The following is a 66,546-nucleotide window of genomic DNA, read 5'->3' as shown; positions in this document are numbered from 1 at the left end:
GTCGGAAACATGTGTTTCACACGTACCACTGTAACATTTTGTCTGGTCTCACCTAATTTCGTCCCGTGGGGATCCAGGTTATAATAGTTCCTCAGTACCCTTTGCTTGTCGTAAGAGGCGACTAAATGGGGCGGTCCTTCGGATGAGACCGCAAAAACCGAGGTCCCGTGTCCCAGCAGGTGTGGCACGATAAAGATCCCTCCCTGCTCAATGGCCATAAGCGCCGAGCATAGGCCTAAATTTTGTAGCCCTTCGCCGGCAGTGGTGACGTCTCCATATGAGTGAAAAATTCTCGAGAGGGACGTTAAACAATATTCAATCAATCGCCTAATTTCCACGATTTTCATTCATATAGCCAACTGTTTTGCAGCTTAACAACGAAGCCATCACTAGACATTTAGATATTTCAAAATCACATATCTTACCCGCCGAATACGACTAAATGATATTACAACCTACATACACAGTATTTTGTTGTGTTAAAAAGGAACAAAGAAATCAAAATTATATCCAACATGCAGCTTCATTATGGAATATCTTGGTTTTTTTTAAAAATGTATCAAATAAAACTACAATTCAATAGCATCCCTCAAAAAGATCGACATCAGAGTTATCATTTCCGAGAACAAAAAGAAACAAGGGGCTCATGCGCTGCATCGCTCATCTGAGTGACCTTGGCCCTGCTTTTATTCAGCTGTTGTGATTTTAGGATTTGTTTTAATTTTTGTTCCCATAAAAATTTTACCCCATTCCGTGGCCTCAATTTCGCAAATTGGTCATGGCATAACCCAGTTGAGTTCACACAACATGATGTCGCAACAATATCACTAGCATAATATTGTTGTTCTAATGAAGGTCGTGATCACAAGGTAAAAAACCATGGTATGAAATAAAATAATTGTCAAACGAAATAGGAGAGCTCTTTCTTCAATATTCAAGGATATATTGAATAGACTTTATTAGGTGTTTTTAAGGTCAAACTTTTAAGGTTACAAAGTTAAAATCTTTGGTACCGAGAAAAGGTTTCATAACTAGGAATATGTATGTGGGAAATATGAGAGTTATATCAAATCACTCATAATTTTAAGAATTATGAGGAAGATTAAATTTTCGGTAAAATATTTGAATTTTTGGTCAAACTCTAAGAGTAAGATGATAAGGTCAAAGATCGTGTATGAAAAATAAAGTCTTACTATGAGATCTCTTGGAATTTTGAAAATCGTATCTCAAAAAGTTCAGGAGATATTTAAAAGGTGAGGTCTTCTTGGAAGTATGTCAAACCCCAAGGTTCAAGGTCTTTTCACAAGGAATATGCATACGAAATATGAGAACCCTATCATTCACCATTTTTATGAGCAGGTTAAAGCGTCGGACAGGCAATTAGACAGACAGGACGAAATCATACCATCGACGACTGCAGTCACAGGGTCATTAAAAAGGTTGAATCCACACGACTCGGGAATTTTCATATTTGGAGGAAATTTAGTGTGGTCCTCTTACTCTTGAAAAGTATTTGTTTAAATATCTTGTATATTTCCATGAAAATAACTTTCATCTATTTTGCCCCCACTCTACTCCAGGGAATCCTGAATCATAAACTTTAATTTGAACACCTGAATATGTTTACAAATCATTATGACTAATCATGGCCCTGTCGTTGTTGAGATGAAGCTTAAGTTTATATTACAGGGGTTTAAATAGTCTGGTTTAATGTCAGCATTTCAAAACTTTTATAGTTGTTATAGCGACCTAACCTACCAATAACCCTGTCATTGGGTATAATGCTGTCTGACTTGGCCCGTTCTTTGCACGCTGATTTGGCTACGGATTACCCCGTTTACAGGATCAAGATATGGGGATCACGGCGGGGATGATTACAGTTCCTAAGCACTTAATCCCACCTCCGGTGTCTCCAGGGCTCCGTGTTTGCCCTATTTTTAATTTTGTATTCTTTATAGGAATTATGTCATTGATCACTGTTCGTTACCTTACCTATTCCCCTATATTTGCATGAAAAACTTTCATTCCTAACAATGTGAGCCAACTTGATACTACACTACCTAGGAATACTTGCCTATTAATGTGACTACTCGTAGCCTTGTTGTTCTTGAGAAGATATTTCTTAGGTTTTAACATGTAAAATTGTACTCCCCTATTGTGGCCGCACCCTACAACCAGGGTCATGATTTGAGCAAACTTAAATCCAGTCTATAGATAGAAGGCTACTTTCCCGTAAATATCAACTTCTTTGACTGAGTGGATCTTCTTCAGAATAGATTTAAGATTGTTCCTATGTACATATGTGACCTTACCCTACCCTCCAGGAACCATGATTTGAACAAACATGAATGAACCAATTCCTGGAAGCTTTTATGTAAATTTCAACTTCTTGTCTGTCCCAGTGATTCTTCAGAAGATGATTCAAAGATTTTTCCTATATATCCGCTTGTAAAACTTTGGTCCCCCTATCATGATCTCACTCTACCCTAAGGTGCCATGAAACACGGACCTCTGGACACACTAGAGATGGGATCAGGTGTCTAGGAGGAGTAAGTTTCGCATGTTAATATGTTGGTTGGTTGTATATTGTTTACCGGTAACGTCCTAGTCGAGAATATCTCACTCATATGGAGACGTCACCATTGCCGGCGAAGGTCCCCAAATTGTAGACATATGTTCAGCGCTTACGGTCTTTTAGGCAGGAGGGATCTTTATTGTACCACACCTACTGCGATACTGGGCCTCGGATTTTGCGGTCTCATCTGAAGGTCCACGTTATTTACTCGTGTCTTACGACAAACATGGGTAAGTTACTGACCCGAATCCCCACGGTCTGTACCCCTAACTCAGGGGTCATAGATTTCAAGAGTAGTCGATTTTTATGCACAGTACAACTACATATCAAATTTTTATGCCGGATGCATAATATAAGGAAGATTTTTAACGATGGTAGTATTCTTTGATGTCCCATGACATCCAAAATTTATTTGTATGCTGTTTACGTCCCCTAATGTTGCCCCAAAAAGAGAGGCCATAAAATTCAAAACCATAGAAGACGTTACACAGCAATTTTGAGAAATTGTATATGTAGTTTCTGAGAAGTTAAAGTATTTTAAGTTCAGTGACAGACGACACACGGTGACATGGATAACGACAGGTGACGTAAATAATCTCAATAGACTTCTTCATTGGGAAATCCAAAAAAGATACAAGTTAGTCTAATTATCATGAAAGCATTTTCATGTAGTGAACATTTATTTGTCTTCGATCTAGATCCAGTGGGAGCCATAGGAAGAAGATATTCTTCTTATGAACTTTGAGAAACTATTTGTCAAATAAGTATATACCGCAGGTATGAATTCTCGTGTAACATTTCTTCACGTTTGTTTCCATCATGACTATCTGGTGAGCGAGAGGCCACACATTAAATGCAAAGTTTGAACATCAGAAGATATACGAAACTTCTTAAACAATATTCTCCTCAAACACATGAAGGTACAATTGTCAAATTAGTATGTAAGCATCCTGATTTAATATAGATTCAAATATGTTCATCGTTTGAATCAAAATTCAAGCAGCCTTATGTTAATTTTGATTCAATTCGACCTCAGAGATCACAGAATACTTTTTTTTAAATGAACCCTCATTAAGTTTTAGCTATATGTCCATTTTATGTGTGAGGCCCTTAAATAAAAAATATATCTTATGCTTTATGAAATTGGTAGGACTCAATAGTGAATACAAATAAACATTGACTTTTCTGGCGTCAGACAAATGTAATCCTCCATCACTGACTTTTTTTTTTACCCCAGAGGAGCATTGTGCATTTTAAGTAAGAATGAATATAGATGTACTTAAAAATTATGTGTTTGTTTTTCAGTTTTGACAATGTATGTATGAGTTCTTCAGGCTTGTGACGAAATGAAATGATGATATATTTGCAATATTAGGAACAATTTCAAGTAGGATTTTGGGACACCCCTGCCCAGCGGTCGAAATTCACAAAACACCTAAAACAAATAGAAGAACGTTTTGATAACCTGATTCATAAGCTATACCACTGTCACTGTATGCTGAGGTTCCCCTTTTGTCATGGTTCGAATCAACCTCCAAATTTTGTATAAAGAAGTTTTATCTATTAAAAATAATCATTTTCAGTCTTATTTCGATTCGATATATCCCAGTGAACTCGCAGTAACACACAACACAGAGTTCTTCACGTCTGCCTCGTACTTTAGATATATCATTGAAAATGAATATTAACGGCAAACTAACAACTCAACTTCATGACAAACAGCATGATTCCACCCTCTCCATCGTCAACCTTTCATATCTAAGTAGCAATGTTCCATTATCACCTGCATATGGTGTTTATATATTTCAGCTGATTCTATACGCAAGATCTTGTTCTGTGTATGGTTAGTGGACCACATCGGATGACTTCTCCATCGTCAACTTTTCATATCTAAGTAGCAATGTTCCATTATCACCTGCATATGGTGTTTATATATTTCAGCTGATTCTATACGCAATATCTTGTTCTGTGTATGGTCAGTGGACTACAGTGGGTATCTTGTTCTGTGTATGGTCAGTGGACCACATCGGATTACTCCTGTAATCTAGCTACTTTGAGGTCAGTTTTTAAATCGCGACAGGCTACTGACAAACAAATTGGTGTTACAAGGGTTTTAATAGTCTTGTTTAAAGTCAGCATTTTCGCAAATTCTAAGGTCGTTATAATGATCTAGTTTGCAATATAACCTATCATTGGGTTAAATGCTGTCTCATTTGTTTCATTACTCCGTTTACCTGATCAAGATATAGGGCTCATGGCGGTTGTGACCGGTCGACAGGGGATGCTTACTTCTCCTAGGTACCTAATCCCACCTCTGGTATATCCAAGAGTTCGTATTTGCCCAACTCTCTATTTTGCAGTCCTTAAAGGAGTTAGAAGATCTCTATCTTCGCATTTTATATGTATATTTTCTGTCAATAATCTAATTAAGATGAATTAAGATATGTGTTCAAAGTTACTGTTAGGGGCCTGTGTTTGCCCTTTTCTTGACTTTGTATTCTTTATGGGATTGATGACATTAATCACTGTTCGTTATCTTCACTTGTTCATTATCTAGGTCGAGACCCACCTATGTGAACTAAGGTCATACACTTCAAACCAAACAAAATCTCGTATTAAAGTGTGTTATGTTGTAACAGACCAACATGCGTTAATCTTTTCTACAGATAGCCGTCCACTGCAGCGACTTTAGTCTTGAACTTTGATTTTGTAAACAATGTAGTGAATTTCATTTTTGGTCAAAATAGAATAATACCCAAACCACCAGAATTAAATAAACATTGATTTCACACGTTCATTTCATTTCATTCCTAGCTGCTAGAACTTCCAAACACGCCGAAAATATAATTTCTTCGTAAGTTGGAGGGTCCCTTCATTCTTCATATATCTTGTATCTTGTTTTTCTGTACACGTCCCTGATTCTTTACAACTCACACAATGGATTCTCGTAATGATATTTTTAGGATATTCGTTGGTGACAACACCATTAATGTTGTAAACGCGATTGTAGTGAAAAGCATACTTCTTTTTTCTGTGACTGGGACATCTCTACAGCATACATGCATAGCTGTAGTAATGATAAACATCAGTCACTCTACAATACTTGTAACATTGGTCAAAGTACTGGTTTATAGATCTGATATCCCTCCTTCGAAGTTTCGGAGACATCAGGTAAAGATATTCCATTTGGATTACACCATTTGTAAAGTATGGAGGCCTACGTTTACAACAAAAATCGAATGTATATAGAGCACTCCTAACCAATGTACACATGCAGTCTTTGTAATTTATAATCTGAATCGCTGAAAATTAATCCAACATACCTAAGCCAAACAAAAACTTACCGTTATGCATTAGATAGAATTAGCCTGGTTCATGAATTTCATATAAATACATTAGATAGAATTAGCCTGGTTCAGGAATTTTATATAAATACATTAGATAGAATTAGCCTGGTTCATTAATTTTATATAAATACATTAGATAGAATTAGCCTGGTTCGTGAATTTTATATAAACAAGATACTTACGACTGAGTTAAAACAGCTACTTCTCAAGATGTGGATATCTAGAAGAAAGGACACGGGTTCTTATCGTCACAGTTTTATTACCCTAGTCATTTGTATGAAAACCAATTAGTATCATACAAAAAACACTAGCAGATTATTGTTTGTTGAGAAAAGTAATTTTGCTTCCATATTAACGAATATCGTATTTACGACATGTGTTTCTCTTTATTATGATTTTTGTGGATTTATGATATCTTTTCCTTAATTGTAATGATTTAAAGCTATCATGATTACCAGTTAATATGCATTTTCATTATGCAAAACGATGTAAATTACTAGATGATATTGCATGCACGGATCCAGAAAATTTTCCACGTCGAGGTTCATTAAATGTTTTATTTCCTCGGGGGAAGTCTGACCTATATTGGAGACAAAGAAGGAATTATACCTCCTCCTAGACGCATGACTTCACTTCTGTTGTTTCTAGGGTGTTTGCCCTAGTCCCAGTTTGTATTCTTTATAGGATTTATCAATGCTTGTTATCCTTATTTTTTTGTAAATCATACTAAAGCTTATTATGAATTAATGTTGATTTAGTTCGACAATACAACCTCGCATTGGGTCAAATGCTGTCTGACGTGTTTCATACCGATTGTTAAGCCGTTCTTGGCACACTGATTTTGACTGCGGATAACTCCGTTTACCTGATCAGGATATAGGGCTCACGGCGGGTGTGACCGGTCAACAGGGGATGCTTACTCCTCCTAGGCACCTGATCCCACCTCTGGTGAGTCCAGGGGTCCGTGTTTGCCCAACTTTATATTTTGTATTGCTTGTAGGAGTTATGAGATTGATCACTGTTTGTTATCTTCACCTTGCATAAAATCACCTATATACACCTAAACGAATGCAGTACATCCAGAAAGATTTTCTTTAGATCTGCATATTTTTTCAGTTTTACAGAAATTACATAGGGTATAAAATATACAAGGAAATTAAGGTATTTTTTTTTCAAATATGAAATATGCAAGTATATTTTCAAATGCAAGTATAATTTCAAAAGTATTTTTTCGAGAACTACAAATTTTCAACATTAATTTAATGAATATGCATGTATCTCACGCAGTATAGATTAAATGTGTTCCAATGTTTCCGATCAAAACTAGTCCGTGTCAGGAAAGGTTGCATGGTTTACACAGGGATGTTTTTTAAGAATATCAAGGTACACATTAAAACTTTTAGAACATACTATATTCCCCAAGAACAACAACCGGTCACTGACAGAGCGTTCGCTTCGTGACTGGGAGGTCGTGAGTTCCAGCCCAACTCGTGCCAATGCCGCGTCAAGCAAAGTCGAAAACATAGTTAGTGATTGCTCCTTCGCCAAACGTTCTACATTTAGAAGTGAAAATTTCGGGTCTTTCGGATAAGATCTTACAAATTGAGGTCCCGCCTCGCAGCTGGTGTTACAACGTTTAGTAACTCCTATTGCTACGGCTCTGGGACCTAAGCATAGAACATCACATACAGCACTAACTGGTGACGTCTTAATATGAGTGATTCTCGACGAGACGTAAAACAAACAGACCAAGAACAACAATGCACACAATATCCCAACATCCTGAAGTGGTTTTAATTTCATGATGCTAAAAGTTCACGGTTTTTCATATTGGTCTAATTGCGGTGGTTTTACTTTCGCGGAATTCAAATTTTATAATTATTCAAAACGTATTGTGTCACACTTGTAAAATGATTGCGGTTGCTTTAATTTCGCGGAAAAATCCCGACCGCGAACATAGCGAAATTAAAACCACCGCAATCATTTCCCCATTTACAGTATACATAGTGTAGATGAACCTTATCACAAACGACGATCACAATACAGAGTAGAGCCCGGGCCAGGCAGGTCACACTATTGTTGTGGTATGAGCTATTATTTAGACAACCACGTGGTCATTACCTGTTATATCATACGACTGATTGTTTGGGAATACCTTTTAGGTAATCTGAGCATAATTGAACAGAAATACTAGTAGTAGTCCAAAATGATTAATATTGTCCTGAAAGTTTAGGAATTGGTGATGTTGAATACTTGTACTTTAACCTAGATTTAATAACCTTTTTTATATTACATGTAAAACTTATACGGTACCAATTTTGATGCACCAGATGCGCATTTTGACAAATAATGTCTCTTCAGTAATGCTCAACCGAAATGTTTGAAATCCGAAATAACGATAAACTTGCTAGAGCTATTATAGGGAAAAACAGAGTGCCAAAAGGTGGAGTCAAATTCATTTAAGGATAAGAGGTATGCATGAGGGAGATAATCCTTGATTTTGAAATGAATTTCTAAATTTTATCACCGCAATTAAATATACATCCGTATTTTCAAGCTAGTAACGAAGTAAATATATCACTCACAATCGCGACATGAATGATCTCCTTTTAATCTTACCAAGGCTGAGACTCGCATATGTTGACTGAAGGCATACTTTTGTACAGAGTAATTCTTTTTTAATGTTTAGAAAACAGTATTTTCCTCATGTCAACACCCCTATATGCATGCGTTAATTATTCGTACAAATAGGCATAAGCTGAACTGACTTCAGTTTCGAAATGATTAATTGTATGTTGTTAAACGTCCCTCTCGAGAATCTTTCACTCATATAGAGACATCACCATTGCCGGTGAAGGGTTGCAAAATTTAGGCCTATATTCAGCGCTTACGGACTTTGAGCAGGGACGGATCAACTGCTGAGACACCGGGCGTTGGGTTTTTTTCCATCTCATCCGAAGGATCGCCCCATTTAGTCGCCTCTTGTGACAAGCAAAGGGTACTGAGGACCTATCCTAACCCGGATTCTAACGAGATTATTTTCGGAATGTCATCATTTAAATCATGCTATGAATCTGTTATTTCAAATACATAATTATGTATGTGTAAAAGATAAATATAATCTTTAAAACATTCCACCCAAAATGTGAGTCAATTTTAAATCACAAAGTTTTTTTAAACTTAACAGCATCAAATCATGCAACTTTTCCACACTTTCCACCATCTCTAAAGATAAAGTAGAGACTAAGCTTTCCACATTATACGCAGCTGCTTCTTCAATAGAAATTGAAACAAAAAAAATATTCATAGCTTGTGATCAGTCATTCTCCGTGTTAATCGCTGAATTCCTTCTTTCATGTCCCATACTAAACCAAGCTAAGTAAAGCCAATATGTTTAAATTGCAATTAATTCACCTAGAAATTTTGTTTGTTCTTGACTTGTTGCCTTACCAACCCATCTTCAAGATACACAATAACCTTATGAACCGTTGACCTCGAAAGTTTGACCACCTCTTTAGTAATATTAGAAAAAATTATCCTGTTGTTCTTAAACGAATGAGAAAACCTAAAATACATAGTCCATGTTTTCCCATTAAAATGACAAGAAAGTAAAGTGATGGAGGCAGACTTTAAATCAAATGAAAATGAATAATCATCCACTTCAAAAACAGAGTTAGAAACCTTGCTGATTTCATACTTAAACTTGAATTGGACCGATCGCGATCGCTCAGCAGAAGACAGCTTGCTTCGGAACTCATGACCTCCCAGTTACGAAGCGAACGCTCTCCCACTGAGCTACCGGGACCGGTGAATAGCATTAGAATATATAATAGGAAGTGATGTGTTATTGAAGTTGCTCTTATTCATTAAGAAACGTCAAGTGACGTTATAGGACTGTAGATTCTTTCCATTTCGTATGAAAAGAATGGATGCATGACTAATCCTATATCTATATAAAAGAGGTATAGCGCATTTGCTGACGAAACGGCCGACTCGGAAATCTGAATGGAAAACACCGGTTTCCAATAATAGACTGGCGTGTTATATTTAAATATAAGGCCAACGTGTTTCGTTAACCAAGATAAATAACTGCCACAGATTAGCATTACTGACATTTATATGAGTCATTCTTTCATCAATAAACCATTTTCATATTTGGAATGATGAACAGTACACTATTTTCATAGGTGCATTTATATTTCATAACAACCCTTTTACATAGGGCATTACTTAACTCACTGTCTCTTTCTGACATAACTGCAGCACCTTTAATATATTTCATAGTTCATTTGCCTTTGGTTTATAATTCGAGTGTTTAGCTTTGCCTAAATATCATATGACTGTTGCTACATGAGTTTTTATATTTACTTTTGAGAAGTCATACTGTATACCATTTCTTTTCCTCCCTTGACCTATTTTTACTTATTACATGCGGTGCATTTGTACCTTTTTTTCTTGTAGTATTTGTTTAGATTTTCGTCAGCCACATTACGGTTTGAAAATCTTGTGCACACAGGAACATGTTAGTGTAAACAAACGGAACTACAGTGATTTCGGAATAAATTCCATTTCTTTAAGTCGTAACTTACAAATATTGGAAGTTATGATGAAAATGACTAATATTTGTTATAATATATGTATCACATTTATATCACCCCCTCAAGAAAACGACACCCCCCCCCCAAAAAAAATGAAAAGAAAAAAAAAAGGAAAAGGAAAAAAAATAGATTGGGAAAATATTAGACTTTATCTCGGAATGTATGCATTAAGTGTAAGATTACCGAGCACCTAAACCACTAGGCCACGCAGTCATGTAAGTTTAAAGGTTTAACGTTTAACAGGCTGCTAAATCTCAAGGTAAATTTTGAGAACGATTTTTTCATATTTTATCCACTTTCAACAAGAGGGCCACCTTAAACCAAATTTCCTCAAATGGACTTATGTACAGGCATGCTGAAGTAAAACAATTTCAGTGTTTTATTTATGGTTTAGGGTGGCCTTTTGCAACAGTTTGCAATTTTTTAGGCCCATTACGTTACATCTACTATATACTCTGAATAATCACGGTGATGTTTATTCTTATCAAATAAAGATAATATCAACATATAGATATCTTTATTAAGTAATTTGAATAAACACAAGTATAAACTGACATTGCATAGCAGAATATTTGTAAAACATGATATTAAAGAAAAAAGCATTTATGTAGGCGAAATTGCATACCAAGTGCGCTATACTCCTTTACTCCATTGCAGCCATTGCTTTCTTATCCTTCGTAGAACAAACGACCAAAACAATTATTCCTTATATCTATATTTCATAATTAAACTCTTCTGTACATTTTATTTAAGCATGGACTAGGTGAAATGTCACTTGAACCTCACAGTGTCTCCATCGAGAAATGTAAACAATAGACAAAGCATGGGTTACTGTAAAAAGTTCGAATCATGATGTCTAGTGCGACAAGAAGTTTTACATTACTACGTTTGTTGTTGTTGTTATCAGTTAATTTTTATTTCCGTGCAGAATTACGGGTAATGTACACATGCCCCCTTTTTTAAGATAATCATATTGCAAAATTATTTCTGTAATAACTGCAGGTTTAAGCTTTGGACAATCATCTTTTTAACCATGAGAAATCCATTGACAAAATAAAAACACCAATGCCTTCATATCTTCAATTTATTTCCTTCCTAGCTGCTAAAATTTCCACTACTCCAAAGGTATCTTTTTTATTGTGTGTTTCATAGAATTCCTGAAGGGTTCCTTCTTTCTTCATTCGCGTTACATTCCGTATCGCTTCTTCAATTTCCGCTTCGGTACAGGTTCCAAAAAACGATGAATTTTTTCTCCAGTCTTCACTTAATATGCTTTCAGGGTTGTCATAACCAGGGAAGTGTGACGGAATTAATGCTGTGAAAGCCGATTTGAGTGAAAAGCCAGCCTCTTCCAAACAGGTTTTCAGTTGTTTGTGACTAAGTAATCTTTTATGCCATCGTTGTGTGTTTTCCGGCATGACATGCGTTAACCAATATCCACTCAATTGATTTGGTGTCGCTGTAGTAATCGTTAGAACCGCTCCTGGCTTGAGGATACGATATACCTCCTTCAATGTTTTGAAGACCTCTGGAAATGAATTCCCATCAGGATTTCTTTCTAAATGGTGTAAAACCTGCAAATGATACTTGATTAAACTCTTAAATCGAGGTATGTTACTGTTGATGGTGCAGGGGTTTCAACAGTCTCCTTTAAAGTCTGCATTTCGCAAATTTTATGGTCGTTATAACGATCTAGTTTGCCAATACAACCTATCATTCGTCCAAATGATGTCTGACTTGTTTCATACTGATTGTAAGGCCCTTCTTGGCACACTAATTTCGTTTACCTGATGAAGATGTAGGGTTTATGGCGAGTGTGACCGGTCGACAGGGGATGCTTACTCCTCCTAGCCACCTGATCCCACCTCTGGCATATCCAGGGGTCCGTGTTTGCCCAACTCTCTATTTTGTATCGCTTATAGGAGTTGTGAGATTGATCACTGTACGTTATCTTCACCTTTCATACATAATTAAAACTAATGTACAATGTATAATTTTCAGAATATAAAGACCCATAAATCCATACACATACCAAATTTATCATTGCGGCATCGAAAAGATTATCTTCATATGGCATATCAGGCAAAACTACTTGTTTGAATGACAGTCTTGTTTTCGGATGGTCAGACGGCAGTTTTGCTTTCGCCTTCGCGAGCATTCCTTCACTGCCATCCATCAAGGTCAGGCTTCGTGGCTCAAACTGGAGAAAATAGTCTGCATAGTTTCCTGTTCCACAACCGATGTCAATCATATCCATATCCTAATATAGGAAAAGTGAATCTTAAAGTAATTTAGGCATTGTAAAATCATTGAAAATTAACGGTTCAATGGTTTTATTCCTACATATGTTGTAGCTGGCAGAAAAAGAAATACATCATAAAGATACCAACTACGGTTTACATGGTAACTATGGTGTTATTGTTGCCATCTTACGAATATTGGTTATAAGAACAAACAAAAAAGTAATGAAAATTTGATGGACAGGTTCAGCATGTAGGTAAAACTATTGCAGATTTTTTAAACAACTCTTTACTACAATTGCATCCAAACTCGTGAGCAAGTTATCTAGTCCTACAAATATGTTTAATGCTGCTTGCACTGTATTTAGACAGTTCTATTTTGATAAGCATTCAGAAAACAAAACTTTTGTACTTCAACCTGTGACTGAAGAGTTTATTTACAAGGAACTAAGAAATTTAAATGTAAACAAAAGTACTGGACTGGATAATATTCCAGCAAGCTTTTTAAAAGATGGTGCTTTTTTTCATTAAAGAACTTATCATGTATATTGTAAATAAATCCATCTTTAGTGGTGTTGTAACAAATGAATTTAAAATTGCAAGGGTCAAGCCCCTTTTCAAATAAGGAAATTCACTGGAAGTTGGCAATTATAGGCCAGTTCGCATACTTTGTATAGTGTCAAAGATACTGGAAAAATGTGTCCATGTACAACTTTTACATTTTTTGAACAGTAACAACTTAAAATTGTTTTATTCTTATCAATCAGGTTTTAGAAGTCATTTTTCTACGGATATCTGTTTAATACATATGTTAGATTTAATTAGAAGCAATACCTCCAAAGGGCTTTTTACTGGTATGGTAATGTTGGACTTACAAAAAGTATTTGAAACTGTCGATCATAAAATCTTATGTGACAAATTAGAGCTTTTAGGAGTTTTATCCACAGAGTGGTTTATGTCTTATCTATCTGGTAGACAGCAGAAAGTTCATGTCAATAATGTAGCATCCAATTTTAACCCAATAGATTGTGGAGTACCTCGGGGGAGCATTTTAGGCCCTCTTCTATTCTTAATTTATGTCAGTGATATGTCTATAAATATTGACAAAGAGTGCAAGTTGATTTTATATGCTGACGATAGTGATGTATTTTATGTTCATAGAGATCCTGGTGCCATTGCCCAAAAACTAGGAAATGTTATGGAAAATTGCTCTTCATGGCTTGTAGACAACAAACTGTCTCTTCACCTTGGAAAAACCGAAACTATTTTATTTGGACCACCCCAAAAATTGAAAAATGTTACAAGTTTTAAAATTCTGTGTAATGATCATGAAATCAAAGCATCTGATAGTGTTAAATATTTAGGTGTATGTATAAATACATTTCTATCATGTGAAAATATTGTTTCAAGCATCATTCAAAAGGTTAATGCTAGACTTCATTTTTTGTACAGAAATGCATCTTGACTAAATTTACAGTCAGGAAAGACCTCATGTTTTGCTTTAATACAATGCTATTTTGATTATGCATGTTCTTCTTAGTATTGTGGTATTGGCAAACAACTTAAACAAAAATTGTAAGTAACCCAAAACAAAGTTGTCAGATTTATTTTAAAGCTAGGTCCTAGAGCTAGCATCTCTAGTGACATTCTAGATTCTTTGGGCATGTTAAAAGTGGATGACAGAGCTACTCAACTAAGATTGAACCATGTATTTAATATATTTCATGGTAAAGCCCCACATTATCTCTATGATAGATTTGTTCTAAACAATAATAATACTAGAAGTGCTACAAACAAAATTTTTATCATACCTAAGATAAAAGGCAAAGAATCTTCTCGTTGTTGTTTTTTTTTTTTTTTTACAATGCTATCAAGAATTGGAATACTTTACCTTTAGATACAAAAGAGTTGTCAACTAAGCAAACTTTTAAAAAAGCTGTAAAGTCCTTAATAGCCAGCAAGGCAAGGGTCAGAACCAGATAACATGTACAATTTTGTTTAATACTTACTAGTATTTTTTTAATCACTAATATTTTTTCATCACTTTAGTATTCTAGTATAAGATATGTCTGAAGCTTGTCATTTAGCAATGCATTATGCAACTATTAATCAAAACCTGCCAAAATTCCAATTGTTAGTAAAGTAATGTTTATCCTTTTTGTCTGTTGATCATATATATTGTATAAATATAAGGACCCCATTGGAAATAAGCTAATTTAAGCTTTTATGGATTATCCTAAGCTTAAGAGATCATCATTTGTCATTATTCATACAGTCACTTATTTTAACTGTTATAACTGCATAGTGCTATAGATTATGCCAGGTTTCAATCTGTTATTTTAAATTTACAATCTTGACATTCTGTGATATTTTATACCTGAATAAAATGAAATGAAATAAAATGGTTACCTCTCCTTATGCACCTACTATAATAAATGCTGCATGTATTACTGATGACGTATAAAATTCTTAGAAACAGGGAAAACATACGAATTTTACATTGTATTGTTGGCACGCATGACATTATATACAACAGATATTATAATCTTAAGTTATTTCCATACAAGATAAAAGCACAGCTCCTTTGGAATGTTGTGGTGTATTAGCTTGAAATTCTTCACCACCAAAGAAATAAATGCCTTATGAATTTATTTACATTTTCTATATGATATAACATATGTCAAAAATATTTCTCAAAAGTATCAACCATGGATTTATGGGTAACTATGGCACTTTCATTCAATGTCAAAATCAACTAAAGTGTAAAGTTTCATATTGAATTAATTTAACATTGAACGAAAGTACAACTGCTTCGGGGAAGCACATGGTTTTGAAGACTTATTCACCTTCAAACGTCAGAAGCACCCGGTATACCGGGAATGTTTTTCATAGTGTGGATTCAGAAAAAAATTGAATGAACTTGACCTTTTCTAAAGTCCAATAACCTTGATTGCAAAAATTGCGTAACCGACATGGAGAAAATGCAAAAGACCAGAAAGGGATTTGGACCCGCGTCCCCTCAATTTTCTTCAAAGGTATTCTATCATCTGATCTAGATTGCCACAGGTGATCAAACACGTCTGGCCTCCATTCCTCCCTCCTTAAATATATTTTAATCTTGCAGATATCAAACCAGGATCGTTATCCTCTAGTAGGCATTTTCACCTGATAATTCCATGGTTAGTGTACTACACAAATGTAACAGGAAGACAGAAAATGCAACGGACCACACCGGAAATCGAACCTGGGCCCCCTGAATCTCTAATTAGGTGCTTTATCAACAACGATTTCTGGTCACCGGCGATTGACTTCATCTGACAGCAACATTCCTCTATTCTTAAATGTCTTTACACCTTCAAGACATCTACCAAGGGTCTTTATCCCCTGTCAGTTCCAAGACTTGTTCATGGCACCAAATGCATCAAGAAGGGAGAAAATGCAAAGGGTCCGACAGGGATACAATCCCGGTCAACCTGAATATCTAGTTATGGGCTCTACCAACAGAGCTATCTGGCCACCGGATTTTAAACTCGTCTGACCGCCACGGATCCTCATCTCCTGGTAGGTATTTTCATCTGTCAGTTCTAGAGGTTGGTCTACGACACCAAATATAACAAGAAGGCAGAAATTACAACGGACCAGACCAGGATTCCAACTCGAGCACTGTGGATATCTAGTCAGCTGCTCTTACCACTGAAATATCCAGGCCGATATCTACGGTCAACATCGTATTAAACACTACACTCAAGAATAGAGAAATTGTCCTTTCCTATACAACATTTGGTGCCGTTGATCATCCCTGGACTTGCAGGTTGTCCTCAAGGAGCAAAATTGATATAGCTTTCGAGGACTAACACAATTTAGGAAGGAAGAAGTGTAGTATTTGGGGTTATATGGACCGTCGATATCAGTCTAGATAGCTCAGTCATTAGAACACACGACTAGCAATGCAGGGGCCCGGGTTCGATTCCCGGCCCCGCCCAAATTTTTCTCCTTTCCTTTACTATATTTGTGGCTCCATTGACAATCCCTGGTCTTGTAGGTTGTTCTGCGAGGAGCAAAAACTCTCTGATGAGTGTCTTTGAGGACATACACAATTTAAGGGGAAAGGAATGTACAATTTAGGGTTATATGCACCATGGGTATAGTATCTCCATTTTAGTGACTGGGAAGTCCGACAAAATGGAAGTAGAATGAAGATATAAGAAATAAATTTCATTTCTATACGTACGTCATAGACGGAACGTATTGTGGTATGGCGTCGTCTGCCTGTCCGTCTGTCCGGACATTATAGGCAAAATGTCCAGAATATTACAACTTAGTACCTTTGATCACCATGATGAGAGGAAGATGCCTATTGTTTTGCAAGGAGAGTAGTCAAAGGTCAAGGTTGTACTAACACTTAGTAGGAAAACCTTACAAGCAGGATACAGACCGAATAGTTGGAGCTAGGGGCGTCAAACTTGGTACACATACTGCTCATGCCCAGAGAAGGGCGCCTTAAAGAATTGATGGGGCAAGGACCATCAAACCTGGTACACACACCTTATGCCAAGCGGAGGATGTCTATTGTTTTCAAGGTCAAAGGTCAAGGTCGTAGTATCAGTTAATAGGAAAGTCTTGTTGGCAGAATACAAATCAAATTCTTAGGATTAGGACCGTCAAACGTGGTACACATACACCTTATGCCAAGAGAAGGATGCCTATTATTTCTCAGTCAATATCTTAGTATCACTTAGTAGAAAGACCTTGTTTTCGTTATGGATACACATATTGCCATGGCATTCACAAGACTCCTCATGGTCAGTTTGCTGAATTGGTGAACCATGACCTACTTCAGGGGTAAAACAAGGTCAAACAGTTTCCAGATGTTATATCAATTCAGAGTGCATAGTATGCTTACAGGTCCAACTGGCGTATGTTGTACCGTTTGTGAGGGTATTAACGGTGACGCTTCACAATTCAGTTGGGAGAACACCTGACTAGAGAATCTAGGAGCCCAGATTCGAATCCTCGCCTGGTCCGTTGCATTTTCCCTTTTTGTTACATTTGGTGCCGTAGACCAGCTCCTGAAACTGATAGGTGAAAATGCATGACACTGGATAAAGACCATGGGTTGATGTCTTCAAGGTATGAAGACATTTAAGGAGAAGGATGTGGGTGATATATGTTTGATCGCCTTTCTCTAGATACATGTAGCTCAGTTGGTAGAGCACGTAACTAGAAATTCAGAATTTGGATCCCGGTCTGCTTGGTCAGTTGCATATTATGTATCCTGTTATAATTGTAATTAAAGTGAATGATAAAAACATGTCAGTTTCAACAGAAATTCAAATGTACACGCTCAAAATAAGTTTTCTAGGTTACATCTTTTGGAAGAAGAAATTTGGGCTAATTTACATTCACATATAGACGCCTCCTCATGGTTTATAGCAGTTGGAGTGATTTCCCCTTGATGAATCATGTAACACTTCGCAATCACTACTTAATATATAGTGCTGTTCTCAGTGCTCTTTGACATCACTTTCATTAACAGAAAGAGAGAAATATTACATTGTGCGTGTAACAACATTTTATCTTACATGAACCCTATGATATCTTACCTTGACGGTCTTCCCTGTAAAGTTCTCCATCATACCCTTTACTATATAAGCATCAGTGGCCCCTCTCGTGGAGTCGTACGATTTTGAAACTTCATCGTAATTCTCTATTTTGCTCATTGCGTCGGTATTTTCAACCTTTAAAGAAAAAAAGCACACTTAATCCTGCTTCATTTGCTTTTTGTGTCCATTAACACTTCATTAGCATAACACATTCACGCTATAACTGTGAAAATATAATTGTAACTCTACAAAATCATTTATTAACCTCCATATGTTTGAATCTATTTGCGTACATCATTGAAATTAATGTTCAGGTAAGACTTATAGCCACTGTCGGAAACATGCGTTTCACACTTACCACGGTAACAATTTGTCTGGTCTCGCCTAATTTCAACGATTTTCATTCATATAGCCGACTGTTTTGCTGCTTGACAGCGAAGTCATTATCACTAGTAGACATTTAAATATTACAAATTCACATATCGTACTTGCTGGATTCGTCTCAATGATCTTGCAACCTAAATATGCAGTAGTCTGACGTATTAAAAAGAGACAAAAAGGTTTAAGATACATTAAATGAAACTACAAATTAATAGCATCCCTCGACAGAATTGACATCATAGGCATAATTTTGGAGAACAAAGAGAAACAAGGGGCCCATACCCCGCATCTCTCACCTGAGTCACATTGGTCCAGCTGTTATGATTTTAAAGATATATTTTCAATCTTTATTCCCCGTGAAAAAAAATTACCCCATAGCGTGGAGCCAAATTGGTCATGACAAAACCAAACTTGAATGCACCCAACATGAGGATGCTTCCACGCCGTTATGACTAGCATAACATTACTGTTCTGGAGAAGATCGTGGACACAAAGTCAAAGACCATAGTATGAAATGATTGAGTACAGTTTTACGCCGTTTTGGCAATATTTCAGTCATTTTACGGCGGTTACATGTACTTAATTGAAATATGTTTGCTTGTGAGTGTTTGAGTTTCCCCTGACGGCTTGATATGAAATGAAAAGCCTTGCCATAAGAAATCGATATACAAAATAGGAAAGTTCTTCCTTAAACAATTAAAGATATTTAATAGGTTAGGTGTTTTAGAAGCAGGTCGAGTCCAAGGTCAATGTTACAAAGTTCGAAGCTTTGGTGCTGAGAAAAGGTTTTATTATATGATTGAATAATTCCCAGCTCTCTAATTGGCTGAGATCCAACAATGTAGAAATCATACTACGTTATGTTTACCTGCACGTGACCTTCCAAGTGAACATAAGGAATTATTTTTTCCACATAGGACCAAAAATAGGTCGGGAACTTCCAATTTGACGCGATCGATTAAACTTATTTTTGCCGTCCAATGAAATTCCGCGTTTCTCACTGGGTTCGGCTAAGATTTCAGCAAGTTTGTTTTCTGGTCGTCACATTAACAATCTTGAATGGTTTTTTAATCATTTAATCATATAATAAAACAATTATTGCTGTTTTTGAGGTCAATACGATGATTTAGCCACCTTCGAAGTACAATATTCACCGAGCCCGAAGGATTGATGACATTAATCACTGTTCGTTATCTTCACTTGTTCATTATTTAGGTCGAGACCCACTAACGTCAACTAAGGTCAGACAAAATCTCGTATTAAAGTGTGTTACGTTGTAACAGACCAACATGCGTTAATCTGAACTACAGATAGCCGTGAACTGCAGCGACTTTACCTTTGGAGTTTGATCCTTTAAATAACAAAACAACTTACGACAAAGTCGCAAGTCTTTAAAAATTGTATTACAACATTGAATGAATTAAACTCTTGTAAGGCTTGATTTTCAACATAAGTTTTCACTATCTTGCATTGAAGTGAATGATTTTTACAATAAACGGGGAAATTTCAGTATGTAAAGTTGGTTGTAAGTCGTACGCTCTTTTGTAAAACGTGTCCCTGGTCCTGGGCTGAGACCTACTTATGTCAACAAAGGTTATACACTTCAAACTGGGAAAAAACCCAAATTAAAGTGGGTTGTAGTAAACCAACATGCGTTAATCCTTCCTACAGGTTGCCATCAACTGCAATGATTTTAGTTTTGAAGTTTGATCCTATAAACAATGTAGTGAATCTATTTTATTTTTTTCAAAAGAGAATAATGTCCAGAATGCCAGAATGAAATAAACATTGATTTCATACGTTCATTTTATTTCATTCCTAGCTGCTATAATTTCCGACACTCCAGTAGCCGATCCAGGATTTCCGAATAGGGGGAGTCACATGTGACAGTCAAATATTAGCCAAAATACTCAGCCATTTTGGGAGCCAAATCTGGAGTTTTCATCTATATATGCCAGTAATGCCTTTTAAATTTGTCACTGCATCCCGTCGAAAATGCATCCAATATTTCTAAGACAAGCAAAACTTACCATGCGTTATATAAAATTAGCCTGGTTCATGAGTTTTAGATAATCCAGATACTTACGACAGAGTTAAAACAGCACTTTTGATAGAATAACCACCTAGCGATATGGGTAGCTAGAATGAAAGACACGTGATCTTATCTTAAAGCCCGGGAGTAATCTAGAAAAATTTACACCCCTACAGCAATTAAGCATACATGTATATGGCAAGAGGGCAGGGCTTAGTAGTGTTATCAGAATAAGCAGCAGTCTGATGCTTGACTCTACACGTGCTTTGTAGCAGACGATATTTTGAACAGGGAGACTGGCATGATTTATCAAAATAAACAAAAGTTTTCCCGCATTTTCCCATCACTCTGCTCGATCTGTGAGGCACTGAAAGGATATGTTTTTACTTTAACAAAACTTCAACCTAGGAACTACAAAATGAATTCATCATTGTTTTATCCATGTCTTTTAAAACATGTAGTTTTCTTGATAATATACACAAATATTGGTATATTTGATATACTAATACTTATGATTTTCCTCTTGGTACCTTTCAATTATGAGAAGAACTTGGGGGAAATTGAGGACATGTGCATTGAAGGATTATTAAGAAACACTTTGTCCATTATGATATTAGGAGACCTACTATCTGTGATTGTCTCTTTTGACATTGTAATGTCCACACGTAAGAGTCCAGATTGAGAGTAATTTTAGAGTGATGGTTGAACAATTGGACAAATTTGTCATCATTGATGAGAGACAATGGGAGTTACACAACTGGCCTAGGAGATTGTTGCTTAATCAGACAAACACCATGCTTGACATTTTTCGAGAAAAGGTACCAGCAATCCTGCAAGACTGAACAGTCCTAATGAGTTATTTTTATAAAGTTAACCAATTTTTTTAAAGGAATGTGATTATACATAATTAAAAAATAAAATCTGGATTTACCAATGATATATGAGTAAGTACTTTTTTTCCACGTTGTACAGTGATTTGATTACATGTTTCCTTTGGTGCACTCCCTCTTATTAAGAACTAGACAAGCATGCTCGTACAATATGTGAGTCAACATCCGGTGTAAACAATAACAAAAGATAATCACACCCACAAACTGCCATCTCTAATTTGAAATACAAATTTAGCCCTGCTTCAGATTTTTGAGGCCAAAATTAAAACTTCATGAGAATTTATATCTAAAATAGATATGGCCAATATATGCACAGTTATGAGGGGAACAAGCATATCCATTTTAAAATTTCAGTACAACAGCTTAATCTTTATTTTTGCAAAATAAGTGCTGCAATCTGAATGTGACCAGAAAATTCATATATTCCACCATTTTCACCGATTGGCTGCTTTTATACCCAACTGCTGGCCTTTAACGTTTTTATGACCCTAGTCATTTGAATGAAAACCCATTAGCATCATAGGATAAAAAATAGCAGACGATATATTTGTTGAGAAAAATACGAGGGCGAGTCAATAAGTAACCAGCCTAAATTATTTCCGGTTGAGATCCACCTCTTCTTTTTCGATGTAATTGCCCTCTAGTGCGATGCACTTAGACCAGCGGTGATTAAGTGCTATCAGTCCAGAACTGAAAAAGTCAGGGTCCTTTCCATTGACCCACTCACCTGTCGTCACGACTTCTTCGTCAGACAGGAAATGACGTCCACGGATATCTTTTTTCAAGTCTGGAAATAGGAAGAAGTCACTAGGAGCTAGGTCAGGCTAATAGGCAGGATGTGGTATTAATTCATACTCGTTTCGCTTTACACCATCCATCTCGGTCAATCGGAAATGGGATAGGCTGGTTACTTATTGACTCGCCCTCGTAATTTCAATGATCTCGCTTTCATATAAACAGATGTCGTATTTACTTTCACTATATGATATTTACAGCCCCGTCCTAGACCATGAACAATGGGTCATGCTTTTCACAAGTTTGGTAGACATGTCCAAATTCAATAGCATTACACATCCAATTTGGGAGTGAAGAAGTTTTTAAAACTGGATTTTACTACAGCTCCCATATTCTAGAGTGAACTCATCACCGAATTAAAACCCTGTCCCACAGATCATTAATTTCATAATGTGTCAGAGGTCTCCATGTACCTATCATGTATCTTAGGTTTTGGGGAATACAGAAAATTTCTAAACATTTCAATAAATAAAGTCCTGTCATCATTATAAATGTGCATTGTGTATTTTCTCTGTAATATCCTTATACCTCCGCCCTGGATCCCGAACCCTTGACCCAGAGGCCATGAAAATAACAATGCCGTAGACATCACCATGCTCAATAAAAATATAGACTTATGATATTTCCTAAGGTTTTTTATATAACTAAACAAGATGAAATGTCAAAATAACGAACACTGATCAATCTCATAAATACAAATTTAAGAGTCGGGCAAACATCGACCTCTGCCCACACCTGAGGTGGAACCGGATGTCTAGAAGTAAGCATTCCCTGTTGATCGATCACATTTATTTATTTATTTAATCATTTAGTGCAGTTTCACCTTATGATTCATAAAACCCCTCCCTTGAAACTGATCTCGCTCAGAGATAATAGGTAGAAATTTTCGTGCTCAGTACAACTATATACCCGATTTTTCAGCCAGATGCCTAATATTTAACATTGGTAGTATTCGTTGATGTCTCAGCTCCATCCTAAGGTCTTAAAAGGATTTTGTTTGTATGTTGTTTACGTCCCATTCGCGAATGTTGCCTCAAAACGAGAGGGACCATAAAATTCAATGAAAGATGTTACACAACAATTTTGGTGAAAATTGTCTATGCAATTTCTGAGAAGAATTCAGGGTATTTGAAATATAGCGAGAGACGTCACACGACGACGGACAGAAAAAAATTTTGATTTCGAAATCCACAAGATACAAGTCAGTTTAATCATCATGAAAGCATTTCCATGTAGTGTGTATTAATTTGTCTTCGTTTTATGGTTCTGGATCCAGAAGGCCATGAGAAAAATATAGATAATTCTTCTTAAGAACTTGTCAAATACGTACATGTACGAATACATGAATTATCGCATAATGTTTCTTCAAGTTTGTTTACATCACGATCACTTGGCGAGGGAGAGGCACAAACTTAGTTCAAAGTTTAAAAATTATATTATAAACGAATCTTCTTAAACAATTCTTTTCTCAAACACCTGAATTGTCAAATTAGTATGCAGGCATTCTGTTTTACTGTACATTCAAATATTGTAAATCCAGGCAGCCTTATGTAGGCAAGAATCATTTCGACCCCAGGCGGGGCCGATGTTATAGAGTGAGATTTCCCTAATGGCGAGACTTCCCCCCGAAAGACTTGCTCTGAGCCAGACAGTCCCCTAGGAAGTTCCACTCATACATGTAGCCAGTTTCGCTGGAGGAAGGTTCACTACACAACTAATTGTGGGTCATGTCTCAATTTTCCGTTTTACACCACCGAATATTTTGTAACAGTACCGTCCTGAATAAGTATGCTGATTTTGATTGGCTAACATATATGTAGCAGTGTGAAAATTTTGTATATAACTTTTAAATTTTATGATTAAAAAGAATTGAATTTGCAATTGATAAGATTGTATAATAAAGTTCTACTAAAAACTTATGCTAAAACAATGGCAAGCAGCTTTGGTTTTATTTAATTTCCAATTTGATGTAATTAGTATTTTCCCGCCAAATGTTTGGTGAGCGTTTGGCGCCTTTATAGTCATCTGACTTTAGACCAGGGTTGGATTATTTGACGGCATCAGTTTCAGTGGAAAACTTTGTGCTAAGTTCCAAATGATACAATATATGTATATATAACATGTATAAAATATATATATGTGTATTTGACGTGATGTACATTTTCATGTTATTTTGATATGCGGCTTTCTGTTTGTTACAGGGCATTTCAATTTATACTATTTATTGTGCAATTAACTTTGCCAGTTAGTGGACTTATATGGATGAAATATAAACACGAACTTTTAACAAGGATTTACGCTGTTGTTGTATTTCTTATCAACGCATTGTGAGTTACATATACTTATTATGTTGGGAAATTTTGGGGATTATTTGCCGGAGGAAGTAGAAATATAGTAAATCGTCATTAATTCAAACTTTTATTTGACAGATAATTGAACTTTCAATTATAAATAATAAAATATGATATTTCCCAACTTTGAATTGAATTATAATGCTTTCAATTTTTTTTAAGGAAAGCGTACGTGTTTACAACAACAGCACGCCGCGCTCCCACTTCCCAAGTAACAACGTGTAGATAACAAAAAATAATGATTAATAAAATTGCTTGAATAAAATAATTTAAAAGTATTGTGATTTTCACAATAAGCTTGATCATTTTTATTACTTTTTTTTTTCGAAATGCCCCCGTGACAGTAGGCCTAGTTGTCAATGATACATAATTGTATCATAATTTAAGCCTACATGTATCCAACTTCTCCAAACATAAATTTAATAATAATTGCACTGTTTATCTTAGAAAAGCAACAACGTTAACTACAGTTGTTTACAGAAATGGCATTACCAAATAGTGTTTAGACAGTAAACATTATTTACTCGCAAATTTATGCAGATTTCATACTCGCTTTCCTCGCTACATTTGGGGGTACTGACTAAAACCCGGTCTCGGTCCCGGTCTTCGGTCTCGGTCCCGTGACTAAAACCCGGTCTTCGGTCCCGGTCCCAGATTTTTTTATTCGATAAAAACAGAATACATCAGAATATTTTAGCCCCAATTTCTCGTTAATTTAGATATGACATGTCATGCCTGCATTCTGATAGTTGATTGATAATATTATTGTCGTCTTTCGTAAAATAATATGTGAAAACTCCGGGACCGGTGGGACCGAGAAGTAAAAACAGTGCTAAAAGCCGGTCCCGGTCTCGATGTTTTTTATATTTTTCTAAATAGCCGCTTTAATCTACTTTTTTATGAGAAAAAGATAAGAGTGTTATATTCAATGACATTCCTTTGTATGCACATGTATGCTGATTTATTGTATGTTTGTGTTTTATTCCAATTTTCCTTTTTAATGTCAAAATCGAACTCAACTACGTGATTTTTCTCTCCCAAATGAACGCGTTACAATACATTTTCATAAAAAGATAAGGGTGTGGAAGAGAAATGATTTATATGTACTTATCCTGGTGTATTTGTTTGTAATTTACTGTTGGATGTAGTATTTACAAAGTCTTTTTTATATTTCATTTAGGTCAAACACCTGACCACACGATTGATAAAATTTTCAAATTCAATGCTGGTGTATTCCGAACCGGGTCTCTGTATATGTACATGTATTCTCTCTCTCTCTCTCTCTCTCTCATTTACGAGTGTATCGTGAGAATCGCATTAATTTGTTAAATTATGATGTTATATTAGTTGTTTTAATCAGGGAAGAAAAGCTTCTATGTAAATATTAGAATAATACGTGCAAGATATGAGTCCAGAATGTACGATGTATGAAGTACTTTAAAAAATTATGTTCACTAGTGAAATGGAGAAAAAAAACAACCCAAATATTGTTCTTAAATTTTATTATGATTATTGAAACATGATGAATAATTGTTGTTGATAGCGAAACAAAATTAATGTGCACTCTGGTCAACAACCCCTCCCCCGCCCCTTTCCAGAAAGATTCTGAATACAAGAATGATGCTTTTGAAAAGCAAATGTTATACCCCCGTAATCGGATATTTGGGGCGCATTTATATAATTTTTGGTCCATCCGTCTGTTTGTCAGCAAAAACTTGAACCTTCGGCATAACTTTTGAATGCATGTTGATAGGGTTTTCATATTTCACATGTGTACTCCTTGTGACAAGACCTTTCTTTACATGCAATTCTTCACTTTTCAAATTTGACCTACTTTTAAAAATCTTTAGCTTTAGCCATAACTCTTGAATGGTTAGTAAAAATACACGAGGGTATAAAATGCTTCACGCAGGCATACTTTTCATGAAGCGCTAACAGTAGGCCTATTTGTATTTTCAAAACTGAAATTTATTTCTTAAATAAATTTACATGTATGTCTTGCATATTTATAAATGTAGATTTCATTGTTTGTAAATTTATCAGTTTATGTCAAATTTATGCACTTTGAAATATAAGATATTTTGAAAACAGGAAACCAACAGTTTTTGTGCAGCATAATTAATACATATATGTTTGCACATATACGTATATAACTATTCACAATAAATATAGTTACCACATAATATTACAGTAAAACATACCATAGAGTATTTGAAGATTATCTAAAGTCAGAGGGTATCTTCTGTATAAGTATACAGAATCTGAGAATTTTTGGTGAGCATGTGCTCTATGTATGACACACTTTTATAGATACTATGAATATATTAGGTGGACCTTTTTAAAAGCATTGTATCTAAAAGAACCACAACTGGAAAAAAGAAAACTAAGTATGAAATAAGAAAGGAAAAAATATTTTATAGTTATTATTTATTGGTTATATACAACTATACCCATATAAAGAGATCGGGTTCGGAATACCAAACATGAATCTTTGAAAACTGATTTTGACAGGAATAGAAGAAATAAAATAAATGAACAAATAAACTAACTGTAAATTACAAACAAATACACCAGGATAAGTACATATATATTATTTTCCTTCTACATCCTTATCTTCTAATGAAAAGGTAGTGTAACGCGATCATTTCGGACAAAATGTCACGTACATGTACATGTAGTTGAGTTCGATTCTGACATAAATACATGTATAAACAATATTGGAATAAAAAATCTATACACACAATAAATATATGTATACAAAGGGATGCCATTGAGTATCACGTCCTTATATTTTTTATGAAAAGGTAGATTAAAGCGGCTATTGAGGGAAAATGTTTTTATTTCTCGGTCCCACCGGTCCCGGAGTTTTCACATATTATTTTACAAAAGAAGAAAATAATATGATCAATTTACTATCAGAATGCAGGCATGAGATGTCATACCTAAGTTATTGAGAAATGGGGCTCAAATATCCTGATATATTCTGTTTTTATTGAATAAAAGTATCTGGGACCGGGACCGAAGACCGGGTTTTAGTCACGGGACCGAGACCGAAGACGAGACCGAGACCGGGTTTTAGTCAGTACCACATTTGGGTCGCTATTTGTATGCACTGGTGGCTAAAAGATATAAGACTCGGGAAATTTGTCAACATCGAAATAAATGTTACCCGTGGTAAATAAATTAGGCCCCTAAAACCCGAGTTTTTAAAAAATATCTAACACTACTTTTACAACGAGTTGATCGACGAAGGTCGCATATGACGTCACTGTACCACGTGACTACCTATCTAATTAACTAGGCTTTTTGAAATCGGGGCTTAGATTTAAGTCCGTATTGTGGCTAATCATCGCAATACTTCAGCGAACGAACTATTACAATTAATTTCTATAAGCATAAGGAAGACAAAATGCATATAATTCTGTATACTTTGAAAACACGAGATGTGTCCTTTAACAAAGCTACATTTTAATGATAGTTTAGCTGATAAAAATTGCATTAATATTCAAGCAAGGAGTTAATTTTTCAACACAACAATTATAACATTCGTATACTATGCGGCAATGTTACAAAATACAAAATGTATTTCGTGGTGTGAAACGGAAAATCTCTTCTGGGAAAAAAAAATATCATATAGTCAGTTTTTCGGGAGATATTACTATACAATAATTTCACTATCGTGAAAACCGTGATACGGGGCCCCTGTTTATAAGGTCGTGTCCGAAAGACCCTTAAAGGGACATGGACACGATTTGAAATGAAAATTTTCAAACTTTATTTTTTGATTTTTAATGTTTTAAATGCTTAACTAAGATATTACTAATAATCAGCAGAAATTTGAATGTCAGAAGTCAAGATAATTGTAGTCTAGTCAATCTAGCAAACCACCTCAAAGTAATTGCAACAGAAGCAAACTCGATGGAATTTAATAAACAAAAGCGTGGTTAACAACATACAAAAAATCGGAAAAAATCAGACAATAGAAAATATTTCAAATTTAGACTTAAATGTTTTAGAAAACCATCGATATTTTGTGGTGTTTACGGCACGCCGTACACGTAAAGGGGAGTAACTTAACTGTGACAGTCATCGGAATAAAGTTATACACGACGATTTAAAGTGCATGTAATAAAAAACGCGATTAAATAGCTTAACAGTTGTATTAAAAGGGTGATTTTAAGACCTTCTATATACATACAATATTGCTCAGCATCTCATATTCTTTGCCGACTTCCATGCATTCCCGGGGAACTTTCGGAACAAAGCTTCAAAATATTTTGTTTGACCCTTTACTGAATTAATTTTAATTATGAAACACAATATTTGCTTTAGAAGTTATGAATAATCAATTATAAATGAAATCTTAAAGAATTAGTGTCAATTTACAAGGGGAAATTACGTTTGTTAAAAATGAAAGTATGAAAAGCCATTCGGGTTAAAAGTTTCAGTTATTTTGTATCTTCACCATTTGAGCAAGCGTTTTGCAATAAAAACTAAGTAAATAAAGTAATTTTGCTTTTCTTTTTCAAATTCAGGTTTGGGGAGTCATTCATAGGTAATAATAATGATAATAAAACATTGATAATATGAATAATAAAAATCAATGTAAGTAAACACTTGCGCATAATATCATGATTTGATGTAAAATCTAGGAGTTACTCTTTCTAATTAGTCTTGGGCTCACGACCTGCGGAATCACATCTCCTAGCGGCATGCGACCAACGCGCTAGACCGCCCGGCAATCTATTCAAGACAAAACTTGTTTTCGATGAGGATGGAATTCTCGCCACGCTTGCACACGATCATTGAGAATGGAAATGTATGACACGCCAAATTCACAAAAATGAGCTAAACATAGTTTCACAGTTGATAAACTAGGTTTATCGACTGTAAACTATAGTTTACGAACTGTAAACTATAGTTAACGATTCGTTAACTATAGTTTTCATCCGTAAAACTATATTTAACGGTTGTAAACTATAGTTTACAAATGCTAATCCAAGTTTATCTGTCTTTAAATAAACGTTAACAATAGATTTTGCTGATAAATACAGATTCACATTTGTAAACTATAATTTACATTCGTTAACTATAGTTCACAATTGTTAATCCTAGTTTCACAAATTGTGATACTATATTTATCAGATAAACTATGACTTGTAAACCGTAGTTTACAATCGTGAAACCGTATTTATCAGATAAACTATGTTTTGCAATCGCTAATGATTGTTTTCATTGTTAATTACAGTTTACGCTTGTGAAACATAGATTATCTGTTAACTATGGTTTACAGATGTGAAATATAGATTAACGTCGTTAACTATAGTTTACGGTCCGTAAACTATAGTTTACAGTCAATAAACCTAGTTTATCAACTGTGAAACTATGTTTAGCTCATTTTTGTGAATTTGGCGTGCCATAGAAATGGGATACAGTTATCTATCGTAAATTTTAGAGGATCATACCAAATGCACATTGTATTTGAAATGTCTTTATATAAAGCACAGAAATAGCAACGAACTCTGAAATAAACATAACTGCCCTAAGGGACGAGATCAATGTCGGATGAAAATTTAAATTCAATTAGTTAGAGGGAGGGGGATAAAAACTCCCGTAAGTTTCTGTCATCCGACATCGATTACACTTTAGTGGAAAAAGGAAAAAGACAAGCGACTGTTGAATACCACATAATATTTAAAACATATTAATGAACATTTAATAGATTTAATGTACACTTTCATTTGTTAATAAACAGTAGAAAAGGTATATAGAGTGTTATTTATAATCGTACGTTTCTTTTCTTGTCATTCGATTAGTTTCAACATTTGTCATATTAAGTTTTAAAGGGGGGGGGGGTCTTGGTGAAAACTACATGTATGTGAACTTAGTTTTGTGCATATGAGATATTGAACTTTTGATCTTGCCCCTAAGTGAAGAATATCGTTAAACCAGATGTCATTTTAGGAAACGAAGTTTGTTAATCCTTGCCATTTCTACATGCATTCACAGGATGCGACACAAAGTCAAGAATGTTCCGCATCGGAACGGGTCCTGTATACTTAAAGCAATGGAATGTCAAAATGTAGACAAATCGCGAACAAATTCTGTATATGATTAGTTTTTAAATGGAGGCAGGCTACTGACTAATCCGAGATTCCTCTGACTCTTACCCCCGCTTTTATATTTGACATGTGCGGGGGAGAGTCAGAGCGGACTCCATATTGAAAAGTGGGAATTCAGCGACACCAGCTGGTGTCGCTGCTTTACCTACCTCTTACAACTTTATTTCGCGGATCTATCTTCCAAGACGTGAGAATTCAGTTATCGGAAGATAAATCTATAAATAGATCGTGATTAATACGATGCTATCGCCGTTTAAACGGCCCTAACACCGACAAATGGAGCATCACTTGAATTAGGTCGCCGCCTCGCCATTTGATTTCTTTGCGCATGACGTCAGCACATATAAACACAAAATTCCATCGTTTAAACGGCGATATCATCGTATTAATCATGATGTATTTGTAGAATAATCTTCCGATAACTGAATCCTCGCGTCTTGGAAGATGGGTCCGCGAAATAAAGTTGTAAGAGGTAGGTAAAGCAGCGACACCAGCTAGTGTCGCTGAATTCCCACTTTTCAATATGGAGTCCGCTCTGACTCTCCCCCGCAGAAGTCACAAAATAAAAGCGGGGTTAAGAGTCAGAGGAATCTCGGATTAGCTACTGACAAACAAGTTGATGGTGCAGGGGTTTCAACTGCCTCGTTTAAAGTCAGCATTTCGCAAATTCTATGGTCGTTATATCAATCTACTTTGCCAATACAACCTATCATTGGGTCAAATCTGTCTGACTTGTTTCATATCGATTGTTAGGCCGTTTTTTGGCACAGTGATATTGAATAAGGGTAACTCCGTTTGCCTGAGTAAGATAAAGAGCTCACGGCGGGTGTAACCGCTCAACAGGGGGTCTTACTCCTCGTAGGCATCAGATCCCACTTCTGGTATATCCAAGGGTCCGTATTTGCCCACCTCTCTATTTTGTATTGCTAATAGGAGTTACGAGATGGATCACTGTTCGTTATATTCACCTTCCTAAATGAGGATTCCATAGAGAAAAAGATATCTTCTGGTGTCGATGTCATATCGACTTTGTACGATGGAATACCATAGAGACACTTATAGGAGATTTGCTTTGTGAAGTATTGTCTAACACAATATCATTTTTATAAATTCAGTCATTGCCACTAACTACTAAATATTGGGAGATACAGAGGTCACAAGTCGTTGTTATGTAAACAAGGCTCGTGTCATATTTTTGTTTACATACTAGGTTAAATAAACCAGTAAAAGTTTCGTTTAAAGCAGATTATTTTTTTTTCAATTTATAAGTGAATTCTTAACACAATTAAATAGTTTCTAGTGTTTGGCACATCTCATTTTGTTTAAAACACGTTATAACATGGTAAGAGCCTTGTTTACATAAAAAAGAATTGCGAGTGCTGTATCCCACTTATTACTCAACAACTGATATTCAAATTTTTGTTGACCATTAAAAATACATTAGTTAAGCATTGTAAACAATAAAAGTGAAAAAATAAGATTTGAAAATTTTCAGCTCAAATCGAGTCCATGCCCCTTTAACTTTCACTTCTAATGCTAAGATAAGGAGCAGTCCCTACTGGTGTGAGGCGTCTTGGGTTCTACGAGGCGCACGAAAAACAATGGATACACGAGATAATTGACTAGGCCGATTATGCAAATATCGCTCCATGCTTCCATTATTTTTATATCCCCTGACAAAAACGACCTAATTGAATATTCCATAAAGTACCAGTATAGGCTTTTACGCCAAGTCACACAGTCACTGGCGCGTAACAGTGTCTTCATCGAATAAGGATCGATTGAATATTGTTTAACGTCCCTCTCGAGACCCCTGCCGGTGAAGGGCTGCAAAATTTAGGCCTATGCTCGGCGCTTATGGCCATTGAGCACGGAGGGATCTTTATCGTGCCACACCTGCTGTGGCACGGAACCTCGGTTTTTGCGGTCTCATCCGAAGGACCGCCCCATTTAGTCGCCTCTTACGACAAGCAAGGAGATACTGAGGACCTATTCTAACCCGGATCCCCACGGGATCATCGAAAATTGAAATACATGTAGCAAAGATAATTACAGACAAAACGTTTGGAATTGTGACATCATGGAGAAGCCGAGTTTTTGGACTTCATTAATAATTAATGGATTCTATAAAGAATTATCCATCCAAGAAATGTGATACTGACCTCTGTCTTGCTTCAGTCAATATCACGATAATCCCTTATATCGACCTCAACAAAATTCCATACTTGTATAATATTTCTTACTCATCGTGAACGTGTCACATACTATGCAGTAGTTACACAGTTCTTTCCGGGAATGTTTTACGACAACAGCTTGTAATTCGCTTAAATAATCGCTTAAATATCCATCGCCCCGAAAATTACTAACTGAAGCACCCTTAGGAGACATTGCTTTCGCAGACAAGCCACCCTCCCTGCAGTTCCGGGGAATGGAAATTATAACTTAATATGTACAATGGTATAAATTCTTTATCAAGATTTAGAAAACATATTTAAACTGACTTTTCTCCTTCAAGAATCAAAATATGTTGCAACAGAGCTATAATCACGAATTAATAACTCCTAAAAATAGTAATTAACTGCGGCCAATTCAATTTCGGAATGTGATCCTTTAAATCGTGCCATGAATGTTCAATACGATCAGGAAAAAATTCACTGACTTAATTTATATCCTTCCTAGCTGCTAACATTTCCAACGCCCCCAAAGTGTCAATTTTCTCGTGCGTTTCATAGAATTCTTGAAGAGTTCCTTCACTCTTCATTCTAGTTACGTTCTGTATCATCTCTTGAATTTCCGACTCTGTACAAGTCCCCCAAAACGATATACTGTTTCTCCATGATTCACTCAATGGGCCCTCCGGGTTGGCATGGTCTGGGTGATATGACGCCATTAATGTTGTGAAAGCCGATTTGAGTGAAAAGCCAGCCTCTTCCAAGCAAGCTTTCAGTTGTTTGTGACTAGGTAATCGTTTATGCCATCGCTGTGTGTTTTCCGGCACGAGGTGCGAAAACCAATTTGCACCCAGTTGCTCTGGTGTCACAGAAATAATGGTTAGAACCCCTCCTGGTTTAAGTATACGATAGACCTCCTTCAACGTTTTGGAGACAACTGGAAAAGACTTCCCATCAGGATTTTTTTCTAAATGATGTAAAACCTGCAAAAAGATGTTATACATTTTTATGACAAGTAGCTTTCATATCATTAACTGTCAAAAAATGGAAATCGATAAAGCTACACCCACCAAATTTATCATCGCAGCATCGAAATGGTTATCTTCATATGGCATATCGGGCAGCACGACTTGTTTGAATGAGAGCCTCGTTTTCGGAAGGCCTGGTGGCAGTTTTGCTTTTGCTTTAGAAAGCATGCCTTCACTGGCATCTATCAAGGTCAGGCTTCGTGGTTCAAACTGGAGAAAATAGTCTGCGTAGTTCCCTGTTCCACAACCGATGTCGATTATATCCATTTCCTAATTTGGAAAGTTATAAAAATGTGAATTAGAAATTTTTAAATTTACGAAGCACGTTTCGGTACGCTATGAAGTCACTTTAATTCACGTGTTGATATACATCGTAACGCTATTCATATTTATATTGAATGATCCCATCTTACCTTGACAGTCTTCCCTGTAAAGTTCTCCATCATACTTTTTAGTATGTGAGCGTCAGCGGCTTCTCTGGTGGAGTCGTAGGATTTTGACACTTCGTTGTAATTCGTTATTTTGCTCATTTTGTTAGCAACCTAAGAATATATAATTTCATTACCTGCATCTTATTCTTTGATAATCAGTAGTGGCAAGGGTCTCGAGGAAAACAATTTACGCTGCAAATGTGGAGATTGAACGGAATAAAGTTTGTTTTCACATAAGTACATTGTTGAAAAGCTTTCCCCCGAGAAGACTCATCGCCATGGTCGGGGGCACGTGTTTCGCGCGTTCCAGCTTGCATGGCGAAGCGGAACACCGGATTTTCATCGACGTACTTCCCTAAGGTAGTCAAGCGTTTTGTGGTTTGACAGAGGAACAGCCACTGCACATGAAACTAGTTTGAATTTAACGCCAGGCGCCAAAATTCAAACCAATAATCTCACAAGCCATGGAGTTTACCGCTCACGAAGCCAGATCGTAAATACCAGCTATATGGATCAATCATAATCAGGTGGTTTTACTAGAATCCTAATCACTTCAACGCAGATTAGGATTTACATTAAATTTAACAATGAAATATCAATACCCTTCGTTAATAAAGATGAGAGAGTGAGTTTGCATCCTACCTAAAGTCTTTAAAGATTAACCTTTTTTCCATCTTCGCTAGCCAAGGATGTAGAATAGCAGAGCGGATCGAAATCCCTTGGCTAGCGAAGATTACTTTTTTCATACTTTTACCATACACTGCTTATGTAATGTAATGGAATTATATTATACTGAAGAGACATTATTTGTCGAAATGCGCATCTGGTGCATCAAAATTGGTACCGTATAAGTTTTACATTATGACCTCTGGGTCGAGGCCTCTGCTGGTGGACTGTTAGTCCCCGAGGGTCTCTACAGTCCAGTAGCTTAGTACTGCGTTACTAGCTTGAAAATACGGATGTATATTTAATTGCTGTAATAAAATTTAGAAATTCATTTCAAAATTAAGGATTATATACGGATTGGCATTATGCATTTCTAGAATTTCTTATGGAAAAATCCGGTTTGAATTTATATATCAACATATCCCCAGACACATCCACTAAACGCTTACCAATGTTTAAAAGCAACATACACAATATCAATATTGGAACTATCGAATGCAAAGAATACGGATGCCGGTAGATGCCAGGATATAGAATCAATCATAATTTAACTTAATTCATACATGGTTGTTGTAAATAGTGTTGTCAAATCGGTTGGAAATCATAATCGATTAATCGGTATCATCGGATGACTGTAACCGATCGATGATCGGCATATAATCGGATTGGAAACTTTTTGGGTTAAAAATTATACTAAATGAGTAACATTAAAATTTCAAGATCATTGACACTCACTGTATGTAGTCACTATAGTGTGTACATGTATATTACTATACACATATTTTAGATAATAAAAATCTTAATTATCATTCACTTATGTTAACTTTTCTGAGTCAAGTAAAATGTTGAATTTTCATATGCACAAGATCTATTTGAATCTGGAAAACCTAATGAAACAACTGTTTAATATATATACTCTTTTGCAAATTTTACATATTGCCCTTTCCATATCGAGGGTTTTTAATCCCGTGGGGATCCGGGTTAGAATAGGTCCTCAGTACCCCTTGCTTGTCGTAAATGGGGTGGTCCTTTGGACGAGACTACATAAACCGAGGTCCCGTGTCACAGCAGGTGTGGCACAATAAAGATCCCTCCTTGCCCAATGGTCATAAGCGCCGAGCACAGGCCTAAATTTTGCAGCCCTTCACCGGCAGTGGTGACGTCTCCATATGAGTGAAATATGTTCGAGAGGAACGTTAAACAATATTGTTATTCAATCAATCAATCGAGAGTTTTCATTGAGGGCGCCCTGACTGCACTCTGCTATTTACGGAAACCAAAGTGTTTCCCAAGAACAGACATTGTTTTTCGTCCTGGGTGGTCGAAAACGTCTTAGTAGTATAAGGCGTCCCGATAGGGAGGTCAACTGAGTGCACTTTTTATGCAAATGAGGTCAAGTAAGGGCGTTTTTGATTGGTCAAGCGGTGTCGGGGTCAACGGAGTGCACTAGGACGGGGTCAACCCCAGCAGGGGTTGTAGAGCGGGTGAATAGGCTGGCCTATGGCCGCTGGTCTATGATGCGGTACTTTCGCTTTGAGTTCCTGGAATGAGTTCCTGCTATTTTTCTGAAAATCCAGTGAAATCCTGTGTATTAAATCTAAAAGAATAACAGTGTATTAAATCTAAAAGAATAACACAAGGTTTTAAGTTGACATGTTTATTAAAGAACAATGGTACAAGCATAGAACAATGCAAAACAATTCAATAAACATAAAAACAGTTCAATAAGCATAAAAACAGTTCAATAAGCATAACAGTTCAAGCACAGTCCATTACTTTCTGCTGAGTTTCTTCTTCTTTTTTGGCCGTTCTTCAGTAGGTGCGGTTGGATTCCACATCTCTAACGGTGTGTATTCTCTCTTCACAGGGGATTTTGAGCCAGGTACGGACCCAATCATCGCATCTATCTCCGCTTGTTCTTCTGGACACTCACTAATCCAGTGTCCTATTTTTCCGCATTTGAAGCAAGGATCCTTTTGTTTGGTTTTCTTGCTGGTCTGTTGAGAATCTGCTGACCTCGATTTCTTACTGGTCTGTGGATAATCTGTTTTCTGTGGGCAATCCGGCGACCAATGTCCTGTTTCTCCACACGTGTAGCACGGGTTAGCAGTGTAATCTGGAGTGTATTCCTTCCTAGGTTTTTTAGAAGTCAGCTCTTCCAGCTTCTTCAGTAGGATTGTGGTATGATTTCCAATCTCATTACTCAGCACATTAATGCGGTTAACGATCCCGTCTAGTGTCGTGGTAATGATGGCGAAATCGGTCCTGCTCATGGGGGAATCTTCTCCACCGAAGGGGGGTTTATCGTATAAGCCCATCTCCAGTCCCGTAGCATCCTGTGAATCGGGAAAATAGAAGCCTAATCCGGGGTCTGTCGGATTCTGGCTAGGGAGGTAATCCGAGGTCTGGGCCATCTTCTCTTGTCGAGCAACGTGGTCTGAAGGCGTGAGATTGAAGCTCGTGGTCTGGTTCGAGGTCTGGGCCATCTTCTTCTCTTCTCTTCTTCTTTGACCAACGTAGTCTGGAGACGTGAGCAAGAAGTTCGAGGTCTTCCCCAGTTCAGTCTTCTGATCGTCACTCTTAGCTTTCTTCAGTTCAATGTAGTCTTTCTGTGGTCCCATCTGCTTCTGTACCAGCTGATCTATTTTCTTCTGAGCTTTGTCCACAAATTCTAGTTGTTTCTGAGCCATGTCTTCTGGAAGGTGATTGAAGATCGAATGAGGACTGACACTGGGGCTCCGCTTTTATAGCCAGCAAAATGTCTAGACTATTCTGTCTCGTGAGGGGCACGTGGGGAGCACGTGGTTGCATCATCTTTTTCTGGAAAAACCGGTTTCAGCTAGAACATCGCGCGACCAGCGCGTGCTAGTGCACTAATTGAACTTGAAAAGCCGGTTTCTCGCGACCAGCGCGTGCTAGTGCACATTGGTACACATTGACTTTAGTGGAATGGAACTTATATTGGTGTTTAAAGTAGCCCTAAAAAGGGCTGTGCATGAAGTTTTTATTTTTAAAAATGGCCGGCTTCATACGCAGGTTCTTCTATATACACGTGTAAGTCATGATCTTCGGATATAATGTGTTGTACTAATTGTCGAGCTCTTCTCCCGGGGAAACGTATCTCTTCGACGGTTTCCCACATCCAGTGTGCATCCCAAAACATTACCCATACACTTCTCCGGTAACGTGGTTTCTCCAGTCGAATAAATCCCGATACTTTTTGAGTGCCGTTCAATAACGTGTAAAACTGGTAAATCATGTACTGTATGAGGGGGGAATTTTTCAGGTACATGTCACTTAAACGCAGGTAAATATCCTCCACTGTTTCATGTGACCGCAATACATAGTCAAAACACCAATTTTTAGATCGCCCCCAGCGTAATCGATGGCGACATCTCTGTACTAAATTGTCCCAGATCCCCATCTCGTCTACATAATCTTCTACTATGGTTAAATTCTCCACTGGTTGTATTCCCTGGCCGCGGCGTCTCGCTCTTAAAATTCTCCGTGTATCCATGACTGAAGGTCAGACAAGAATGACTGTAGAAAAACCAGCTGACGTACAGGTGTTTGATCACGTGGTGCAGGTGTTTGATCACGTGATGCATAACCTTTACCTATAAATACAGGTGTTTTCTGAACGTTCGTTATTTACTATGGGCGGCAGTGCTACTACGAGAATAAATGGATATAGTTATGTACTACAATGTATGAACGTGGCCTTACATAATCCTCACATTCAAAATGCTCGTCAATTTGTACAACAGATGTCACCGGAGGTCAGAAATGTACATAGTTTTCAACGGATTGCTGATTCATTAGCGGAGAATACCAATACGGGACGTTTACTCATGATTTATTTGTATGCTGAGGAATTGAAACAGAATCTTCCAGACCAGATGAGTGACATTGATCGGATCTTACGCGATTGTCTACAAAAAGGATTCGTGGAACTGATTCGTATGAAAGGAATGGCTGCCCTGTTATAAAACAAGAACGTTTTAGAATTTTTTCATTTTGATCATCATGGCTGAATTGAACAACAACGTTCTTACCGCTGTATTACAGTATTTCGAGGACTACAAAGAATCGGTGAACAACGCTCGTAGCGCTGCATTACAGTGTATCAAGGACTGGAAAGAAAAACAGCCGTTGAGATATAAATTCGCCATGAAGTTGTTGATCTTTTGGGAATTTCCTATGACCTTATATGAATATTCCAGCGTTTGCAAGCATATAGCCGACAACCTGAACAGAGAGTCTGGATTGATCATGATTTATACCATGGACCAAGAATTTAGACGACGGGAACCTGAGAAGACTGGGGCGATTGTAGCGATTACCGATCACTGGTTGGAAAAGGTGTATAAAAAAAACCTAACCGTTTTCTTTTCCTTTATTCTTGGAGGATGGCCAGCAGTGACAACATCGCAGAAAAAGCGCATAACCATGCATTAGAATGGGTCGAGAAAATGCAAGACGATACGGTGTTTCAAGCTGTTAAAAATTATCTGATAGCGGGGGTGTTTCCAATGACTCTGGACGAATATACAGATCTACGGAACCGGATATACATCAATCTCTATAACGATGCGGGATTGATGTTAATTTATGTTGTGGGGGAGGAATTCAAGAAACGCATGCCTGAAAAAATCGCCGAGATTGAAAGTATCACCAAGGACTGGCTTCGAGAAGTATACATAAAGTGTGAAGAACTTAATTCATTTCATTTATTCCCGGAGGATGGCCAGCAGTGACCACATCACAGAGAAAGCGATAGTTTATGTATTGGATTATCTCACAGACATTCATTCTGGGCAGATTGAATTTGTGTTACACTATATGCGAGAAGAATTATTTCCCATCAGCTTAAAGGACTATCCATGTCTCTGTCAGTATTTGATCGAGAACCGGATCACCCCGCAAGCCTTAGTATTGATTCATTTAATGGGCCGGGAATTGAAACGAATTCGACCCACAGACAGAGCAGAAATCGAGAAAATCAGACTACGATGTCTTCGAGAGATGTACGTCAAGTTAAACGTGTGACTTTTAATCTGGATCATAATGAAGTGTATCTGTTACCCGAAGAAGACCGGACAAGTATCTGGATGACTGTAGCCGCTGATCGATATCGATTTCAACGCAGGATTCGAGAAATGGAAAAAATGTTGGACCCTATTTTAAAAAGACATGTGCATTGGTGTTGTGTGTGGGAGTTATGTATTTGAAATATGTGACATGAATAAAATTGTTTACACGAAAGCTGTGTTTGGTTGAGTCTCTCAGAGAAGGGTTTATTTGTTGAGGAATCCAGAAAATCCTAAAGGTAGAGTGAAAATCGAATCAAATAAGGTGTTTTCTATCGAATAGACCTTATGAGATGTTTTTAGGGATGTACATGGTCGAGAAATAAATTTTTAAAGAGGCGGTGAAGAAACATTGAACCTCGACTCGACCTCTTTAACCGCTGTTTCTTTGAAAACTATGCGACGTAGCAAAATAAAAATAAGTTTAACGCATTCGCCGTCTCAGAATCTATCAGATTAAATCTACCTTGCACAGATATCGAATGTCTAGAAAAAGACAATGAGAAAAAACTCTCTACTCGAAAGCACAAATCCGCCATTTTGACGGCCACCATCTTGGCTTCGTCTCCGAAGCGAGGGATGTTTTCGAGGAGGTCCGCGCTTTCCTGATATATACCGGCGCACTCGCCAGTTCGCTTCACTGGTGATCCAGCACAGTTGTAGAAGATTTTTGAAGATTATTTAAGAAGAAAGAAGAAAGAAGAATGGCTACAAGAAGAGACCCGCTCTACAATTTCCAGACCTTGCCTGGCTTTCGGTACCGGCTGGTAGTGGTGGCTGAGGAACGGGTAGGGGAGAATTGGGTTGTGCGTTCTGAGAACGACCTGAGCACCTTCTCCCCTTTCGACCAGAGTGGGGTCCGTGAGATCATCTGCCGGGTGCGGGCCGAGTATGAAGGGAGGGCACCCCGCCGCCGCACCGCTCGAATCTCCACGGCCACGAGACCGCGCCGACGGGCCCCACAGCCACCCTCACCACCACCACCTTACTCCCCGGCGACGCCTACAACACCACCACCAGCGATCCCATCGGCACCAGTGGAATACAGCCCGGTGCCGATGAGCGACTCACCAGCGTCACCGGTGGAGTATTCACCGAGGTCACCGTCCCCCGCACCACCTCCCAGTCCAGCCCAGAGTCCGTCGCTGTTGGTGGCAGCCACGTCATCACCACCGAGACCAGCAGCCCCTGCAAGACCCCCACCACCTACCATCCGGTTTGCAGGGAGGACTCCACCACCACCGAGACCAACCCACGCACCGGTGGCAACTCATCCCCCGAGGAACCACCCTATGACTGTCCCTGGCTGGGCAGATAGGGCGGTTCCCATCTGGTTTAAGTGTCCTGTCTGCTGGCAAGACAGGGTACACTCTGGAATTACGTGTAGGGGATGTGGGCAGCGCCCAGCTTGCTGCTCGTGCGTGGAAGAGTTACAGGAGCGGCGACACACCCGGGGACGGTGCCCGTTATGCCGGTTTACCGGAAGCAGGGAATGAAAGTCGGTCCTTAGGACCAAACGGCCCTTTTCAGGGCCACCAACTTTTTTGAAAAGACACTTTTTATGGCAAAAATCAAGAAACACACAAGTTTGTTTTAAAAAAGTTTTTATTAACACAAGTAATAGCTAGAATAAAGCTATAATAAAGTTACATTTTCTTGACAATGTAAACATGTTTATGATACTGATAAGCAAAGTCACAAATCCATTGTCTATAATGAGTCCAATTGCCTCCGGCTAATCCATGAGGTTTCACCGTTAAACAGTTACATTGTTGTACAATAGCATCCACCCAAGGTAGAGATAATACATCTCCTCGTAGATCCGTCACCGCCATGGTGGTTGACAGGTCTCACAGGTACACGTTGACCAGGGTTCTTGACTGTAAGGACAATGTTGAAACAGCCGGGGATCAAACTTTCTCTGAGTCCAGCGCTCTCTAAACTCCTGACAGATCTCACAGGTACAGTCCTTATGAGCTATTTCTTCTTCAGGGGTGATGGTACAATGCTGCGGACACTTACACTCTAGCCAGGGTTCTCTAGTGTGACTACAACATTTATAGACAAAGGGATAATACGTCAGCTCTGCCAATCTCTCTATCCACTTCTGTTTGGCCAGGATGTTTTCTTTTTTATAATGAAAACACCCACAAGTGCTCCAAGGTCCTCGGCAATACCCACACACTAGTACATCTTTCTCATCGTGCACGTACCGTTCAAACGACATGATTGAGAAAAATGGTAACAAGTGACCTATGTATATAGTGTTTTTTGATGAGTCATCAACATGACGTCAGCCATCTGAGGTAGGGGATGTTTTCGAGGACGTCCGCGCTCTCGCCTTTTTAAACCGAGCGCAACGTCAAAAATCGGGCATTCCGATTTTTTAAAGGAACCAGAACCATGAGCCGTAGAGTAGGACCAGACCCTACAGTGAATGATTATTGTATCAAATGGGAGGAGGATTGGGAGCAAGAGATTGCCCCGCCGGCCTCACGGGAGGCTCTTCCCCCACCGCCCATGAGCCAGGATCTGCCCCCGCCTGAGGAAAACTGGGACGCAGAGTTAGAAGTGGTGCGACGGCCTCCGGGGAGATTGTTTTTTAAACACGGGTGGTTGCCCGTTTTTGTGTTTGACCACGAGCAACCCCCGGAGGAGCAGAAAAAGAAGAGAAGAAAGAAGAAGAAGAACAGACAGTGAGGGGGACCGAGAAGAAAAGAAGAGAAGGAGAAGAGAAGAAGAGAAGGAGAAGAAGGAGAAGAGAGAAGAAGAAGAGAAAAGACCAAGAACAGAGAGAGAGAAAGAAAACAGCCCTTTTCAGGGCTACCCATTCTTTTTGAAAAGACATGGTTGATTACAATGACAAGAATTTTTTTTTTTTCCAACGTTTTATTAAACTCCAACTATAAACAATAACAATAACATAGTTTACAATACATTCAGTCTTTGACATTGACAAGTTTGTCCTTGATGGGTTCTCGGTTTACGGAAGGTCTCTTTAAACCAATCCGCCACAAAACGATCGCGTTGTAAGGCCGTGCCTTTCCAGGGAAGTAACCATTCTCGTACGGTGCTTCTATGGCGATGGCGTTGATGTAAAAAATACACACAGTATTGTCCACAGACATCCGTATTCAAATCTTGATAACAATGGGTGTTATGAATCCAAGTCTCTCCGTGGCGTTGAATAAAGTCTTGGATGTCTTTATGGCTGGGGGGTAATCCGTAAGAATCAAAATATTCGACGGTAGGGCTACTCAAATACAAACAGACCCAATGCGCTCCAGGGCGATCGTGAGGGTCTGTATTCACCACGATGGCTTTGTGATGAGGTAACAGCTCAGGTATGACATCTCGAGGATACACACCGGCAAACGCCGGTCCTAAATCTCGTTGTAAAACATCTCTCAATTGCTGAGTATCCATCTCTCTCTTAGTAATCGATGCTGACTTCTCGTTGTTTGTTGATTTCTAACAGATTGTCGAACACGGCATACACCACACAGTTTAAGGTCCTGGCTACGTTGGCGGCAAATTGCACTTCCACTCTCAAGTTCCCCGTCTGTATGAGATGAAATTTATCCGTCTGGGCTTCTTGATCTTTCGTGAAATCCACACACCAGAGGGTGTAACCGTTTTTATACTCTTCCAGGGTAATGTCCGGAGCCCAGTCCTGACCTAATTTTCCCAAGCCTTTGTACAGACTCAAATACGATCTCAGGTACTGATCGTCGGTGAAATTAGGTTCCAAAGGTCGGGTTTCCATCATTTCTCCATTGATACTGATTTCTAATTTCTTGACTCTCTCATTTTGGAAATGAAAGGGGTTTCTGGTATTATCCCCATTAAAAGCCGCATTGTCCACAAAGCCCAACACGATCAGTTTAGGCATCTGTCCTTGAAACAGATGATCGGTGATTTTAGATTGGGTGCCACTAGGAATGGTGAAGGTTTTCACTTCCACTCGTCTCAATGGATATTTCGCCGTTTGAGTACTCAGTTGCTGATTGATGAGATTAATGATACTCGGCACAGGTTTGACTTTCCTCACCCACAAGATCATACTTTGAATGGCCACTTTCCCACTACTCCCGGCATCGGTCATCATGTAGAACTGGGGTCGAGCGCGATTGAATCGGAGACGGACATCCAAACCATTAGGGAGACATTTCTCTTGCTCAAACAAATCCAGATGTAATCGATCCATCAACACGATCTCCTTACTGTCTGTAATCTTCTCGTGACGTTTTCTCAACCCTACATTCTTGGAATCATCCGGATACTCGGGAGTCGGGATGACGGCCGCGATGTTGACTTTGTTATTCACTACTGCAAATTCCACAGGAGTTTGAGCCAGAGCTTCTAATTTGACCTCATCCATATGTCCTGCCGTATCTTTTTCCCACAAGCTACAGGCTCTCATCTGGGTTTCCAGAGTCTTGGGTGCATAAGACAACAATTTCTCCAGATACGCTTTGTAGGGATAAGTATCCGTCCCCGGGGTAATGACTTTTCCATTGAGACTGACATCGATTTCACTGAACAAGGAATGGAGAATGTTATTCACGGGGGTCGAGGTCGAATTGCCTCCTGCGAGATTCGTTCCATTGGCTTTCGTGAATTTACAGACCATCTGGAGATAAGTTTGGGATAAATCCAGATATTCATCTCCTTGTCCTTTGATTTCAAATTCAATCGGAGCCGTATCCGAGTTGAGGGTACTGGAAATGGGGTAATATTCCATCCATTTCGAATCTTCTAAAGTGACGTTGGTCGGGGGCACTTTAAACAGTTCTAAACTGCTGGTGCCACAAGCGCAAGATTCTCGGTGCATCATATTGGAACGATGTGTTACTCAGCGTGAACTGGCATCAAATGTGTTCTGGGCTCCTTCTCACTCCCTTTTTATAGGGTTCTCAGTCGAAAATATCCAGAGAGCGTTTTGGCTTACCCCTTTTCACTAGCTTCCTACCTCCCTTCCTAGATCGCTTCCTAGGTTGCTTCCTAGGTCTCTTATGAGGCCCTCCCCGAGCTAAGATACGTTGTTTTCTTTTAACAAATCCTTTTCCTTCCTGTATTCCCACCTGTTTTCCCACCTGTTTTCCCACCTGTTTTCTTTTGAGGGTCGTGGTTCCAGGCTTCCTGAGTATTCCTGTGCGCGCTTTTCTTCCTCGTTTGGATGGGGTTTTTCGAGACCTTCGCCTACGAGCATACCCTGCTGTCTCTTTCAGGGCTTGGGCACCGTGTGTCTTGAGAGCGTCTTTGAGTGATCGTTTATTATCTAACACATCCATCCCTGTTTTAGCAGCAGCCTTTAAGGCACTTTTAGCCCCCGATTTGAGTAAATCGGTGAAAAATCCTTTTCCCTTCTGCTTTTCAGATTCTGGATCATATTCTTCTGTTGGATGGCTTCTACGTCGTCTCCTCTGATAAGAGCGATAAGGGCGGTCGTAATCATAATATCTCTCTTGATAGACAGGACGCTGTTGTTGTTGTTGCTGTTGTGCGGGGGCTCCACCTAATAATCCACTGATCAGGGGACCCGCCACTTTGCTGGCTATTCCCAGCAGGGCTCCAAGCCCGTGACCCTGCTGTCGTATTAAACCTTTATGGTAGTGCATCTTGATGTAAATGAACTTCGTTAGGGGTTACACCCGCTTTTTATACTTTTTACGCCGTCTCTTTCTCTTCTTTCCTTGCCCCGCTTGACCCACAATGGCATTGGCAATCCACGGAATGAGAAACCAGATTCCGTGTCCTTTCTGGCGTCTGACTCCTCGATGGTACTTCATCTTTCAATACACTTTGCGGAAATGAAGTTTGACTAAGGAGCGCCCATTTAAAAACCCCATAGGACGCCCTAAAGAATTCATGATGTGTACCTCAATGGTATCGAAATATTTCTTACTCAGTTTCAAATATTCGGCTCGAATCGGTTCCCAACGGGCTTGTTGTCGATCGTCGTATTGAGCCGTACAGGGGACGACTCTCAATAATTTCAATTTGTTGGTGCCCACCACTTGAGGATCCACAATGTCACAATACACATACATGGCTTTCAGATTGTCGTAGACATCCATGGTCGTGTTCCCCAAGTAATTCACGTTGATCCATTTCGTCATGGTTTCTTGGCCCAGGATCATTTTGTCACTATCCAGACCTAGCTTGTACGCTAAGGGCGTAGGGAAACGAATGCACATGGGGGTGGATCTCAGTGCTTTCCCATTAAACTGATACTCGACACGATCGTACTCGGGGTGATACACTAAGATCTGGTTATTCCCCTCGTCGTTAGGATTCCCTAACTCGGTCCATACTTTCCACAGGGTTCTCCTTAAGGCTGCGTTGATCTCATTGATTAACGCCAAAGGTTGTGTATAAGCTCCGGGTCGAAAGTGAATGCGAATGATATCGAAGGGAAATAAACTATCCCCTCCCGCAAAGAGATGGGACCATGGCGTCAGATCCCAGGGGACCACCACCTCACACCTGGCCATCGTGACTTTGCCCATATTCTCTGTCTTAAATCTTTCCCATTTATAAGTGTTGGGATCTTGGACATGTTGCGTATACGGATCTGGAATGAGAACGTCCACATAAGCCTCGCTATCCGATACGTTTTGTAAGTTGGCCGAGTACATCATTTCGGTCAATCCGACTTCCCATTCTCCATCCGTTAAGTCCATGGTGTGTGGCAATAACGTTTTAAATTGAGCCGTCGTATTCGTCGGAAACGATTCCATCGACCCATCACTCAACAGAGTCATGTAAAACCCTTCTCCTCCTCCTCCAGCCATGATGTCTTAAATGAGCCCCTGTCTCTGTTTCCTTCTCTATTTATACACAACACCGTTTTGTTTTTTCACAATTTTTTATTTGAAACAACATACAACATAATGTTAATACACAATTTTACATGTCATTCTTCTTGATCGCGGCCACCACCACCCCACATCAACGCATCCGAGTCTTCCAACTCTAGTGTTCGTCTCGGGACTAAGCGTCGTCGCATCACCAGATAGTGTCGGGTTCCCCAGCAATCGGCTACATCATAACCTTCATTGATCATGTCTTTGAAATGTCGGAGACAGTCCTCGGAATGGTCAAACCAAGGACTCTCATTTAAGGTCCAATCGGATTCGTCTTGTCGTCCCATCAATCCCCAGAAGGCTTTGACTTTCCAGCGAAACTCTTGATACTTGGTCTTCATGATAAAGGCTGACCATCCGTGAGGTATCAGTATACGTTTGTACAAGTACACAGGATGTGTGGACGTTTTGTGTTGTTTACAATGCATCAAACACATCTGCTTATCCGCAAACCATGCCGTTTTCTTTCCCTCTTGTTTCCAGGCGTACTGTGTGTTAGCCATGGTGAACTGATGAATCTGAAGAAGATCGTTCCTGTTTTATACTCGGGCTCGCTAACGTCATTTGTGGACTAGGCATGACGTAGCCCACCAAAGAACTTAAGGTCACCATCCAAAAATCGCGATTGGGATCGCCTAAGGCTAACATGACGACCGAGGTGATAATGATGGTTAAACACAGGAATAATTGTGCAAAATACACAATTTCTGCTCGAGGGACTTTTTCACCCAAGAAAGTCCACTGGGCGGTCATGGTTGAATGAGATCCGCTTGCGGAATCCATGAATCAAAACTGGGAGGATATCCTTTCCAACGCACTTTGACTTCTGAAATGACTTTTTTTCCCACACGCCGCTTTTTATACCCTAAGATTTCTTCCACTTCATAGACATCATCGTCTTTAATCACTTGTTGTAATTCCTTCTCGTAAAACGTTCCTTCTAATTCTTCCCCGTGATCATCTTGAATGCGATAGACGTTTCGTCCTGGCACTTTTCTAGAGATGGTAAACAGTTCTTTGGTCCAATTCGGTAAATATCCTTTTTCAAACGTACGTTTGGCTTTACTAATGCGTACACGATCCCCCACTTGCAAGCGACTCGTGGTATCGGCACTCTGTTTTCCATACAAGGTTTTCCATACGGTCAAGACATTCTTGGCATTGACTTGAGCAGGAGCTCGCCGGATACTGCGATGATAGGTATGATTGTAACCATACACCAGATCCCCCAAGACATCGACATACCGTCGTGTTTTATGACGTGTAAAATACCGCCACATGCGTGCTTTCAGCGTGCGTTGAAAACGTTCCACAATACTGGCTTTGGTTTCGGCATTACGGGTCGTAAAGAAATGAATGGATTTGAAGGCTTGACGAAATTCTTTATTGGTAAATTCTTTTCCTTGATCGGACTGAATGCGCACGGGGCGACGTCCCTCTCGAAAAATCCGTCGTAAGCCTCGTATCATTTCTTTCCCCGTTTTCTGTTTTAAAGGCACGACCCAGGCATATTTAGACAGCACGTCAATGGCACATAATAAAAACGTATACCCATTATTGTCTTGTTTCAAGCTGGAGACATCGGCTAAATCTAATTGCCATTGTTCATCCATATCCGTCACTCGTGTTTGTCGTCGCTTGAATTTCCTCCGTATCGGTTTATGCAAGGTATAGGTATCTTGAGCTTTCACCCATTCTCGAATTTGAGACAGGGTAATCTTGTGTCCTAATTGACGCACTTGACGATACAACGCCTGGACTCCCCCATACCCTGTCTTGGGATCGTAATACAGTCGCTGTAAGATCTGTTCTGCTTTCATGGTAGATTTAACCATTTTCCAATTTCACGTGATGTCTTTTTACTGGCCTCCCAGATATTTTTAGGGGTCATCATTCGTCTGGGAGTTTCATAGAACGATTGGTCAAAACCAGAGATTTCTTGAAATCCGCTCTCCTCTTCCTCTAGAGGTCTAGGCGTACTGATTTTCCCTGGTTTGTCCATGGCTTTTATAACATCCCGATTGTTCACATATCCTTTGGGAGCATGAGTCTCTTTTAACGCTTGAGCAAATTCCTCTAATCCCGTGGGGGGATCACGATGTCTTAAGGGTCTTTGTCGTTGGGCTTCGGTCATTAAATCCACAATATTGGAATCGGGAACCCTGCGTCCTCTATAGCTGATTTCTCCTTCTTTATTCCAAGTCACCACTTTGGATTTCTTGAGATGATCGAGTAATAAACCTGCTTTCTTTCGACCCGGTTTATTGACGCTTTTGATAATCTGTTCCTCCAAGTCATCGGATGCTGAGGCGGCTGTGGGTGGTGAGGCGGCACTGGTTGCAGTGGTTGGGGAGGATAGAGTCGCTGGGGTGGGATGTCGAGCTTGTTGTAAATATTGACGATAGCGATGAAGTTGATGACCATACAACCCCACTTTTTCTTTCTCGGTTAAATCATCTCGATGTTCAATCTCGTCCAAATCACTGCGTAAACCAATAGTCGAGGTAAATTCGGGAGGTTTAGGTAATTTGCCTTTTAATTCGTTGAGCATCGCTTCCGGTACCAACACCATTTTTCGACTCATGATTTCTTACAAATCTTGCCACACACAAACGAGCCCAATCCTTTTTGGTGGATGAGTATACCTCGTCGTTTTTTCACGGGTTGAGTCCGGACTAAGCGTCTTAAGATGTGTTTCTTTCGACCCAGTTGTCGCTTCTGAGTAGGATTGAGAGGAATCACCCCTTTTAATAGATTGTACACAATCTCACAAATCTTTAAAATGCAGTCATTGGAACAATGTTTCAACACCTCTGTCTTTAATTTGCTGGAATAGTGAGGAGCCGCTAACGTCTGCAAGAGCGGTAAATGAGGGCGTAATCGACATTCACACTTCTTCGTATGAGCCATGGTAATGAAGGGTGGGGCCCCTTCCCCCTCCTTTTTATACCTAGTCCAGGACAATGGCACTCGGATGTTTAGGATCAAAACGCTTGTGATGGACGGTCTCTTCGTGACGATTGCGGTTCTCTCTCGCATTGAAGACCAGAGGGCAAAATTTACATTTATATTTCTTTTGCACCTGAACCGGTGTTGAGGTGGTTAAGGGTTGAAATTTCATGCTTCCAAAGGTATGAGCAAAACTCGGTAGAGCAGTATCACTGGTTCTGGAACTTCCTATAGGCCCATGCATGGGTCGTTCCATTTTCTTTTGAGCTAATCCGGCTTTCAGATTGGCTAACGTTTTAGTGGCCTTGGGGGGAGTGGCCTTGGGAAACGGCATCTTCACAATGAGAGGGGTTTTCTTTGGAGCCCAATTGGGAAACGGATTCTTCATCCTGAGAGGTGTCTTCTTAGGGGATTTCTTAGGGGACTTCTTAGGTGTCTTCTTAGGTAAGCGAATAATGAGTTTAGGAATTCTCTGAGGTGATTTTTTAGCTTTCTTAGCCCGTGGTTTCTTGGGTTTTCTTGGGTTGTCCCCCACGGGGCTTACGGCCTGTTTCCCATTTGAATAAATGACGGATAATGGTCCCTCCTAAGAATCCGGCGCCTCCTCGTTTCAAAATGGCTTTTTTACGCTCTTCTTCATTGGACTTCTTATCGGCAATGACACTCAAGTCTTGGCGATGGGATTGAATGAACCGCTGAGTGATTTTATTGCCTGGTAAGACCCCTCGCAATAAATTTCGAGCTCCCATCGCAAACCAGTTGAGTAAGGCTCTACGTCCTAATTCAATGAGATGGCTCCGTTGAACGGGATCCCGTTCCCGTTGTAAACGGCGTAACGTTTTGACTAATTTACTCTTCGCGGAAGGTCTACCCATGATGAAGACTGTCTTTCGAATGATACACCTGCCCATGATGTGACATTATTTATACTCTCGGGGGCATGTGCACAGCCAAGTTGGTAAAGAGTTGACTTCTTAATCTTAAATCGTCCGACGTCTGAGGACTCAAGTCCACTAGTAAATACCCGTGAGGTACACGGGTGGCGTCCTCATAGGCTGGAAGTAAATGCGGCATTTGTAATTGCCGACTTAACACCCCAATCTGAGATTTATCTCGAGGATTTTTAAACAGCACAAGATAGTGAGCATTCAGACTGATGGTACGATGTTGTACTGCTCGATCAAACAGATTTTGTGTGATATAAATGACACTGGTATTGCGATGATGCGCTTTGCGCGTAAACCAGTCGACAATCGATTCGATGGCTTTACCTCCCATCATATCATCAAAAATGAGTAGATGACGCGTACTGAGATCCGCCACTATCTGCTCATCGTCTTGAGGTATATTGCGGATAAAAGTGACCTTGTCCTGTAAGGATTCGTACGCGGACTGCCATTCTCGATAACACCATACTATCTTTTCGGGAGGCGGTGCAATCCACTGTGTATTTTGCACCAGTTGCTTGACAAATTCCGTTTTACCCGATTTAGAGGGTCCAGCCACCACCATGGTAAATTCATGTTTCAACTGAAAAGGTTCAAGTGTTTCGTAGGTATACATCTTGATAAATGACACAAGTTCATGGGATCATACATATTTATTAACAAATAAAAATACGTACAGCTTGCTCAACACTATGTCTACAAATAGGACATTGTTTCAGTCCCGTAGCACATATAGCACAAGTACATAAATGACCACAAGGTAAAAAAGCTATTCTCAAGTCTCTTTCTAAACACAGATGACATTTCTCCGTCGTCGTAGCCGGATTCTCCACACTGTCTACAGACAAGTCTCCCCAATCCTTCCCTGTGTCTCGCATTCGGCTAACGGCGTCGAACATTTGGCGTACCCATTGTTTACCCTTATTACACTTCAGGTAAGGACAGTGAGGATACCAATAAGCATGTTGTATCCAAGGATTGTCGACAGCTCCCCAATGGTGAAGTCCAAAGTTGCAATAAAAACAGCACGTGTTATCCCCGTACCCTTTGTAAAAGTATCCCGCTTCTGCAATGGTAGGTAATAGCTTCTGCAAGTGTTCGGGAGCATTTTCAAACGACGCTACTCGATCTGACAGTAGAGCATAACGTGGTGTACCCGGGTTATGTAGTGATTCGTAGTCCGTCATTTTGCCGACTGATGGTTTTCTCTAGCATGTCCTTTTTAATACCCGTAAGGCAGCGTGTCATAGTTATGAATACGTTGACGTTTATCATACACCATGCGGTATTTCTTCACCAGAGGAATGGTTCGCACATCATGTTGGCGGGTTCGTTGAATAAAGTGCGGATAGCTGACATGGACTTCTTCTTCTTCTCCTTTTAACATTTTTTCCAACGTATCGAGAGACACGACTCTAGAGGCACGATAATTGAGTGTCAATCCTTTGACTTTGCAGACAGATTTTCCCCCCTGGGTCTCGTATGCATAATTTTTGGGCCCGCCCGACATGTACTTGATGATACGATCTCCACCCAATTCATCGGTCCAGCCGCCTAAACTGTTGATAATGGTCGGATTGAACTGGGTCTCGTCGTGCTGATAGATGATACTATCCGTGTTAAAGTATAAGACACGCTCTCCCAAAGGCTGTAACGTCTCGTACAAATGTAAACGAGCATGAGCTGTTGTAAAACACGCCAGCACCACGTTTCCAAAGGGGCAGTCTTCTAAAAATTCTTCTTTCTCCTGATAATTGATCAGCATCATATCACATTCGGGGCGTTCACGATTTTCTAAGAGTTCGATGCCTTTGACTTCTAAAGTGGCATCTTGTAATTTCTGTTGTAATTCTTCTTCTTCCGTGAGATACAGTGATTTGGGTAATTGTAATCGTTGAGCAAATTTTCCCCACAAGCAATTTAAAAAGAGTTTGGCAATGGTTCTTCGGACCGGATTTTTCTGGATGTCTGCCGGATTCATGGCAATGCCTTCTCGTTGCTGAATTTCCTCAATGTAATGTTGCTGCTGTTGGGCTGTTTGACAATCCTCGGGGAATCCGGAAGCTTCTTGTTTAATTTTCAAAAAGGTGTTGATATACGCTCGAAATAAGTGGTCACTGGTTTTCTCAAAATGCCAAACTTCGTAAATGCGGTCGAGACGATAGCCTAGATCTAATGCTTTGTGAAGTTCGGTGGTCACCCAGGTGCCCGTGAGACTGCGTTCAGAATCGGTGTGGTGGCACCGCTCGTCGGATCCTAAGTTGCGCTGTTCCGCACAGGTGCGGCATAAGGGAAAGAGTAATTTACCCCCGGTCTTGTAAGGTAATACGGGGTGATACAGCTCTCGGGGTGGGAGGACACGACAACGAATGAGCCCGAAATAGTCTCTGACATCGGTGAAATGGCTGGTGATGACTTGGGGATGTTGGACGGGAAATGGCTTGTATTTCAACACGTACGGGTACAGGGAACAGACATCCACGTATCGCATGTCACCCTCCTCACAATACAGTCGTGTAGCATTGGTCCGGCCTCCGTACAAAGCGTCACGGGGATTCAAAGGATCTTGTATATCGACTCCTTGTAAAAATTCCTGTAAGTCGGGATTGGTCTGGGTCTGACGATCAAACTCGTGTTCCCATATGCTCACGACTGTATAGCCTTGGTCTTCTAAAGCACTGGCTCGTTTTAAGGTGTCCAGGTAGAGGTCTTGATACGTATGCTGAACACGATGAGGATGCATGTCAGTCAACAGATTCGGGAAACAGGTGGGACAGCCGTGCCAGTAACAGCCATAGAATTCGTACACGATACGAGATTCCTCATCATACCCATCTACTGTATAGGGTCCAAGCGTGACTTCGCCCCCATTTCTAGCATGTCGTATGCAGTGATGTTGATGTTCTAGCCAGGCGAGCCATCGACAAGCTTTAGCTGAATATCGTCGTGCTGGCCGGTAGCCCATATTGGGAATGATGGCGATGGTATTTTCAACCATGAATCCTCGTCGGTAGGCTAAATTAGCCGTGCTGGCAAACGTGATGGATTCTTGAAAGGGGTCTACTTCCACCAGATCAAACAGGGTGGACTTGAAATGGGCACAACACCGGCGTAAAATATCCACGTCCGAGATGCAGTAAGCTAAGAATTCTTTCTGGAAATCAAAGACTTTGCCCTCTTGTTGATGGTACCAAGTATAGAAGGCTTCACGATTGGCGGTGGACATATCGTCAGGATTGTAGAAATGAGCGGCCGGGTAAGGACCCACATACTGCTGGTTCTCTGTCGTGTTGAAAAAGTGCGGGAAATATCCTTTTTTCAATTCCGTTAATCCGAAAGCAGAGGGCATCTTGGCAAGAGCAAAGGGTAGAAAGTTGTAAGAATCGATGAATCTCAACCCCAAGACTTGCATGGATAAGATTTTACTGCCGTTCAGGATGACGGTGGGTTTGATACACGCCGTGTGCACCAGGTAATTCAAAATAAACTGCCCATCGTATCCTTTGAAATTGTGGGCAATGATGGTGGCTTCATCGTGTTTGAGTTCCACATGGCCTTGCTCATCGGTCTCGCTCTGTAAGAGCCATTCCATAAACTGTTTTAACGTGTCGGGTCCTTGAAATAGGAAGCGGCGTTGTGATCCGAATCCTTCACAATGAGAACAGGGCTTGTCGATATCCACACTGTCGCAATGTTGACACACACGTTCTGCCACGCATAAATTGGGAATGTGAATACCGTTTTCCTGACTGCATTCGAAATCGTAATAAATGTATATTTTCAACTCCTCTTCTTCTTCTTTTTCTTTCTTAGGTTTGGGTTTCGTCTGTACAAAGCAGTGATGAGGCATGGTGACGACTTTGTGACAGATGCGGCATTCGGTTTGACCCCCACACGCGTGGCGTTTTAATAATTTCTTGGACATCCATTTCTGACACTGGTTACAACGCCCCATTAAACTGCAGACCGTGGTCGTTGTATTACTGCTGTAGGGTTTTAAATGGTTCTGGTAACAAGCTGCATTTCTGAAAAATCCCTTACAATGAGGGCAATTCGTCTGAGTCCCGTCCGGGGTACAGGGGGTATCGGCTAAACAAAATGAGCATCGATGAGGACAGACGGTCCGATGATCTTCAATGTGACTGTAACCAACATCGCAATAATCGCAATAGTATCCGTTTTCCGTCACTCCAGGCATAGACACAATGGCATCGTAATGCTCGTTATCCAGCAGGATATTCAAACAAGTCCCGTGCCCCGGTCCTTTGTAAATAGGTTCCAGTCGTAAACGAGTTGTATTCGTTTTGAATTGAAATATTTTCAATCGATACTGTGGGGCGAGCGCGTGCTGTAATTGCTCCCATTCACGCGGCCCACACGGCTGGTTCATAACACACCCAGCTTGTTCCATCAAGGCTATCGCTTCTCGTTTCTGGTCGAGCGTTTTGAAATCCCCTTTTCTCATGCGTAACCATTTCGTTTCCCATGCCGGGTCGTTTGATTTCTGGCTGTGTAGACGTGCTACCACAATAGCCCGGGACAAGCAGAGAGAATCCTCAGGATTTTGAATGCGAACGATCGCTCTCTTGGAGTTTTTGAATTTCTCCTTATCCACGTGTAGATGTTTTTTCTTAGTGCACCCGCTGCCTTGTGGATATTTGACATGGAAAAAATCCATCTGCACTGCCCCGTCGGTGATTAGGAATTCCTTTTTAGATTGCTGGACGGATTCTATTTTGTTCAGAATTTTGTCCTCGTTGAGCTGATTGGACTGCGTAAATTCGTACCAAATAGCTGAATCCAGAGACGGGTGCCGAATATTTAAACGTAGATAATCATTGGGATTGCACTGCATTTCCTGTTTCACATTTTTTAACATATCCCGGAAGAGCCGACGAATGAAGGCTGTATTTTCTTTCTCTGGAATAGGTTTGAAAGCAACATTGTAGACATTTTCCTTGACTTTAAATTTCCGTGATTGACGTCCTCGTTCCAGTTGAATTTTGTAATAATCCGAAATGAGTTTCTTTTTCCCCCCTCCCCGCTGTAAATACTGTAGTCGCCGTTGATTCTCTCTGCGGAGTTGTAATTCACGCTGCCGTTGTCTGTTCAGCTGATCATTCAAAAATCTCAATCGCTGTTCAATATAACTCCGTGGAAGTCCAGTAGGTAACTTGTCTGACATGATGTCGAAAGTGACACCCAATGCACCGCGCGCCGCTTTATATATATTACCTGTAGACAGCGCTGGGTAAAACTAGGGACCGTGCCAGCTCTGGGGATTGTATTATTGTTCTTTAATAAACATGTCAACTTAAAACCTTGTGTTATTCTTTTAGATTTAATACACAGGATTTCACAGGATTTCACTGGATTTTATTTTCAGAAAAATAGCAGGAACTCATTCCAGGAACTCAAAGCGAAAGTACCGCATCATAGACCAGCGGCCGTAGGTCAACCTATTCACCCGACACCCGGCCTACAACCCCTGCTGGGGTTGACCCCGTCCTAGTGCACTCCGTTGACCCCGACACCGCTTGACCAATCAAAAACGCCCTTACTTGACCTCATTTGCATAAAAAGTGCACTCAGTTGACCTCCCTATCGGGACGCCTTATACTACTCGTCTTCTTCGTTCATGTTTTTTTACACACATAATTGAGAAACCCTATCTGATCATTCCGGATTATAATCGGTGATAAATTACTTTTGGAAAAATTCAAAATAACTATCACCGTGAATATGTAAATACATTTTGTTTCATTAATACAATGAATTTGATATTTATTTTTGACACTTTAAGGAGACATTTGAGGATCCGGAACCGACTCCTACCGTACTATACCTTACTTTTAGCATGTTAGCATGGCGGACAAAGACAGAACTTGAACGGTTGTAAAAAGACTGGAAAGCTTTTATTTGAATTAAAATAGGTACTAATACTGTATTTTATCGGTTATAATCGATTATGAAATCTTAAATCAATTGTCGAAAATCAACAACCTAAAAATCGATTATCGTGACAACACTAGTTGTATATTTAAAAAACAATTTACTTCGTACTGTTGAGTTATTTCCAAAGAGTTTAAAATCGCACGCAGACGCGTTTTTCAAAATGTTGAGACATCCGGGGGATAAATTGCCTTCTAAAATTGTTCAGAAAAGGAAGTTAAAATTTTCTCTTTTCCCCAAACTGCATACTCCTAAATTTGAGGGGAGGGGGCTCCGTTCGTCCTTCAATGCATCGCTTCATTCAAGGTTACATTCTTACCATCCATTATTACCACAAAAAGAATGAATTGGGGGTCAACCTACCACATTACATATATTATTTTCCGTGTGAAAATAATTTGCATGTAGAAATAACGGGAAATGAACGTTGTCAAAAAGTGGAGAGGCAGCCCGTTGGTTCTACGTATACATGTACGTTGGTGTATGACGTACATTTTGTATTTTCTCGTGCGCGAATCATTGATATAAACGTTCATATAACTTGATAAATTAACAGCATGACCGACAAACGATCATACTCTTAATAAATTGAATAACACATACATGAAAGATGAAGATAACGAACAATAATCAATCTCATATTTCCTACAACGAATACAAAATAGAAAGTTGGGCAAACACAGACACTCGGATATACCAGAGGTGGGATTATATGTCTAGGAGGAGTAAGCACCCCCTGTCGACCAGTTACACCCGTCGTGAGCCCTATATCTTGATTACCTTGATGTAGGGAGAGGGCTTAAATAGGCCATGCCTGTTGCCCGATCCCATTCACTTTGTGAATAAAATAAAGTTTGAAAAAAAAATATTTAAATATACTAATTATAGAAAATGGGAGTTGTACCTCTTTCGTTTTGGAAAAGAGAGAGAGAGAAAAAGGGCACCACTTAAATAACTGGTGGTCGTCCGATATATTTTAAAGTGGCGGCCGCCGCATAAATTAAGTGGCAGCAGAGCTCCTACGCTGGTACCAACCGGCTTCCGTACAAAAACGTTTTTGCTTGTCGTCGAACTCAACAAACAAAATATTGATCAGCGCATATCATTGGAAGGGACACAGTGTCACTGCCTCTAGGTCTTTTTTTTTTTTTTTTTTTTTATAATTTATTTGTTTTTTGACACATACAATATAATCACACAGACAAATAAACAAACGGACAATCAATCATACATACATTTCATTCTCTCCTGTGGTCACTTGCTGTACAGTATTGAAGCATAACAAAAAAAACATGTAAAAATTAAAAAAGAAATTATTCAAAAATATCTTCCCATCTCTTCCACATTTTATCAAAGCTGTGCATTCTATGTTTTTGAATTGCAGCATATTTTTCCACATGATATTTTAACTTTAAGTGACATAATAATCCAACAAGGTTTGGTTCCTTATCCTGCATTAAACAGGTAAAGATGTATTGTTTAACATATAAAATTATAAAATTCATAACTTTGTTATTAAAAGTTAGTGGATTTTCACCTAATATAATATTGGACACATTAAAACCTACTCTTTCTGAAGTTTTTCTATATATATGAAGACTCAACTCACTCCACAATGTTTGGGTTTTATCACATGAAGCAAAATTATGTGTCATCGTCTCCACATTACTTGTACAAAATCTACAGCAGTCATTTGTTTTAACATTAATTTTTTTCAAATAATATCCAACAGGAAGGATTCTATGTAAAATTCTAAACTGTAGCCATTGAGCAGAAGAATCAGTTGTTGTTTTGAAACAAATTTTAAACACCCCTTGTATGGAAATATCACCCACTCCATATGGAGACAGTTCAGCTTTCCACTTGACCATAGAAGTTGGGATCGTATCGTTTTCGTTCAAAATATTGTAAATGATTTTGGAACATTTTTCATGCATCAAAACATGTTCAAAAAATACAGGCATACAGGGATTAGTAATTTTTTTGGCTAAATGTCTATCAATAGACAAACTTTTTAGGTATTTTGAAATTGCTGTGATAATGCTATTATATTGCATTACACAAACTTCATGGAGATTGTATAAGCATTGTAATTTTTCTAAGGCAAGGAAATTACAATCATTGTCAAAAAAATCTTGAACAACTTTAATCCCTTTATCATACCATGCTTTAATAAAAACAGGCTTTCCAGCTATTTTAATATTAGAATTGTACCACACTGGAATATTTTGAAAATTACTTTTTAGTTTTGGAGAATTTTGACTGATCTTCAAATAAGAAAGCCAAGAAGTAAAAACATCTTTCCAAAATGCATTATTTTCATTAAGTAAGCATTCTAAAATAAAGCTATCTCCAAAGTCATATAATTTCTTTAAGATATCACTTCCATACACAGCAAAGAAGATACTCATCCAAGGTTTATAACAATTAGACTTAGTAAGTCTCTTAGTAAGTCTCTTAATCCATGAACATTTCAGAGATGTAATAAAGTTGTTTATATCAACCATCGCATGTTTTTAAACTTTTTAATTTTTTCAGCAAAATTAATTCATTTCATGCCTAAAACTACTTTACATATGTTTTAAATGAAACAGTTTGCGTAGTTTTCGAGTTTGAAAGCGATGAAATTCAAATCTTGCGATATGCATATTTTCTTCGATATTTTACGCGCCATTATCTGTGACATCATATGCGACCTCGAGCGAGAAGATTTTGAAAACAGTTGATAGCCATTTCATAAACAGATTAGATTTAATTGACAAACAAACAATTATCACATTAACAGCTTGTAGATAACACTGCATTAGGGTGTTTTGTGCCGTTTAAGGGTGTACTTGCTGTCAGTAGAGAGGATTTGGACTGTGTTTTTATCAATTTTCGAAGGAAGGTATGAGGGACAAGACGTGAATATTTTTCGTCGGCACAACGACTTTGCCATAAAAACATCCAGTAAAATTTGTCCCTGTACTTTTTCTAACAAGCACTTGGACAAATACGTAGATAAACTGCGAGAAAATGGTTCTATCGAAGCTACGCACTGTTACATATAGGCCTACGGCATATGCTTTCCGTTCTGCTCTCGAATTCAATACACACTCGCACCAACTGACCTTCACCTTGTAACAACATAGGCAGAACTTTGCTAGCAGTGTCTACCAACTGGTAGTTTTAAAAAAGAAATTTAAAGATAAAAGATAATTGAACTTTCAATTATAAATTATAAAATATAATATTTCCCGACTTTGAATTGAATTATAATGCTTTCATTTTTTTAAGGAACGCGTACGTGTTTACAACAACAGCACGCCGCGCTCCCACTTCCTATGTAACAACGTGTTGATAACAAAAAATAATGATTAGGCCTAATAAAATTGCTTTAATAAAATAATTTAAAAGCATTGTGATTTTCACAATAAGTTTGATCATTATTATTATTTTTTCTTTTTCGAAATGCACCCGTGACAGTAGGCCTAGTTGTCAATGATACATAATCGTATCATAATTTAGGCCTATCTAACTTCTCCAAAAATAAATTTAATAATAATTGCACTGTTTATTTTAGAAAAGCAACAACGCTAATTACAGTTGTTTACAGAAATGGCATTACCAAATTGTGTTTAGACAGGGATCCGATGTAAACATTATTTACTCGCAAATTTATGCAGATTTCATACTCGCTTTTCTCGCTACATTTGGGTCGCTATTTGTATGCACTGGTGGCTAAAAGATATAAGACTCTGGAAATTTGTCAACATCGAAATAAATGTTATCCATGGTAAATAAATTAGGCCCCTAAAACCCGAGTTTTTAAAAATATCTAACACTAGTTTTACAACAAGTTGATCGACGAAGGTCGCATATGACGTCACTGTACCACGTGACTACCTATCTAATTAACTAGGCTTTTTGAAATCGGGGCTTAGATTTAAGTCCGTATTGTGGCTAATTATCGCAATACTTCAGCGAACGAACTATTACAATTAATTTCTATAAGCATAAGGAAGACAAAATGCATATAATTCTGTATACTTTGAAAACACGAGATGTGTCCTTTAAACCACCTGCTAGATAGTCTTGTGTTATCATAGACCTCTTGACTTTATCTATACTAAATTTCCACAAGAATTCAAAGATAATTTTGTACAAATATGTAATTGTTTCCTTTTTAGGAGTAGGAAGTGATATGAACAAATGATTCAATTTTGGGATAAGTAAGGTTTTAATGACAGTGACCCGACCAATAGGAGTAAGAACCTCTAGGTCTTACCAACAGTGACGGTCAACTGAACTCAACCTAAAACCAATTGTGACATAAACGGAGATGAATACACATGTAGTGTTTTTATAGTTTACACCCCTGCTGGATCGAATCCGGCCCAAACCATATATATACCAATAGATAAGTTGGTCCAATAGGGATATATGAAACAGCATTCTACTGAAATGCATTATCTAATCCGCTAAGACGCTGTCATACTGAACACCATTGCATGTTAACGGCAATCCGAGATTTTTTAAAATAGGTCAACCGATATGCGAATATATGCAGACCTGCTTTTCACAAATATATCTAATATCAAGATCTACTAAAGGGACACAGAAAACAATTTTTTCTTCCATCGGAGCTCAAGGTGCCTTATAGTGCACCGAAAACTTACTTTTCCTGGCTTCCTATAAAACTGTTTTTTCCCGAATTTCGAGACTCGGTATGGTGAAGTCGAGAATATCTATGGAACGCAGTTGGTGGCTTCTTTGAATAAAATGGGAATATGTGCATACCGTCAATGTTAAAAAATAGATACAAGCTATTTCATTCACTATTCATGGGTCGGATGAGGCAAAAATAGGTGTTGATAAACAATAAGAATTCACGGATTGCAACAGGATAAAGAAAATAATGTCGTTAAATTCAACAACTTGAATGTGTTAAAATATGTTGTATTTATTTACAAGAGTCGGTAAGCTTACTACCCACACTGTGCAACATTGACATATTGATAACGTCGTGACGTCTATAGGGACCCTAATGTTCCTCTTCAAGGTTAATGTAAATAACTGAAAAATAAATATATGCAGCACACTGCAGAGGGCACTCAGGGACCGTTCTAAACAAACGATAGGAATCCATTGCTCGATCAACTCGTATCCAATGCAGAGGAGTTTGATACACGGTAAATTATTTGTCATTCACGAGACTATTCGCCTTTTAAATTTTCACGAGATATTTTTTTGCAAATCATCAAAGTGCATCGATAAATAAAAACGACAAGGGCTACATGAAAGGTGAAGATAACGAACAGTGATCTCATAACGGACCCCTGGATATACCAGAGGTGGGATCAGGTATCTAGGAGGAGTAAGCATCCCCTGTGGACCGGTCACACCCGCCGTGAGCCCTATATCTTGATCAGGTAAACGGAGTAATCCGTAGTCAAATTCAGTGTGCCAAGAACGTAGTTAAAATGATTGTAGCAAGAACGGCCTAACAATTTGTATGAAACAAGTCATACAGCATTTGACCCAATGCTAGGTTGCACTGACGAACTAGATCGTTACAACGACCATAGAATTTGCGAAACGCTTACTTAAATCGAGACTGCCGAAGCCCCTGCTCCATCAACTTGTTTGTCAGTAGTTTGCCTCGATTTAAAAACTGACCATACGCAGAACAAGCTCTTGCATATACATCGAATCAGTTGAGAGATAAAAACACCATATGCAGGTGATAATGGAATATTGCTACATAAATATGGGAAGTGAACGATGAAAAAGCTTAAATCATCCCGCTTATCATAAAGTTGAGTTGTTAGTTTGCTGTTAATACCTATTTTCAATAAAATACACGTAGCTTCTGTTTCTTGTCATTCCAATACAGGGTTCGAAATTATCTCATGTCCGTAAGTCCGAGACTAGTAAAAAAAAAAAACATGTCGGACTAGTAAATTCTCTATAGCACCAGTCCGTACGGACTAGTGAAAATCCGAAAATCAATCTTGAATTGGTTAAGATTTTAGCAAGATTTGTCTGAGTCTCTTAGATGTTTGAACTTATGGTCGATTACCTGGATGGTTAAGTGTTTGCATGACTATGACATCTTGATCTTCCAAACACATGGAGTACGTTCGAGACCGCCGTTCTTCGAACGATCACAAATTCCTGCCGATTCCGAACGCAGAGTATGCATCACTAGAACGGGTTCAAGAACTGCAAATAGTGTGGTCTAAGAACATGCACGTTTGTGCGCATATGTTCTCGTCATTCGCGACTCTAACACGGGAGTTCGTAACACTATAGCTCATGGCTTGGACAATCGAGTGAATTTTATTGAATTTATTGATAAAATTTCAAACTCCTGTGACTCTAAGTACTGAGCATGAAAACAACAGGAACGTTGATCTCGAACGCACTTATCTAGTTATAGACGTTCACTAAAATATCATTATCAATAGTGCAACCGATTTCCGAAAGTTTCAATGGAAATATTAGCTGTTATCTCCCTAGCTTTCGGTTTTCCACATCCCAGTAAAAGAATGAGATCTAGCGAGATATTCCACCTTTTGGCTTTAAAGAGGCTAAATATGTTGCGATTCGTAAAATTTAATACCAAACGCTTTTTGAGGGTATATATTTGTACGTTTGCTTTGCTTTATTTCTGTTTTAATTCATTTTTATTAAATTGTTTTTCGTGTTGTCAACAAAAGCGACAAATGTTATGGGTCCAATTGACTCAGAACATATTCATCCTTTCAAAAAATCCGTTGGAGTCCCTCAATGTTTTTCGACAATTGTTTACGGAGGTAAAACGACATGCCCAACAATCCATTGTGATTTGAAACTTAAAATATGCATATTGTATTTGGACCCAGACTATACGAGTATTAGAACAAAATTATTGGATATCCTCCAATATTGTAGTTTTTTTGGTTGGGTTTTTTAGGGGTTTTTTTTTTGTTTTGTTTTTTTGTTATAGATTCCTGTTTTATGTACAATTTGTTCACCAGCAACATAATTACTGATGCTTCCAAAACTTATACGCAATGTGCATCACAGATTATTGTTCTGTGTCTAAACTTCAACAATAAAAGATGAGTGGAATGGACGAAACTTTCATCAATATGACAGAGAAACATTCATACAAAATCTCGTTGAGTAGTACAATGATGACTCGGATGAAAATAATTAAATTCGTCAAAGTATGTAACGACTTCTTCTGTAGTGTCTTTACGAGAGAAGATGTGGAAAATGTTCCAGAAATGGAAGGTAGACATGGTGGACAGGAATTGTTGGACACATATTTCATGGAAGAAACTATCATAAAGCATTTACAGAAACTGAAAATTAACAAGTCATCGGGCCCTGACGGATTTCATCCAAGAGTGTTGAAGGAGCTAGCACCTTGCATCACTACACCACTCAACGTCGTCTATAGGAAGTATTTGGACTCCGGACACCTACCGACGCAGTGGAAGCAGAGTTAGGTTACACCCATCTTCAGGAACAGACAGAAGTACACCTGGCAACTACATGTATAAACCCGTTAACGTAACGTCGGTTCTCTGTAAGGTCATGGAGAGCATAGTGAGAGATATACATATATGGCTCACGGCGGGTGTGACCGGTCGACAGGAGTTACTTACTCCTCGTAGGCACCTGATCCCACCTCTGATATATCCTGGGGTCCATGTTTGCCCACCTTTCTATTTTGTATTACTTATAGAAGTTATGAGATTGATCACTGTTCGTTATAATCCCATGGCATGCAGTGATGAAGCCTATGACTAGTCATGACTGGTTATGTGACGATCAACACGGTTTTGTACCAGGCTGCTCCTGTATGACACAGGTTAAGAGTAAATTTTCATTAATATCTTTTATAGTTAATTAAAGTTCAATCAAATTCCTGAATGTTTAGCAATAATAGATTAAATCATCTGCACCTAAGTGACTCTGACAGCTCTCTCTCCATTTTGTTATTCTGGAACTCTCTAGCTTTTGTCTCTGTATAATTATTAAGTTTGTCAACTTACCAATATTAAAGTTAATTGACTCACATCCTGTCTGTGGGAACTTTGTCAATTTTTACTCTATAGAGCATTACAAGCAAACATTTGGTCAGTCTTACAATATCTTTTAAAAGATACACTCATAGAATAAATTGATGTGAAATCATTTGGATTGTGTTTAATTTTCAAGTGTAACGCACAGCTGTTAGTGTGCTTGGATGAGTGGTCAGAAGCATTGGACAGAGGAGACCCCTTTGATAAAGTCTAGTAGTCTACCTAGATTTCAAGAAAGCTTTTGATAAGGTTCTGCACAAGATACCACTGAGCAAGATTGAAAGCTATGGCATCAGATACAACATCAGAGGATGGATATTCATCTTCCTAGAAGGTCGATCGCAACAGGTATCCTTAAACCGCAGCAAGTCTAAATGGTCTGATAATGACAAGTGGGATTCGACAGGGCAGCATTCTTCTACCCTTACTCTTCGTCATTTTCATAAATGGACTCCCGGATGCAGTGAGTTATGTGACTCGTATATTCGCTGAGAATTCGAAGATGTAGGGGAGAACAGTCACAGATAATGGCAGGGCAAGAATAAGGGATGGCATCGAGAGGTTGTCAGAATGGTCAGACAAGTGGCAACTCAAATTCAAAACTAACAATTGTAGTGTGATGCACCTTGGACGGAACAACCCGAACCATTTTACAGCATGAAATACAACGACGGACAGCAGAGAGAACTGGAAACAACAGAAAGGGAAAAAGACCTTGGTGTATTGGTTGACAACAAACTGTCGTTTCATCAACACATCAACAACACTGTAGGGAAAACCAACATAGTATTGGGAGTAATCAAAAGAACGTTCGCTACAAGGACAAGCACAGTTATTTAAAAATTGTACACAATGATGGTTCGTCCAACACTTGAATATGGCAATGCACCTCAGATACAGCAGTTTGCAGATGATATCGACACGTTAGAAAAGGTGCAGAGACAAGCAACAAAGCTTTGCAACGACATCAAGAGACGGTAGCCTCGTTTTCGATTTAGAAGCGCAGTTTATGAATATTCTGCGAAAAGGGGGTATTCCTACACTACCGAAGAAAACGGGGCGATATGATCCAAGTGCACAATTTCTTGAACGAAAAAGACAGAGAAAAGCTGCTGCAGATGTCGAATACAAACAGAACCAGAGGGCACAGAATGAATTTGTTAAAAAGACACAGTCGCCTGAACGTCAGAAAGTACTCGTTTGCAATAAAAGTCGTCAGTGATTGGAACAGTCTACTTGACTGGGTCGTGGATGCGAAGGACTTAGACCAAACTTAACAAGTGCTGGAAATACGAAGCAGTACCGGAGCAAACCTACGCATACAAGTTGATCCCACAGGTGCTTGTGGACAGGACTTCCGGTACCCCCCTTCTTTTATTTTTAAATGTTCAATTCCTTGGGTATTTCGGACGTATTTTGGATAAAATATGTAACTTCAGAGTTTATCTATTT

The 66,546-nt window shown here is 38.8% G+C and overlaps 1 protein-coding gene across 1 annotated transcript; it reads right to left on the bottom strand.

Moving 5' to 3' along the window:
- Positions 1 to 11,022: 11,022 nt before the first annotated feature.
- LOC125660290 (uncharacterized) lies at positions 11,023 to 61,761 on the bottom strand. Its single transcript, XM_048892111.2, has 7 exons — positions 61,696 to 61,761; positions 34,547 to 34,675; positions 34,176 to 34,403; positions 33,600 to 34,088; positions 18,364 to 18,498; positions 12,553 to 12,780; positions 11,023 to 12,094 (listed from the first exon to the last, which is right to left on the bottom strand). Exons 2-7 carry the CDS (start codon positions 34,661 to 34,663, stop codon positions 11,600 to 11,602), a joined length of 1,692 nt encoding a protein of 563 aa, XP_048748068.2. The 5' UTR covers positions 34,664 to 34,675; positions 61,696 to 61,761; the 3' UTR covers positions 11,023 to 11,599.
- Positions 61,762 to 66,546: the final 4,785 nt, after the last annotated feature.

This window comes from Ostrea edulis, chromosome 9 (genome assembly GCF_947568905.1).
Source record: "Ostrea edulis chromosome 9, xbOstEdul1.1, whole genome shotgun sequence".
In the NCBI taxonomy this organism is placed as follows: domain Eukaryota; kingdom Metazoa; phylum Mollusca; class Bivalvia; order Ostreida; family Ostreidae; genus Ostrea; species Ostrea edulis.
This window is presented reverse-complemented; position numbering and strand designations above follow the sequence as displayed.

Excerpts from the sequence above, each read along its gene's own strand:
- LOC125660290 (XM_048892111.2), bottom strand. The coding sequence starts at position 34,663 with ATGAGCAAAATAACGAATTACAACGAAGTGTCAAAATCCTACGACTCC. Across the intron at positions 34,404-34,546 it reads TTACAGGGAAGACTGTCAAG|GAAATGGATATAATCGACAT; the intron begins GTAAGATGGGAT and ends TTTCCAAATTAG. Across the intron at positions 12,781-18,363 it reads TTACAGGGAAGACCGTCAAG|GATATGGATATGATTGACAT; the intron begins GTAAGATATCAT and ends TTCCTATATTAG.